Source organism: Lycium barbarum, chromosome 8 (genome assembly GCF_019175385.1).
Source record: "Lycium barbarum isolate Lr01 chromosome 8, ASM1917538v2, whole genome shotgun sequence".
Lineage (NCBI taxonomy): Eukaryota > Viridiplantae > Streptophyta > Magnoliopsida > Solanales > Solanaceae > Lycium > Lycium barbarum.
Window position 1 is genome coordinate 99,277,614 of NC_083344.1, and position 61,754 is coordinate 99,339,367.

Genomic DNA, 61,754 nt, shown 5'->3' on the forward strand with positions numbered 1-61,754 from the left:
GCTAGAATGCGCTGGTCCTTTTAGCATCTCAAAAACAGCGGATGGGAAGATACTACAATTGAAGGACAAACCTTCGGCATTTCCAAGTTGGGGACTTAGTGCTTCGGAAGATTACCCTGCATACTAAGAATCCCGATGATGGAAAGTTAGGACAAAACTGGGAAGGACCGTATAAGGTAACCGGAATAACGGGCAAAGAATCATATCAATTGGAAACCACAGACAGCCAGCAGCTGCACAACAACTGGAACGTAGCACACTTAAAGAAATACTATTGCTAAGGTACGATCCGTTAACCCTAGTGAATTTCAATAATTCTCACCTTTCTTCTTTGCAGGGTCAAACCAGAGCAAATTCGAAGGTCTTAGAATTAGGTCTGAAAACACATGTTGCACTCTTTTCCTTAGTTTGGTTTTATCCCGAAGTGAATTTTCTGGCAAGGTTTTTACGAGGCAACAAGTACAACATGTTACCTCAGTTTCGACGAACGAGGCTAAGTGCCAAGAACTCGAAAACCAGCTAAGCACTGGGGACTGGATATTCAACAACATCGTTTTCATGTAATGTTTCCCCCGTTCATGCTTTATGAACAAATACTAGGGGGCTATGATACCCTGGCCAGAAACAACAAGACCGAAGAAAAGCTCAAAGAAGCAAAATAAGAAACAAAGTGAACGTCGAAACAATTTTTGTTTTCTTTTGGATATAACCGAGCCTTCTGTATTAGGTTTCGATGTAAGGGCCAAACGATCAAATGAATCGTGCCCAAATAATATTGCTACAGCAAGAACAGAAAGGGTTGGATCTTAGTTTTTGAATGAAGCAAATATTTTCGAGAAATACATTTCAAAATATGCTCTTTTATGAATGATACCCTCGACTGGGGACTGTCGTCACAAAAATCGACGAAAGCACTAAGGTTATAATTAGCCGAAGCCCAAGCTAACAGTCCGTAGAGGGTTGAATAATTAAAGACCTCGACTTAAATGCCTAAAGTGATTCGACGACGTCCGAATTCACAAAGCATAAAATGGCTCACACAGGGAAGCCATCAATAAGTCTTCGGTCAAACAGGAACCGGATAAAGTAAAGCCCACAACTCCTAAGTTAAGATGGCTCGATTTTCTAAAAGAAAAACTGTTAAGGGATCAAGGTCGAACCTTAGCCATTTTTTACGAAGTGAACATCAATACGAAACAATACCATAAAGTATACCCGAATCAAAGATCGAAGGAAAATATTGGAAAAAGGAAATGCGAATTTTATATATAGCTTAATGGGCCAAAGCTTTACACTTGTGATTTTCATAAAGATCAAAAACAAAAACAAAAACAAAAAGAGGATGTTCCTACGGGCCCTATTTACTCCATCGAAGAAGAACCCGAGTCATCAGATCTGGACCCTTCAGGGTCTTTCTCGGAGCTATCCTCGAGTGCTTTCTTTGCCCTATCCTTGATCATCTTTGCGTCTAGTATACGAGTAGGAAGATCTTCGATACCCCGTTGAACCGCCTCAACTGTAACCCTTCGAGACTTCCACCTCTCTTGTTATTCTAAAAGGGTAGAATGAGCCTCGGTAGCCACAGTTTCTTTGTAGGCTTCCTTCAGGTCAACCTGAGCTTTCTTTAACTTCGCCTCTAATTTGGACCTCATATCAACCACAGTGACCCGAACCTCGTTGGAAGATGCCAGTTCGGCCTGAAGGGTATCAAATGCTCGGACGGTGGCCTCGAGCTCTTTTTTGAGTTCATCATTGATCCGGGCTCGAGACTCGGCCTTTTCTTCCTTAACCTTCAACTTGTCCTTTTTCGTGGCCCTCTCGGATTCAAGCTACCTGAATTTCTCCTCCGTTTTTGCAGTCCCGCCTTTAACTGAATCGAGCCCTTCCCTCAATTAGGTGATGGTAGCCTCAAACTAACCAAGTTTGGTGGCATATTCGGCATTCTCTCGGCTGAGCTATTTGTTGTCCCCTTCCAGGACTTGGAGCCAAAAAAATATCTACGAGTCTAGATCTCGAACCTAACTCAGTTGATCGGCTAGCAATTCTCATTGCCCGTGGAATAGGGAGGTGATCGAACCCCGAGGTTCTGCTGTTGCAAGAGGAGTGTTGGCGAACTTGTCATCAAGATTATCCTGTCCCGAAGACGGAGCAGGAGGAGAAGTTGGGGTTGTATCAGCCCTTGGTAGTATCTCGGCCGTAATAACTTATTCCGATCTTGGAGGCAGGTCGACAGTTGTAGTTGTTTTGGCCCTTGGAGTGACTCAGTCCTTGAAGTTGTGTCGACCCTTTTGGTCCTCTTTACCAAAGGCGCCACCTCGGGTGAAGTGTCACCTGTAATATCGATAAAATCAACGGATCTTAGTGGAACTGGGGATTAAAGGTATTCAGTTAACGGGGGAAAAGGGGCCTCAACTTCCCCACATGTGGCCGAGCCCGGCAAGTCCGCAGCAACATTTTCTTCTGGGACCTCCATTGGAATTGCCTCGGCCCTAGTGGCAGCAGTACCCGTGGTGATACTTGCAATCCAAATATCATCCTCGGGGTCGTCTCTCAGACCTCGAGCTCCGGATGAACCTACGACATCCTTTGAGCTTTTCTTTCTCTTCTGACCCCTAGCCTTAGTCTTTTTCCTTTTCTTTTCAGCCTCAGCAATGAGCCGTGCTGATGTTGACATATCAAAATCCGAACCCGATATGGAAGACTCGTCTACTGGTGCGGGCCGTGGGGTCGAAGAGCCTTTACCCAAACTTGGATATCTAAGGATTAAATCGGAGTAAGTTAGAACGAAAAAGAATGACAAGAATTAGGGGAAGAAGAGGATACAGTGGTTCTGTGCTACCCATCTGTCACAAGACAACTCTCCCCATGTCCGATCATCATGCGGGTGCTGACTGATGATTTTTTCAATCCACTTGGCGAATCCGGGAATTACCTCCGGAATCCATGCTTCAGTTGTAACAGTAGAAAAAGTTAGAAGAAAAGCTCGAAGGCATGTAAAGGAGATAAGCCCACAAAACTTACGTTTGTCATTCCACTTTTCTAAGAAAGGCATATATTCGGCCGATATAATATCCTCGGTCTTAACCCAGACAAAATGCTCGTACCAGCCCCAATCCCTGTTCTCGACGACGCAGGAAAGAATAGGGTATTTTTTTCGTTTGAGACTTTTATAACACCGCCTTGAAAGATCCTCGGGCAATATAGTCGGATCATATGGGACAAGGTAAAGTCGATTTGGGCATTATTAGCTAAAATATGGAGGCAGGCCACGATCCTTCAAATGTTCGGGCCTATCTGAGCAAGGCATACCTTGTATATCCGTCATATTTCAAGAATAACCGGATCTATTTTAGGGTTGAGCTTGAGGGTGAAAGGATATGTATAAACATATAAGAACCCCTCCTTGAAGTCGATGACTGACCCGTCGTCAATAGGAGCAAAAATGTCTATACGGGGGTTATCCCAGCCACATTCAGCCTGAACTCGGCCAAGGTGCTCCTCTTTGATCGAGGATGGGTAACGTCTCACGTCATAACCCTGGTCAGATGTCTTCACAGCCTTCTCAATGGCAAATTCGTGGTTAAAATTGTACTTTACGGGTATAATGTATTTGGTCGTTGTTTCGAAGGGAGTGGTTTATGTTTTGTCACCGGGACTAGCTACAGGCTCGGTAGTCGGAGAATAAACCGGAGGAACATTCTAAGAAGTAGAGTCGGTGTCCGTTGTCATTTCTTGAGTTTGGATGATGAATATATGAAAGTATGAAGATTTGGGATGAATGTATGAAAATCTAGGTTGAAGATATGAAGATTTGAAGGCTAAAAATATGTAGATATGAAGGTTTGGAGATGAACAAATGAAGTTAAGGGAGATTTAATAAGATTTTGCAAAAAATGGTGAAGGTTGTGGGACACCGGGGGAATTCTCCTAACAATTTTTCCAAGAAACGAAGGATGAAAGAAGGAAGTGAAAAGTGAAAGTAAAAAATAAAATAAATGATGATCACTATAACACCTTATATAGAGAAAGTTTTAATGCGGTTACTGAGGTCATCCAACCAAGAGGGAACATGTGTCCGAAGTCAGAAAGACGTGACATGAAGAGACGTGACCTTGAAGCGGTTACTGAAGCCGTCCAACTGGAAGCTGACACGTGCCCGAAGTCAGAGGGACGTGACATGAAAGGACATTTTGTTTGCCATCTGTTTTCAAAGTAAAAGCTTACTCGAGAAGTCATCGAGGCAGTTGTTCCACTTCCCGTCACTTCGGTAAAACTTCGATCCGGAAAGTGTGGGGACTATATGTATACGGTAAAAACCGATGCAACTTGTACCCGGTAAGAACCGGGGTAAAGTTTAAGCCCATTCAATATGAGATCGAGGGAAAGTAGAGTCATAACAATCGGTAAGAATGAAAACCAAGGAGTTGTGAGTACATTCAACTTTATGTTAAAATCGAAGGTATTTTGATATGGATGGATAACCCGACCCTGAAGAGGGAACGCTCAACATAGGTCCGGACAATCCGTTATGGAGCAACCACGCGTCATTTGATCGTTCCGCCATTTGCAATGACAACTGTACGAGTGTCAGACCGTACGGACGCAACCTTATCCATTTTAGGATTTTTCTAGAAAGACTTTTTATTACATTGTACTAAGGCCCATATATTGTTAGCTATAAATAGGGGTCAACTCTTTCTTTTTTTAGGTTAGCTTTTTCAGATTCTATACATTTTGTAATAAAAAAGGTGGCAGTGAAATCTCATCATGTATTTTGGCTTGGTGGAAGAAAGCAATTTCAAAACCGGACCAGTTCGCAGAGCTCATACACTTGACTTCCTAAGTTTCCTCTATTATTATTTATCAAATATACTACTATTTACTTGTAAGTATCTTATACTATAAATTAATCTAACCATATATCCTATTAACTACTTACAAATTTAATTGTTATCCACTTTTGGGGTAAACATAGTTAAAACCAAACCAAACCATTTATGATCGGATTTTTTTTTCCAATACCAAACCAGGTCAAACCAAACCATTAATCGAGTTTTTTTCTCGAGTTGATTCGGGTTATCGGTTTGATGCGATTTTTTGGTTTTCTTTGTACGGCCCTAGGCATAAGTTCAATTTGAAGGATGAAATTAAAGACCAGTCCATTTAAAGGGAAAAACGTGCAATTACTTCCATTCGGCCACTAGCATTTAAAAGACTTTTATTTATTTATAATTTTTTTTTTTTTTTTCTATTTTTCTTTTAAAGTGATCATTGAGGCTCATATATGTCTTATTTCAGGTATAACTTTTTTAAAATTATTATTTATTACGTGTCATATTCTTATTGGACGAAATTAAAAACCAACATATCTAGCTTTGTCATAAAACATATAAATTAGTTTATTTGTTCATAACAAATTATTTTATTTGTTCAACATAAAAATAATTTTATGAACATATGCTTTTGTCAGTTTTTAAAATCTTTTTTCTATTCTCACTCGCTTCTAACAAGGCGAGTACACTTTCTCTGCCATGTCACCTTTTAGCGGATATTTAATACACTATTGACAAGAATATGGGGTTAAAAATTACCCATAGAGTTACAATACTAAAGTGAGTTTTGTGGACAAGTTTTGGGGTATTTTATATAATTTTCCTTACTAGTCTCTACAAATGTGTGTTGCACATTATTCCCTGTCAATTTATCACACAAAAATGTTAGGTATTACTTGTAATTACATTATATTACAAAAATGTCATTAGACATTAATTTTAGTAGTGAGGTAAAGATGTTATTAGACAATTTAACATTCTCAATTTTATAATAACGCCAACTTTTCAAGTTTACAATATATAGTGAGAAATATTTAATCCTTACAAACTATTAAAATAGAAATAACACACATTCGATAACCTATCAAACCATCACACCTCTTACCGTTAGATGCATCTTCAACTATCCTAGTATAATTGAACCATTATGTTTTAGAAATGCATAATAGATAAATATATTTAGTGTACGTAGTTATGTAGCTCTTTTTCTACATAATAACTTGTGTACTCTAGGTAGATATTAAAAATAAAAATTTATTTTTTAGCATTGCACGAGAAAAAAGAACTAAGATATATAAATTATATGTCCTACGCACAGGAGAGTTTGAGTATCAATGGGATTGGAATTATTAAAATAAAATCTGGATATGAATAGGATTGGAATTATTAAAACAAAATCTGGATTTTTTACTGTTAATAAAATGAAGTGTCCAAGAATTTGATTATTAATAGGATTGAAATTACTATGTTACGATTTGTTTTTTAGATAAGAATACACCATTTATATTTTGATTTGGATTATACAACTAATGAAGTATTTTATATTTTTGTACAATGATATTACAGAAAAGAATTAGGATTAGATCTAGTTAAGGGTATATTAATTATTTTTTGGTCAATCAGCATTTATATTCATAAATTTAAAATAATATAAATATTATAACTATACATAAGAGGGAATGAGAGGTTTTTACGGTCCTCACAAGGCTACATTTGTCATTTATGAGAGTTCAAAATAGAAATTTCAATATTTCTATGCTCACACGTGGTTGCAACAATTACCTTTGCTTTACATATTCCCACTTTTTGCCCTCATTAATTTCTTGATACAACTCCCACATGGACCTTCCTAACTGGTGAGTTGTTTGACTTTTGTGATCTCTCGTTAAACTTTATTAGGTTACTTTTAATATTTATTCTTGTGTTCTTGTAAAATTTTAGAAACTTCTACAAAATTTTAGAAAAATTTTCTTTTCTAGTTAGACTTTTTATTAATTTATTTTTTCTCCTTGATCAAAAAATATTTGTTACGTTTCACTTTTCGAGTGTCAAATTACATAAACTTTAACAAGTATTTTAAGAATCCTTACATTATATTAATTGGAGAATTGCAATTTCTAATATTTTCTGTGTATTTTTTCAAAATTCAAAATTTTAATTTTAAAATATTGAATTGATTTAACCCAATTTAGCTTAATCAAATTGCCCTTATATTTTGTGATGGAGAGAATATATTATTCGTCTTTATACGTTCTCGTAAAATTTTTTGGAGCCAAATTTTCTTATACAACTGAAGCATTCATTAGGTATTAAAATATCTTTTATCCTTAAACTTCCAATATTTTGCTTCTTTTTAGTGAGCTCATATGTGCATTTAAATAATCTGTCCTAAAATTATTTTCAAAGATAGTTTTAAAAATCTTTTACTTTATTAACACATTTTAATTATTATTTACTAATTGTAGGATCACTAGATTAATTTGTAAATATTCTAAACTAAGGTTATAAATACTGTAGTATAGATTTAAAGTTATTGAAATATTTTTGTTGTATTAGTGATTCTAGAAGATGAATAGATGAGTTTTGTTAATACAAGTAAAATAAAATACATTACTAAAATCTTAAATGAGTTCAAAATAAGCGCAAAATAAGTTTAAAGTAGGGCGGAACTAGAGTGTCAATGATGGTTTCGATTGAATCCAGTAGTTTTGGTTCACAAAATTTATATTTGTCTATAGATTATTATTAATACCGAGTAACTTAAAAAATAAAATTCAGAACCCATAAACTTTAAATTGTGGCTCTGCATCTAAATTGAAGTAAATAATTTCATTAACAATTAACAATAAAAGTTAAGAAAAAATGACAAAACTTAAAATGTTCATGCAACTAGTTGATAGATATAGATAGATTTAGAGAGATTTAGTCCCTACTTATAATTTTTTCCTATTACTATTTGACATTGGATGAGCCTCCCTAGTTTTAACTTGTTCAAACATCCCCACTGACACCAATGTTGTTAGCTCCGCCTCGAATTAAATAATAAATCCACACTTGACTCTCATCTTTCTGCTTTTACTTAAATCTTAACGCTTAACACACATCCTCATTCTCACCCTCTAAATTCATCAAATACACACTCACTTTTCACAATACATCATTCATCAATGGCTTCTACTGCCTTGTCACAAACTCTATTCTCCACTCTCAATTCTCACAGAAAACAACCACTTGTTTCAACATCACATTCCTTGAAAACCCAATTCATGAAGAACAAGAATGAGTTCATCACCAGCTGTGTCTCTCCTGACAGTGATGCAGTTACCAAATCTGAAACTCCAATTGAATTGAGTATGCATTACCCTTATTCTTTCTTATCTCTTCGTATTTCTCTTTTTACTATCCACTTTAACTGCGGGGTTGGACTTGAGCACGTTTACGCAGGGTCTTGGGAAGGGCCGCACTGCTAGGAATGTGATGTAGGCAGTCTACCTGATGCAAGCATAGTGGCTGATTCCACGGCTCAAAACCGTGACTTATAGATCACATGGAGATAACTTTACCGTTGCTCCAAGACTCCCCTTTAAATTAGAACAGATTATCTCGTTTGAATTTGGTTTTTAGGGACCTTGTTGTGAAAGAATTGATTTTGTGCTTCCAAAACTTTTTTTGGTTTCAAGAAACAAATTAAACAAAACATGTTTGGACAAGAAAACAAAGAAAAACTGTTTTTGAGAACAAATCAGTTTGGTCTGATGTCAAAGTTTGCATCTTGGTTTATTTGTAGGATACCCAGCATTCCCTACTGTGATGGATATCAATCAGATTCGCGAGATTTTGCCTCATCGGTAAGAAGTTGCTCCCCGTTGTAAGTAATTATTTATTTGTTTCAATAATGTGAAGAGGCTGCTGAACTTGCATTGTTTGCAGTTTTCCGTTTCTACTAGTGGATAGAGTGATTGAGTACAATCCGGGAGTGTCAGCTGTGGCTATCAAGAATGTGACAATTAATGATAACTTCTTTCCTGGTCATTTCCCTGAGAGGCCTATCATGCCTGGTGTCCTCATGGTTGAGGTATATATCTCATTCACTTTTCATTGGTTGAAATTCTAACCGAGTCTCTTCGTAGAATGTGAATAGAGTAGAGATCCTTCCTTAAAATTATAGTGTTTCTTTATACTAATTTTTGTACCACTTATGATGTATTTTAGGTTAAATTTCAAGAGTGCATCTATACGGTCATGGTGTCATATATTAAAGTAATTGTATTTGCAAATATCTTTAATAGGAAACTTCAAGTAGTTCAAGATTCATCAAAAGCTAATATTTCTGTAACCAAGAGTTGTTGCCTCCTGTGTCTAGACATTGTGATTGTCAAGCGGTAATTATCATTGCAAAGAATAAATCTTATAATTGTCAGATTCATATGAGACATGATGTTGTAAAACAATTGCCAAGAGATGGAATAACTTCCATTGACTATGTGAAGCCAGAAGTAAATTTGGCCGATCCTATGACAGAGACTGTTGGAAGAAAATTAATTCTTCAAACCTCAAAAGAAATGGGGTTAAGGCTAACAAGATGTCAATAAGATGGTAACTCAACCTATATAATTGGAGATCTCATGAAGTAAGTTCATATGGTATTTTTTTTATAGCCATGGTGTTCGGGTGAGCTTGCATGTACCTCAACTAATTTCATGGGGTAAATGCTACCCTCCACCAGCACAGGTACCGGATAACTCTCTCCACCGAGGCTTAGATAGACGAGAAGAGGCTTAGATAGACGAGAAGAAATCATCTAGTATTTTGTCTCCGTCGGGAATTAAATCTGAGACCTCATGGTTGTCAACCCACTTCATCAACCACTAGGCCACTCCCTTGGATGCTCTTATGGTAATGACAAGTTGATATTGACACTGAAGCACGGATCTTTATTGAGAGGATGCGTTATAACTCGTAATGAATTCATATTTCTTAAGGATAGTGTATTGAAACCAGTATACACTTGATAAATTCACCTGTATGATAGTGGAATGGGGCTGCTCCTATAAACTTTGGTCAAGTCTTTCGAGCTCTCATGAATAAACAGGCACGCACTTGGCCTATCCGCACAAAACCGCTGTCGAACATCACAATTATGGGGGTCAAAATGTGATCGGTGAAATCTCTGACTTAAAATAAGATTTTTTTTGTTCATAGAAATATTATATTTCACCAGTAATTTTGAGAAATTTCTGACAAATTATATCCGTCTAAGTTTGGTTCATAGTTTAAAAGACACCAAACCTATTGCATTTGGACCATACAAATCCAACGCTTTTAACCTTTTATTCCTAAAATATCTTTTGAAATATGTGGGGATTGTTGACAATAATTCAAAAGCCAACAGACCAAGTGGCTTCAAGCATGGCAAGAGATAATTAAGTGGCATCTTGCATGAAATTTTTGGACAAGTGGCATGAATTAAAACCTACTCTACCCCTATAAATAACTCTCATCATTTGCAATCAAAGGTATGAACAGGCCTTCTGCCATCAATAAATTCTCTAGCTCAATTCTCTTCTAGTGCTCTTTTTCCTCTACAGATATTTAACTGCGTTCTCTTATTCTCTTTTTCTGACTAGCTGGTGTGTTATTTAGATTTTGTTGTTCCTGTTCCCTCTTTTTTTAAAGGAAAGCTTGTTTAATCCTGGAAGATTTTTCACACTGAAATAGTTTTAGAACAGTGCCTAGTTCGACTCAAGACAATTAGTGCATCTGCTCATAAATAATATTGTAGTAATAATTTATATTCTCATTGTTATTCCAACAGAGGAAAGATATAGAAAGAAGTTCAAAAAGATTGACAACTACACCAATTTAGCAATAGAGAAGATTGCCCAACAACACTTTTTGCATGATGGACACAATTTGTTTGGTGTGATCTATGTTGAATTGAATGGCACATTGACATAATAAGTGTAAGCATATACTGTTGTGTTGTTTGTGATTTGGGCATTTGAAACTCTTAGAACCATCTTTTGTAAGGAAACCAATTTCCTTATGGGTAAAAACAAATGATACACATCATGGTAACCTTCAGCACCAAATTCTCATGGACTCGATGTTGTCCCAGCATGGAAGAAAAAGTGAAAAGTGTAACAATGTGCATATTATTTTGGAAGTTTAAAAGTTACCAGTTTAAAAAAAAAAAAAAAACATTTTGGAAGCTGCAGCTGTTCATGATTTCTTCTGGTTGGCATGTAGTTTTCTATTGGTTCTTTATTGACATGTCTGTGTGCCTGTTTCTTTGGTGAGAGTAATTAGCGGTTGTGCAACACCAGATTCCTCCTTGACAAAAGATACTACAATATACTCCTGTTGGGAACCTTCCGTTCTAGATCTTCAAGGACCTAATGTAATCATATCAAAGAAAATGTGAGATTTTAGAATTTCAATATTTTCTTCCTCTGATCAAAATGCTTTCTATTCTCTAATGCAGCTGTCCAGTTTTTGTTGAAACTGGTAAATTTGTATTCATGAGCATGCCTAATGCTGGAGACCTCCAAAAAGTGTCTTAACAGAACAGAAAAGGAAAAGAAATACTTACAGATTTCTAAATAAATCTACAAATTGGTCTTCTAATCCTATTTCCTTACACCAAAAGTAGAAAGATTCAATACAATTCCATTTAACTTTGCGAATGGAACTTGATCTATCTTCAAAGCATCTCCCACTCCTTTCTTTCCATACAGTCCACCAGATGCAATGTGGTATCATCCTTCTGACTCTTGCTGCCTCCCTTCTCATCCAAACAGCTCGAAGATCTGCTGTATGTTCAGGCATGGTCCATTTTGTCTCTGTGAGGTTGAGGAATATTTCCCAAAGTTGTACTGTGAATTTGCAATGTAGGAATAAGTGGCTGTTGGTTTCATCTGTTTCTTTGCAAAGAAAACATCTGGAAACTATACTAGCACCCTTTCTCTTCAAAACTTCTTGTGTCAAACAGGCCCTCTTTGCCACCAGCCAACTGAAGCGTTTCATCTTGGTTGGAGCTGGTCATTTCCAGATATTTTTCCATAATTTTGGTTGCCCCCCATTCTGCACCCTACCCTCCTTCCTATATACCCTGTTAACAGTAAATTGTCCATCTCTGTTGTGTCTCCGCCTCAGAGTATCTGGATCAGTGCTGGTGCTATTGAAATCACCAATCCTATTCAGCAGGTTAGCTACCCTTTCCACCTCACAGTCATTCAAAAATCTTCTAAGGACAGTTCCAGCACTGTGCACTCTAAGCTTCATCAATAGTGGCCTCTGGATTGTTGCATAGATTAAACAAATCCGGAAATGCTTCCATCAGTGCATTTGTTCATTCCAAGCATCCTTCAATTTTTTTATTTTTTTGCCATCTCCTATATTCACCAGCAGATTCCCTTCTAACTTGGGCCAAAGAGCTCTAATAGTCTTCCAAACCCCAACACCATAAGTAACATTGCACAAATTAGTACACCAAGGATTGAGTTCACCAAACTTGCATTTAATTACCTCCTTCCACAGTGCTTGTTCCACACTATTGTACCTCCATAGCCATTTCATCAACTAGCTATTATTTTTTATTCTCAGATTTCTGATGCCCAACCCACCCATCTCTTTACCCTACTGTGCTGTCTTTCACGTAACCAAATTGTAACCTCTGGCTTCTCCACAACCACGCCACAGAAATTCCCTTCTAAGTCTATCCAATTTTTCCTGAACATGGGAAGGTAAAGGGAATAAGGACATTACATATGTAGGAAGAGAATCAAGGACAGAATCGATAAGTATAAGCCTTCCTCCCAGAGATAAATATTATGCCTTCACTTAGCTAACTTCTTTTCTGTTTTCTCCACTATACCCATCCCAAATTTCCCCAGCTTTGTGTTTGCTGCCTAAAGGCATGCCAAGATAAGTTGTAGCTTTCCAGTTTAGTATCAGCTTTGTGCAGCTGTCCACTTTATTTGCTTAATATTAAAAAAATAAGCTAGAGACAGTTTGGTGTTTGCGGCACCAATGCTCCCTTTCTTTTTTCAAAGCTTGGTGAATGGATTTTAAGGCACATACAGGTCAATCAAGGACTTCTCTGATAGTATTGTATAGGAAGCAGGGGGCCTTTGATGGCTTTGAGAATGCTAAATATACTCATATGTTAGCGATCACTGATCACCAGGTTTAGGCGCATCTTGTCTTACTCTGAGAACTCCACAACTTCTAACCATTTGAACCATCTCAACAATGCTTCCAGTCAATCACCCGCTGTATATGGTTATATTCTTTCAATGTCTTGTTTAAAAAGAGTCCTAAAAAGTAAAATCTGCTGAAGTGAAGAAGGATGATAATACTTCACGAGGAAAGGAAAATTTTAACGTTGTTTGTTGGTAGAATAATTTAAATGTGGAGAATATCCCACAGCATATGTTAAAGGCGATTCCCTATTTCCTTCCTTTAGTTTTTATAGTAGTTATTTAGATGGATAAGGTGCCCGAAAACTTTCTTTGGCTGCAAGATGTTGTTTTGTTATCAGATTCTGATGGGTATCCATTTCTGTCAATTTAGGCAATGGCACAAGTTGGCGGCATCGTTATGCTGCAACCTGAAGTGGGAGGTTCCCGGGAGAATTTCTTTTTCGCTGGAGTAGACAAAGTAAGGTTCAGGAAGCCAGTGGTGGCTGGAGATACTTTGGTAATGAGAATGACACTGATCAAGCTGCAAAAACGTTTCGGAATAGCGAAGATGGAAGGTAAGGCATATGTAGGAGAAGATGTGGTTTGTGAGGGTGAGTTCTTGATGGCTATGGGCAGTGGTTGATGCTCTTCTGCTTTACTAGTTTGAATTCTGGCACTTTGATTAGTTCTGCATCTGCTCCCTCCTCATTAATTGTTTGATCGAGCGAATCTAATTGAGGCTTTTGATGTATTTTCCTTTTAAATTAAACCATAAATTATATACATTCAGTATTGAGTGCCAGTTTTCTGTATCTGAGTGTAGAAAACACTAAGGAGGGCATCATTGGCCATACATTTTAATGTTATCATTCTTTATTCTACGGCCAAAAAGGCAGTGAGTCACAAGTTGTCAACAATCAGGCTGAATTCTATGGTTGTGACTTGTGAGAAATTCTACTCAGGTCAATTTTTAATTTGCAAATTATGCTAGTATTTCTTGCTACCGATAAACACAAAGTTATGCTATTTCATGCACAATGGAATCTTCAGATTTCTCTAAAGCGTCGATATGTGAAGCAGATATCCGAGTCCGGAGCCTAAAGGGTATAAAAATACACGGTATTTACCAAAAGGGGATGCCCAAAAATTTATATACCAAAAGGGGTATATCGTGGGCTGATCCACGATATACCCCAAAGTTTTTTTTGGCTGTCAGAGCCAATCAACGAAAAATTAAAAAAAAATAAAAATTGAACGTATAACGTGGACTGATCCACGTTATACAATATAGTATAACGTGGATCAGTCCACGTTTTACAAAATATATTTGTAAACGTGGTCTGATCCACGTTTTACCTCTAAAGTTTTTTTTTTTTTTTTTTTTTTTTTTTGCGCGAGCACTAAAAAAAAAAAAATTGGTAAACTTCTTCTTTTTTGTGCAACACTTAGTGTGTTTTTTCATACTTTGACCAATGATTAATCGTGTGTGAAGACTTCGAAACGTCAATATTTTGGACGAAGAAGAAGTATGATTCTTTTTCTCATTTTTGATTTCTTCCTTTCTCTCTTTTGTTGCCTTTTTAAAAAATGGAATGACCGATCATGAATTCTATGACGTTTTTAAGACCTCACTAATCAGCCAACCAAACTTTTCCATGAAGCGCCAGGGAACCATGCATTCCTCCCGGGCTGAGCTCTCGCGTGTCCAGGATCCGATCAATCATATAGAACCTGATATTTTTTTTCTGCGTACAATAATGTAGGCTCAATACATCAAGGATACGTAGACGTTCGGATCGTTATTTTAGGGGTTGAAAAGGTGCCCGAAGTAAGTTTTGTTTGAAAAAACTTAGTGTTTGACTGTAAGGTTATTTTAGTCAACTTTATATGTCGAGAAAATTAATCAGCTTTATTTTCAAAAATTGAAACCGCAGAAGTGAAATTGACATTCACAGATACATTACCCCGCGATTTTTACGTTGAAATCTATTGCGTATCATCATCTTATAAGTAAATAAAACTGAAAATTTCACGCCAATTTGGGGGAAAATCGAAATTGAATGGGATAAAAGGAGTTTTTTTAAAAATCGGCTCGGCTTGTCTGCGTAGATCTCGAAAAAATACGCAAGTTCAAAAAAAAAACCCGTAAAACGGACGTCCGAGCGCAAAGTTATGACCATCTAAAATTTGACCACTTTACAACTAGTTTTTCTCCCTATATCTTGTAGAATTATATTTATATTCAAAATAATATTTTGTCGTGATTAAAAAATAACACACTTAAATCAAAACCTTAAAAAACAAAACACTTAAACCTTAAACAAAACTTACTTCGGGTACCTTTTCAACCCTTAAAATGACTATCCGAACGTCTACGTATCCTTGATGTATTGAGCCTACATTATTGTACGCAGAAAAAATATCAAGTTCTATATAAAATATTGACGTTTCGGAGTCTTCACACACGACTAATCATTGGTCAAAGTATAAAAAAACACTAAGTTTTTTCAAACAAAACTTACTTCGGGCACCTTTTCAACCCCTAAAATGACGATCCGAACGTCTATGTATCCTTGATGTATTGAGCCTACATTATTGTACACAGAAAAAAATATCAAGTTCTATATAAAATATTGACGTTTCGGAGTCTTCACACACGATTAATCATTGGTCAAAGTATGAAAAAACACACTAAGTGTTGCACAAAAAAAAAAGTTTACCAATTTTTTTTTTTTAGTGCTCGCGCAAAAAAAAAAAAAAAAAAAAAAAAAAACTTTAGAGGTAAAACGTGGATCAGTCCACGTTATACGTTCAAAGTTTTTTTTTTTTTTTTAATTTTTCGTTGATTGGCTCTGACAGCCGAAAAAAAACTTTGGGGTATATCGTGGATCAGCCCACGATATACCCCTTTTGGTATATAAATTTTTGGGCATCCCCTTTTGGTAAATACCGTGTATTTTTATACCCTTTAGGCTCCGGACTCCAGATATCCAATGTTTGAAATTTGGAATTCATTGTTTTGACCTCTCACAAGTCACAACAGAAAATTTGAGCTACCATAACACATCTCAGAGTACTGTAATTGGATTTAGTAAGATTCAAGAAAAGACATAAATTTTCTCAGGTGTACTCATAGCATGAAGTATCAAATCCAAGCTTTTGATTTCTTCTTTCTACACTCAATGATCCTTTGAAGTAGAATACTTGGATAAGAAAAGAAAGTGGCCCACAAAGATTAATGGTAATTCTAATTAAATTTGTCTTCAATAATTTTAAGTATTTTTTCTGTATAATGTATCGAGTATACGTGCCCAAATAATTTGGCTTGAATGCGCGTGCCACATGGACAAACAAGGGGGAAATAGTTCAACATTAAACAAGAATAGTCGTGAATGGCCACCCGTAAGTCAAAGTGTGTAACTGAATTTTTCGAGCAACTTTATGGGACAATTTATGTATTATGCAACTTTATGGGACAATTTATGTATTTTTCCTTTAATATATACACCGGATATTGAACATGCTATTTGCGCGAAAGGTACCTAATATTTAAGACAAATTTTAACAGGTGTCATTTCTAGGGATGATGTTAAACTTTTGTCCATGTTTTTTTTTTTTTTTTTTTTTCAAGCAAAGATAGATATTAGTCATAACCTTTTTTTCCACCTCTTCTTGTTCTTCATCCATCTCTTCTCCTTCTTCTGCATATGTGCTGCAGTAATTTGAAGAAACGTTGCTTATTTGTGGTTGGTTTGGTTGAAGAAATTTGAAAAACACCATTGTAGGGTTTTCTTAGCTTTGTTGAAGAAGACAAAGTTGTCTATTGATTTTAGAACAATTGGGTTGCAAATGATCATTGAGATATGTTGGGATTGATATTAGAATATTATATATCAAATTTGGAGCAATTTGAACATTTGAAACAAAAACGTGTCGGTGAAATTTCTTAAAAACTTCTGGTGATCCTGTAGTACTTGTGAACGATTTATTTCAAAATTGCGACACAATTTGTACTAAAGCCGTGGTGTGGCTTTAGTACAAATTGTGTCGCAACTTTGAAATAAATCGTTCACAAGTACTACAGGATCACCAGAAGTTTTTAAGAAATTTCACCGACACGTTATTGCCTCAAAATTGTTCAAATTGCTCCAAATTTGATATACAACATTCTAATATGAATCCCAGCATATCTCAGTAGTGATCATTTTCAACCCAATTATTCTAAAATCAATAGACAACTTTGTCTTCTTCAACGAAGCTAAGAAAACCCTCAATGGTGTTTTTCATGTTTGTTTCAACCAAACCAACCACAAATAAGCAACGGCTCTTCAAATTACTGCAACACATATGAAGAAGAAGGAGAAGATGGAGGAAGAACAAGAAGAGGCGGAGAACAAGTTATGGCTGATATCTATCTCTGCTAAAAAATATAATAACATTGACAAAAGTTTAACACCATCCCTAGAAATGACACCTGCTGAAATTTGTCTTAAAAATCAAGCACCTTTGCGCAAATAGTATGATCACTATCCGGTGTATATATTAAAGGAAAAATACATAAATTGTCCCATAAATATACAACTCACACATGTAGTTTGCAGTTGATAGCCCATTGTATCATCGGTGTATAGATAATGTATCTGTTCTGTATACCTATATATATATATAAATTAATAAACTTTTATATATATAATGTATATGCTTTGTATAAACACATGAAACCAACTCAAATTACAGTGTATACAAAATATAACTACACACACATTAATATACTTTGTATAGACAATGTATATTTTCTATATAAACACATGAAGCCAACTCAAATTACAGTGTATACGTAATATATTTGTTCTGTATAGTTATATATAAATATTACATATACTACAGCGCCAAATATGAATCATCGGAATACGAAGATGAAATATGACAGTGAATGAACATGACACTGCAATATCCCTACACAAAGTTAATGAATTCATCACACGCTTAAACAAGCATCGTACGGGCAATCGTTGTTTTCTCCCCATAATGTGGCCGAGTGGGAAAATAGAGATAGATGGGTAATAAACTAATTCAAGTGATTATCACCAAGTAATTATCCCAAAAAAAATTCAAGTGATCTAATAGGGCTTTGTATTAAACTCATGGGATCGCTGTGGCTTGTGACAAGTCCATCCATTAAAAACTCCTAGTAATCCACCATGACAATTTGTACTAAACTCTTGGTGATAGCCATGAGTGGCATCCATCCGAACTTATGGCAATCCACTAGGATATTGCGGCCAAATTCTGAGCCTAGAGAGGTTAAAACTTAAATAATGGCATGAAAATATCTTATTTGTGAAAATCTCCTGATTTTTTACGGGCTAGCACACTTTAATGAGTTGCTTTACTCTGAAAGGAAGATGAACTTTGGTCCTCTGGGTGCTAAGTGCTCTCGTGATTCACGGGAAGGAAAAAGTATATTGCATGGTACGAGATGACAAAAAGAGAGCTTAATATTTGAAATAACAAAGCTATGAAGTTTAGTTTTCGTTAGGTTACATGAGAGAGGGTGATTTACAAGAATGGCTTTGGAGGTGGTGAAATTGAACTTTTGAACCCGTTTGCCCTAAAGGTAAAAGTTTAACTTTTGACCTAGTTCAAAACCATCCATTTTCAAGGTCATTGTGTATAATTTCATGCATGATAGATCATTGGAGCTCAACAACAAAACATATTGTGCATTTCTCAAGCTTTTAACACATATCACATACCTAATTCAACAGACCAAGGGTACAAGGTAAATTAGTCAAGCAGCACTCTTTCTAGAATATTGAATGTGAAAGAAGCACCACAAAAAGATACACGGAGTTAAAAGAAAGAAAGATAGTTATGTGACAAAAGGAAAAAAGAACCAAAAGAAAAAAAAGGCTTTACAATGCCTAACCAAAAGCAGATTTACAAATTTCCCTTCAAACATCATACAGACAGCTTGAACTTTTTCCAGTTAAACAATTGATACCAGCATTTTTCTCTTGTCTGCTTTTCACTCAAAACAAAAGACTGGTTAATGTAGTGTATTTTCTCAACATTCAAGGCTCCAATTTTGGAGCACATGTCATGACAGCATCTGCCACGGTTAGGAAAATCTTGTCTTCTCCAATCATGTCTGGAAAACCAGATGCATGAAGTTTGTCGAGCACCATTTGCCCCGGATTTGCCAGAACAAGCTGTAAACACATTAAAGTGTGAATATAAATACCTGTCTTTTATACAGAGAAAAGATTGGTACAAATATAAAATTGATATACTGCTTGCTTACTTCAACATTTCTTTTCTGGAGGGACTTGACCAAATCTTCTAAGGCATGAATTCCACTGGTATCTATATCAGTAACAGCTGCAAGAAAGCATGAAACAAGTTACTCTCAGCTACTCAATTGAAACCTCGAGGAAAAGGGAGTCGAAGAATTTAGTATTTGGAGAATTCCTTACGTGACATTTCAACTATTAAATACTGGATCTTCTGTTGATTAGTTTCTTTTATTTGTTCTTCTTCATCAGTTAGCCATCTTAGTATCCTGCAAAACATTGATTTTGATGCGAATCCAACTTTGGGTAACAAGCAAACAATATCGTTAAGCTAATGAGGTAATTAGTACCTGTCCCTCATGTAATTGGAGTTGGAAAAATAGATAGCAGAATCAACTCTCACAATAAGAATGCCAGGGACTTTTGTTGCTTCCGGATATTGTTGTATGTTTCTGTATACAGTAGTCCTCGGGACCTTGCCAAGAACAGCAATCCGAGGCCTTGTAACTTGGAGAAGGATTTTGGCAAATGATATAGCAACCTGATAAATCATAATATTGATGTTCAAAATTTGTTTTACTATGATGTAACCAATCCAAGAAACTAAGCTAAAGAAGAATTTTCTAGCTTGTTTACCGCGATCAAGAGGCCTATCTCAACAGAATCGAAAACCACCCCTAAGAAGGCTCCCATGCAAGCAACGAAATCAAACTTATCAATCTTATACAGAAGAGTCATTGCATCGACATCTATCAACCCGATAACGGCAGATATGATGATGGAAGCCAGTATAGCATTCGGTGTGTATTTGAACAATGGTGTAATCAGTTCTAGAGTTAGCAACACAACACAAGACATGACAATATTTGAGACTGCCGTTTGGCATCCAGCCATATAGTTGACTGCTGAACGAGAAAAGGATCCTGCAAACAGTTTCAAGTTCATTTGCAATCAATTTATTGAGAAAGTCAAATATTAATTATGGTAGGGCACAGAGGAATAAGTACAGACTTCTTGTGTTTTCACCTACCAGTAGCCACATAGCAGGATGTCATTGAGCCAACTATATTCATTGTTCCTAAAGCTACCATTTCTTTGTTCCCATCAATTTGGTAATCCTTCAATGCTGCAAATGTTCTTCCAATTGCTGCAGCCTCCTATAGTTCCAACAAGTTTGTAATATAAAAAGTAAGCTTTTCGTGAAAAGAATGCTTGTCCGAGAAATGAGTTTGGAAGCATAACTTACCGTTAGTGCTATCAAACCAGCAATTGCACCAATTCTGAATCCCTTGGCTAAATATTCACCACTGAAATAGATCTCCTTTACTGATGGGGGATTGATCCCTCGATCGATGTGTTTTACCTTGATGTTACAATAAGATCGAATTTAAGGCACATGAAGAGAAAAATCATATAAAGATAACATAAGAATTATGATAATATTTTATATCAAAAACTCACAATTTGGACACCATGTTTTTCAGCATGGAAGAGAAACACAAAGAGCGTTGAGAGGACAACAGAAATCAACGGAGCAATTGCAGGCACCCAAAAGTATTTCTTGTTCTTCTTTCCCTGTTGAACAATAAAAGGCAAAACAAAAGGAGAAATAATTGGCAATCAGATCAACCATGACGGTAATAGAAGTTGTACTTAAAGGGCAAGGAATATGTATTGATTCTTACAATGAACTTGGCAGCTAGAAGGAAAGCCAAGAAAGATACTCCTATCACAATAGTCTGCCAGTTCCACTGGTCCAAATTAAATAGCAGGATAGTCAGTTAGCCTATTGACAGTTGATGGGAAAAAGAAAAGGAGTAAATTGAGATTCTTGAATTTCTCTCACCCCATGATGTGCTGCAGCAAAAACTGATTTCATAACAGAAACAATGTCGGTTTCCTTTGTGAATTTCTTTATGCCAAGTAGACCCTTCAGTTGTTGAAGGCTGATAGTAATGGCTGCTCCAGCCATGAAGCCAACAATGGCAGCATGAGATAGAAAGTCAATCAAGAAACCCAGCCTACAGAGGAAAAAGAACAAAAAATCATTAAAAAAGATTATAGGAAAGAATTGAGATTAGCAACATGTATGTTAAAGCATGTAGCATACATTTAATACTATTCTATCCACTATATTTGTATGGTCATAGAAATGAATTGAGATTCCAAACATGCATGTTAAAGCATGTAGCTCTGGCCTATATATAATAGTACCATTTTGTATATCCATTTGTATGGAACATCTATTTGAGAAGTCAAACAATTTTCTCTTCAACTGTGAACTTTTAACAGCAATAACTGAGCTTCAATCTCTCAAGTAAGTTGGATGCGGCTACATGAATTCTTAATGTCCAGTCGTTCGATTTAAGCTCATATTAGTCCTCCAATATTATACTATAAAATAATGATTTTTCCTAGCATTTTCTAAATTATTTTAACTATAAACTTATGGTTTCTAGTACTATTCATGTAGCTTTACTTACTATGAAATTCTACTTGAACCAGAGTATAGATTCAAAGTCCAAATTTACACCAAAATTCAGAAGGTGGCACTCTAATCAGAGCCCCTTCAGTTTTTCTTTTGGATGAAAGTAGTAATTATTGCATGTTGAAGGAAGAGGAGATAACCTGAAAAATCCAAGAATGAACTGAGTAATGCCTGCAAAAAATGTAGCAGTGAAAGCAAGACGCTGATACTCCAGTTTTTGTTTAACAGGATCAACTTCTTGCTGAAGCATACTTCCAAGCAACAGAGACACCACAGCCACTGGCCCTATAGCAATATCTCTTGAACTTCCCATGAAGGCATAAACCAAAGGTGGCACAAAACTACTATCTGTAATAAAGAAAAAAGACAAGTCATTCTTTCTCTTCTAATAAAGAAGGGGAGAAGAGAAGGGTGAGGGATAAAGCAGTTAAAGGTGCCGCCTAGCGGTCAATGAAGTGAAAATTATATACCGATGCCGCATTTATCCTAGGGTTCAACTAAATACAATATTTTCAACATGACACATACTGACATACACATATATTTGAAAATCCAATGAAATTTTAAATAAATAATTTCAACCCATCATTTAATAAAATAATGAGTTCCGTGCTAAGAATCCTAAAGGGAACCCATGATCGGCTTCTGGTGAAAACCATGAGAGACTAGGGTCGGTTCAAAGCCAAAATTTTAGATGATTTCTTACAATCAGCCTAAGCGTTGGTGTAGAAAGTTACTTTGGAATAGTAGAAGTACGTGTGTGCAAACTAATCCAGACAAGACACCAGTATTATTTAAAAAAAATGAGAAGAAGATTGAGGTGGGGATGGGGAAAGAACGAACTTACATAGCCCATATTGAGGATCCAAATTTGCAAGTCTTGCATAACCAATATCCTGCAAGGCCCAGTTGATAAAACACTCGTTAACATCGGCCAAAAAAAAAAAAAAAAAAGGAAAAAAAGAAAAAATTGGAAAAAAAAAGAAAAAGAAAGAAGAAGCTCCAAAGACTAGCTAGTTAATTTCTTGTGGTATTGTTATTACCTGAGGGATACAAAGACTGGCTATAGTAAGGCCAGCAATAAGATCACCTTTAAACTTGGACAAATTATAAGACCTTCCCCAATCAAGAATTGGAAAAACAGCTTGAATCCCAAGTACCAATTTCTTTGTCTTAGATTGGTCCTTAAAATGTCGTAATGGATCATCATGAAAAAATGTTTCCTTCACAGTTTCCGTAATCTCCTTAAGTAAATTTGGTTTTGGCGGAACACCAACTTTGTGAACATATGGCAAGTTCTCTGAGTGCCTCCGTGAAGAAGCCACTCTTGATATGTCCGTATCCATTTCTTCAGGATTGTCAGTAACACGACGACTCATTATTCTTCCCTATTTACAGTATTAATCACCTTCAAATGTACAATATGAAGACGAAGATTACGATAACGTAAGTTTCCATACAAAAAAGGACAAAAATATTAAAAACAATAAATTTCCATATAAGAAAGGACAAGCAATTAAAAATAATATTAAATTTCCATACAAAAAAGGACTAGTAATTAAAAACAATCTATTACAGTATTTATTTTGGTTTGTTTTCATGGGCCATCACTATATATTTCTGTCACGTAATTAACGGGCGGATTTAGAATTTAAGACACTGTGTATTTGAGTTAAGAAAAAAAGTTCTAAAATACTCCCTCCATCTCAAAATACTCACCAGTGTTAAAAACCAAGATAAAATTGAGTAAGTTTTTCCTATTTTACCTTTTATATTAATTACAACGAGTTTAACCGGACCCAATATGTTTGACAGCATGGATAAATATGCAAAAATCAACTAAAATTTAAACAAAAAAGAGTAAGCTATGGACATCATTGCAAAAGTGCAATGGGTTCAGTGGTGAAAACATAAAGATTGAATCAATCAATTGGTTTAAATTCTTGATTAATTGGCTATGCCCCAAAACTCATAAGTTGGATCCCCCACTGCTTGCTAACAATGTAAAAAAGTTTTTTTAAAAATAGGCATTTGCATAGGAAGAAGAACAAGAAGGCCAAAGTGTACCTAGGAAAGAAAGATAATGGGGATGAGTTTAGGAGGAGAGATACTTAAGAAAAGGGAAAGGGAGAGTGTTACTTATATAGGTTTATTGAGTTTCCAAAAGTCAACTAGTTTATTGATTCCACAAGACCTTACCAAAAGGGACATAGTGAACTTAGATTGAATTTAATCCAAATACAGAGGTCCTAAAGAAGGGCTGGCCATAAGGTTTTAAGCATGTAAACAAATGCAATTTTGCATTTGTTTAATACACAATGATTAATGTGTGTGGATATCTAATTATATAAACTTGAGCTTGGGATCATTATGAGATATCAATGACATCCATAGGGTGTTGACTTAAATAATTCAGTAAATAATCAGTTGTATCTTCAGCTTCAATGGTATATAATAGTAGTATTTATTTAGTTTGATTTATTTTTTCTATTATGGGTTCAAAGTCTTCTCTGGCATATGAGAACATGGTTTATTTATTTTACAATGGATTGGATAAAGCTATGATAGCTATAGAACTTGTGTTTGCCACCACGAAGGCAGGATTTTCACTAAGGGGTTCAAAATATGAAAAAGTAAACACATGAAGAAGCTAAAAGATTTATTTGTAAACAAAAGAATCAGTTTTAGCACCTGAAAGTGCTTTTCAGTAGTTGACAGTTGACACTTATCAGCTATTTTTAACCAGCTAACCCAAACAAGTTCTTTGCCATAAATAAATATTTCTCCTGCGGGTAGGGGAAGGGTAGTCAAAGGGGGTTCAATGTCTACTATATATTCAAAAAATAATTTTAACCATGTATAAACAGCGTAATTTTTCGCTGATTGGCCCTTCCTCCCTCCGCCCTTGTTTGCCACGCCCTGTGCCATTGGAAGTGCTTCCAAATTATGAAATGCACCACCAGATGTGATTGAAGTTGCATCTTGATCGAGAACATGAGACATTCACAAAGATCGAAAATTTATAGGTATAGGTCAAATGAAAACTCTCTGCAATGTAGAGAGATAAAGCAACTATCCATCCAACAACCAATCAAATCCACTACATGATATGACAACACACATTGACATGGAAGATATGCAGAGATCAAACACATTGACTGAAGAGACTGATGCATTGGCATGAAGCAACACGACAAAATCATCTCAAACAAGTAACCAAGAACACAAGCGAACTACTACAGAGGACATAGTAAGTTTTCGTGATACTCTTACTTGAAATTCTAATATAGATTCCATGGATGTATACTGCCAAGTAGGGGTGGGCGTTCGGTTGTTCGGTTCAATATTTTCAAAGTTCGGTTCAGTATTTTGGTTTCGGTTTTTTTAAAGTGGAAACCGAACACTGCACCGAATTAGTTCGGTTCGGTACGGCGTTTTGAAGTTCGGTTCGGTTTGGTTTCGGTTTTCTAATTCGATTTTATGGCATTGGTTAAGCAATAGTCACCCGTTACCAAATGATTCATGATCAACATATCATAACACTATCAATGATTAGAAAACAAGCTTGAAAAAACAGTGGAAAATGGATGACACCAAATAAAAAGAAAAGGGAATCAAGAATGTCTTTAGTACCAGCACTAGCCAGTAGCAGCCAGCAGCTGCAGCAGCCAACAGCCAGCAACTACAGCAGCTGCTAGGAGTGGACTGGAGTAATCTGATGAGTGATGACTGATATAATGATATTGATATGTATTATATATTTATATAAAAAAATATTATATTAAATTTTTGGTTAAACCGAAAATTCGAAAATTCAAAACCGAACACCGAATTTGCTATTTAAAAATATCAGAACCGAACCGAAACACCGAAAACAGAACCGAACCGAATGGTTTTCGGTATTTATGCCCACCCCTACAAGTGCCAAGCCATTAAAAACTTATCCATTGAAGATGAACTAGAAAACCTACTAATCACCCCAACTTCATCCTCATTACTAAGGAAGACAAATCCAGACTCTATGAATGATGGAACACCACTATTACTATTAAACTCTTGGGGAAAAAAATGGGCTACAATGTCCTCAAAACAAAAATCCAACGTGTCTGGCCTATTTAGATCTAGGTAATGATTTCTACCTAATTAATTTACCATCTATTGAAGCTTTCACAAGAGCCTTAAACCATGGACCCTGGTTCATCGGCCAACAACTGCTATCCATCCAAGCATGGACACCCAAATTCAATCCTTACCAACACCAAACCAACTACACAACCATCTGGATTAGACTCCAAGAACTACCTATTGAGTACTATGACCGAGACATTCTTACCAAAATTGGGGGTACTATAGGATCAGTCCTCCGTATTGACAGCTGCACGACCCTAACTACCTGAGGACGATAATTTGTATTCTGGCCCCCCTAGACAAACCACTACCCAAAGATGTTTTAATTGGAACCCACTTACAACAAATACACTATGAAGAAACCAACGTAATATGCACTACTTGTGGTCATTTAGGCCATAATACCCAACATTGTTCTTTGCAAAAACCAAAGGAGAATGAACCCATCTTGGCAGCCACAACTAGCGGTGGGTGGCAGACAGTCAACTTCCCCAAAACACGAAGCCATAACCACCAATATCAAAGCCATGAAAACCACAGAAATGACAAACAAAATTGTTGTGTTAGCCAAAAAGAAAACGAAAATAAAAAGAAAAAGAAAAAGAAAATTCCATCGGAAAAACTAAAGAAATTGACACTAAAAAAAGGGAAAATGGAAAACATCAAACCCACAAGCCATTTGCCCCACCACAATCCTGAAGAGTCAACACCATGAACCCCACCCAACAACCCCTACCCCAAACTTAGGGGCCAAGATACAGCAAGTGGACAACAACTTGACAACATCCAACACTTTTAGCCTACTCAGTGACACAGACGTCATCCATCAACCTACCCTACCCAAATTAGAAAAACAAAATAGGGAAACCACTAATACACAAAAACCAAAAAAAAAAAAAAAACAAGACACACATGTACCCAAACACCATGCTTTTCCCACTACAGTACAACACTCAGTCACAACAAAACATAGTACCTCCTTTAAAATTCACAAACGTACTAAACCTGACACAAAAAAAGGAAAACCCTACATAACCAAAAAAAAGTTACTTCATTTCCATAACAGGAATTACAAAAGTACAGATATGACACATAAGACCCCTCCATTTAATAACACACATCAAATACACACACCTTTTCACCAAAAAGAATAGCTTGACCGGATTTTGAACCCATCCCAATCACCTGAACTACACAAACCCATAGACCTTACTAGGAATAATCATCACCCCGCATTTAATTAACGCAGTCTTTCCACTGACACATACTCTTCTCAAACCCCAGGGAACATACAGTGCAATTATGACACTCAAATCCCTTCACCACTGCTGCATCTTACCACCTCACCTCCTACGCCAAACACCATCCCCTCCACTACAAATGTACTACCTCTTCCCAATATAAACCTCACCTCCAACATACTATCTCTCACCAAAAAAGAACAAAATTTAGAAATTGCCTCGCCATTACTCGAACCATCACCAGTTCCACCGAAGAAACCGCCACCACCACAACCGCCACAATCACCATAACCACGACAACCACAACCACTACAACCACCACAATCACTACCACTAAGCGGAATTCCCAACCGACCACCTTCCAAGCACCACAGACATCCAAATACACTCACCCACGACAACTTACTATGTCCAAGCATCATTTCTTCCGGTGCAAGTGCTCATAACTCAACAAGAGGGGTATTACTCCCCCTACCAATTCCCTCAAACTTATGCAGACTATCAGACAGGGCATCCCTACTCACTGACAACACCGTCAACGAGCCGAGTCCCACTACCAGTCTGGAACTTGGAATTGTTGCAACAACATGCACTCCTGCTATTGGACAACACACACCTACTGACCATATGGTCAACCAAGGGATTTACTCCCACATGCAAACCCAAACGGCTCTTCAGATCCTACAGGTCCAAGATATTGGAGCTTTGGAGCTCATTCACCAATTGAGCGTGTTCAATAGACCCAACAACCAGGCACAACAACAGAACATGGGGGAAAATGCTCCGAACCCTCAAAGCTCAGACCAATATCTGAACTCGTCGCCCTCATCAACGGAGCAAATCCCACAGCTGCCAGAATCTCTGGATGGAGACGACCAGGTAGTACCAGAGCTGGCACCAGAACAACTACATCCACAGCCAGTGGAAGTGGAAAACCAAGAGATGGAGGATTAAGAGATTGAGGAGGAGGAGGGACAACAGATTCAAGCACAACTTTTGCCATCCAGCTTTATGAAGGAATTACAACAGACCTATCAGACAACTGGACAATGGCTGGGAGAAAACATCTTAGAACAGATAGTACAAAACATAACATTGGGGGAATCTTTATCTCTGACGCTCCATGAAAACGAGGAAAGACGCTTCCTCGTAATAGTGCCGAAAGAGGTACTGAGAGTGGCACTCAATATCAGGTTGTACCGCCAGACCTTGATACACAAATATGTTGTGCTAATATTACCTACACTGATGGAATCCGACATTCCAATGACAAAAAGGACATCACATCTATTGCTATCTCACCTAGCGATATCACTAGTCCCAGGAGGGAGTTCTACCATACACTATGAATCCCAAATGAAAGTCTTACTGTGGAACTGTCGCGGCTGTAATAGCCCGGATTTTCAAAGAAATTTTAGAGCTATTATTGGATGGAATAATCCCACTATAATATGTTTAACCGAGACAAAAATGACAAACCACTACCCACTCATCACGTAGTGAGTTTCCCTGACATGTTTGATATAGCTGCAGAGGGTTACTCCAGTGAGGTCGTGTTCATGTGGCAAAGTGATGAGCTGTGCATGAATCCAGTCGCAGTCACTGACTAAGAAATACATGTCAATGTGCAGGTTAGTGTAAATTCCTCCCCCTGGATGATATCATTAGTTGATGCTAGTACTAAATACACTAATTGGAAAATATTATGGAACAATCTCCAAACTGGTGGGGCCCACAATAAGATTCCTTGGCTGTTGTGTGATGATTTTAATGAAGTGTGCGCCGCCTCTGACAAATATGGGGGAAACCCTATTAATAATAAAAGAGCAGCCGCCTTTGTGCAGTGCCTAAATAATATTGATATGATTGACTTAGGGTTTACGAGTAGTAAATACACGTGGACTAATAAAAGAAAGAATAAGAATAACATAATATTGGAAAGACTAGACAGGTTTTTTGGCAACTCGGATTGGCTAAGAATTTTTAGAGATGCCACTGTTACCCACCTACCTCGTACCCACTCGGATCACTGCCCAGTCCTGCTAAATCTAACTAGACCTATGAGCAAACCCAAAACCACTTTCAGATTAGAAACCATGTGGCTTAATCACCCTGATTTTAAAAAACATTACTAAATCACACTGGACTAATAACAATCATTACTCTAGCGCTGTTGACTCTTTCATTAAACACATTGACTATTGAAACAAAAACACTTTCGGAAACATTTTCAAAAATAAAAAGATCCTCCTCTCTAGAATTGAAGGACTCCAAAAAATGAATGAGTCTCACAAACAAGTTTTTCACCGTGACCTAGAAGACCATCTCATAGCCGAATATAACACCATCCTTAAACATGAAGAGGAATTATGGAAACTAAAATTGAGAGTTCAATGGTTAAACGAAGGAGATGCTAATACTAAATTCTTCCACATCTCCGCAATCCAGAGGAGTAGGAAAACTAGAATCCTTGGACTAAATGACAGTGTAGGAAATTGTACTTATAATCTAACTGCTATAAAAAAATATCATCACCAACCACTTTATATCCATTTACACCACGGAACTCACAAGCTATCCCATATATACACCCCCTACCCCAGAAAATTAAATATCCTCACTGACACCGACCAGACACTCCTTACCAAGCCTCTGACCTCTTATGAAATCAAGAAAACAATAAATTCTTTCAAGCCCCTAAAAGTACCAAGCCCTGATGGCTTACACCTCATTTTCTTCCAAAAGTATTGGGAGGAACCAAAAGATGTTGTCACCACTAGGGCTGTTCACGGTTTTGGTTAAAACCAAAACCAAACCGAATAAAAAACCCGACATTTGGTTTGGTTTGGTTTGATTTGGTTTTAAATTTTAAAAACTGATAATATTTGGTTTGGTTATGGTTGTATTAAAAAATAACCGAACCAAACCAATAAATTATATACATAAATTTTATAATTATTTATATGTATAATATTAGTTTTTCATAAATAATTATAAATATTTTATACCTTTTAATCATTAATTTGATTTTTGGTCTACTTATTTCACATGATTGTTTAAGGAGAAAAGAACAACTCTGTAGTCGAGACCCTAGCCTTGGGGATAGGGTCTGAAGTTTGGGATCATTACACAAAGGTTTTTTTAAGAAAATGGGAGAATTGAGGGAAAAATGCAAGTACTGCCCCAAAGTTTAGGATCATTACACAAAGTTTTTTTTATTTCATATATTTGAATTTTAATTTTAGGTAGTCTTTATGTTTAATTTATAATATGTATGTTTGTAACAACAACTAAAAGCTCGTACGCTCTACTTTATTTCTAGGTATGTGTATTAAGATGACAAAAATGGTGCAGCCACTACTAAGTTAGTTTTTAGCTTTATATGTAATAGTTTAGCAACTTTGGATAACTTGAGTGCTACACTATCACTAATAATGAAAATGTTTCTATGATGTATGTTCCACCTTAAACTATAAATAAAGGTTATCGTTTGAACAAAAAAAAAGACATGTCTTTTTCAACTTTTTAATGTTTTACTGATAAGTCTCATGGCTGCTAGTCATAAACCGAAAAATTGAACCAAACCGATAATAACCAAACCAGTGGTTATTATTTTATTTGGTTTGGTTATGGTTTTAGACATTTAAAAACCGACTAAATTGGTTTGGTTATGGTTTTAATCAATAACCGACCCAAACCGAACCATGAACACCCCTAGTCACCACTACATGTATGAATGCTTTTTCCACCCTCAAAATACTGGAAGACATCAACCATCCACTGGTTACCCTAATACCAAAAATAAAAAATCCTTCCACTCTCCTTCACTATAGGCCCATTAGTCTATGCAACACCACTTACAAGACTATTACAAAGATTATTGTCAACCGTATCAGGCCTCACCTCCATCATATCATCAGCCCTAATTAGTGTAGTTTCATACCAGGAAGAAGAGCTGTAGATAATGCTATTATCGTCCAAGAGTCCGTCCACTCTTTTAACAAAACTACTGACTCAGGTGGAAAAATGATATTAAAAATTGACCTTGAAAAAGCTTTTGATAGGCTAGAATAGACTTTCATCAGACAATGCCTATGTGATCTTAACTTCCCAAACACATTAGTACCTTAATAATGAATTGTATCACCATTACTTCCACTTCTATCCTTGTCAATGGCTAGCTTACGGAGTCCTTCCAACCTACTCGAGGCATTAGGCAAGGCGACCCCCTATCCCCGTACCTTTTCATAATCTGCATGCAAGCTCTCACTAGATGCATTGACCACCAGGTTGATATCCTAAACTGGAACCCCATCAAAATAAGCCAACCAGGAACCCCAATCTCCCACTTACGCTTTGCGGATGACCTCCTCCTATTCGCAAAAGCTTATACCAAAAATGCGCACACCATTATCAACACCTTTAACCACATTACCGCCCATTCTGGCCAATGAATCAACTTCCACAAATCCAAAGTCCTTTATTCCAATAACATTAGCCAGAGGACTGCTAACAACCTAGCCGCAATTCTAAATATTAGGGCAACCAACAATATTGGAAAATTCCTTAGGTTTAAGATTACCACTAATTGCTCTAAAAAACTGATTACCAATACATCCTAGATAGAATGAACGCCCAGCTGAAAGGCTGGAAAGCTAAACAGTTAAGTTTAGTTGGCAGGGCCACCCTTGGGAAATCAATCCTCTCTACCATCCTCGTCCACTCTATGCAACTAAACATTCTCCCTGCTACCACTAGAAAAGCCATTGACAAAATTCAACGAAATTTCCTTTGGGGCTCCACCCTAGATAAAAAGAAAATGCACCTTATCAATTGGATACCATCACAACCCCCAAGGAGAATGGAGGACTGGGATTACATAAAGCTACCGAGAAAAATCACTCCCTTATTCTAGTTATGTTGTGGAGATTAAAGAAAAATCTCAGAACCCTTTGGGCAAAGACCTTCCTAAGTAAATATCATGACAACAGACACAACACCACCTACACTCATACTAACGCCGATTCCTACATCTGGAAAAACCTTACAAAAATGAATACGCTCTTTAATAAGGGTATCTCCTGGAATGTTGGTAATGGAACAAAAATCAGTGTTCGGAATGATAACTGGTTCTTGCCATCAACCAACCTTAGAAACCTAATCCAAGGACCACTTTAAAGAAAGGATGACTCTATTACACTCAATCTACTAATCCAAAATAATAATATTAACCTCGATACTCCTGGCTACGATTTACCCACCATCATTTCCAATACTATCAAGAATACTTACATCCCCTTCAATGGCACCCTCGACACCTTCTTCTGGAACCAAACTGGAAATGGTGTTTTCACGACTAAGAGTGCTTACACACTTAACCACCACCTAAAACAGCCACCTCCACCCGACCCACTCTATACTTGAATTTGGAAAATTAAATGCCAAAATGAAAATAAATATAGATATTTTCTCTGGTTGATAGCCCACCAACGCCAACCTACAACAGATCTTTTCCATAAAAGATCAATCTTACAAAACCCTACTTGTTTCTACTGCCACGGAGTGACCGAAACCATCCATCATATACTTTTCCAATGTCCAAAATCCAGACCCATTTGGGATTCCTTTGGCATTCAAACACCACCCGAGGACCACTATAAAAAATAGATTAGAGATTCCTGCTGCAGTGACGACACCATTATCGGTCCAAACAACCACCCAATACCCATAACATCCCTCATCCCCATCACCCTTTGGCAGCTTTGGATAAATAGGAACAACAATATATTCAACCACACATCTCTCAACATTCAACACCAATAAAAGGTTCAGCATGGCCCTAGAATACCACCACCTGGCTGAAAACCACAACAACAACACACCACAAAAAACTATTATAAATATCAAGTGGCACCCTCCTGAAACCAACCACTATAAACTTAACATAGATGGCTCTTACAAACAAAATAGCACCATGGGAGGTGCTGGAGGAGTCATACGCGACTCAAATGGACAATGGAAGGAGGGTTTCGCAAGTTGCCTTATTGCACACTCCCCTCTTCATGCAGAGATTATGTCCCTGTTCAAGAGACTTGAATTGACCTTCGCAAAAAATTTGTTTCCCCTGGCAGTAGAGACAGACTCTCAAGTATTGATACACTTATTAAATGAAACTGATAATCACACTTACTTTCATATTTTAAATGATTGCAGGTTCCTCCTAAAAGCGATGGGGCAGGCACAAGTCAGCCAGATATACCGTGAAGCAAACGCTGTTGCATATACCCTAGCTCTACATGGAAGAAAAATGTGCTCAAACATGATAGCTAGGGAAGAACATGCTTTTTGGAACTCTACTCCTCCTTTCATTTCTTTTACTTTATGCAAAGACATCTCTAGAGCATGTTCCCTACGAACTGTTCCATTATGTAATAACTCTTTAATTTCCAGTCCTTAAATTTTAATGCAAGCTACGTTTTTCCAGCAAAAAAAAAAAAAAAAAAAAAAAAAAAAAAAAAGAAGAAGAAGAAGCAATTTGTGCTGCAAAACGAGTACCTATTTTGACAAGAAAGAAATCGTTTTTTAGAGTGAATTCAGGCCGGTACATCATGATTAAAATGAGATGCTTCAATTGCTAGTTCATGAGTATATCATTAACGTTACTGGTCTTTCGAATAATGAACTACGTGAGATAAAGGAGCAGTGACTCTCATTAACCATTAACTTAAATCTATAATCTAAAAGAATAAGGGTATGAGACGAGACATTTTATGTGGAACTAGAACAGGGCGAGAGACGCAAGCCCCAAGACATGGACCGTAAGCTGGTGAATCTTTACAATTTGCTAATTTATATATTAACAAAAATAGGAGTATAAGAAAATGGAAAGAATTATGAAAAATATAATAAATAAAATTTAACAAATAAAGAAACTGTTGGAAAATTTGCGATAAACCCTAAAAGTTCTAATATAACTATAAATAATACAAAATTTTATTAAATACCATGATATAAGATTCAACAACAACGTGCTACCAACCGATACATTAAAAGAGAAAATATAGTTTGGAAAAATTCTCATTCAACCTCCTGAAAAGTAAATGAATAAAGATAATAATTTAAATTTTCTCTTGAAAGACTATTCTTTTCATTAGTATTAAGTTTTTTATTTGAGCGCAACCAAGTATCAAATAGATAAAGAAAATGAGATAAAATCTTATATGAATAATTTACATTTACATAATATAACTCCAATATTGTGTGCATCGAGACGAGGGGCTCATAAAAAATTCTAATGGAGACATGGGGCTCTTACGCACGTGTCTCGTACCATAATTTTTGTTCAATCGTACGTCTGTAATTAATTTATAGACCCTCAAATTTCCTTTACCTAAACATTAATTGACTCTTTCCTCTCCATTGATCACAAATTCGAAGTCGAGAACGTTCTGAAAGTAAGTTTTCATGGAACCTTTCACCTAAATAATCTTTCATGTTTTACTTTTGCTATGTCCTCATTATTCAATTTTCACTTTTGCTACGTCCTCATTATTCAGTTCTCCAAATTGTTCTCAACAAATTAAATCTTGTTGTTGACTCTTTTATTCCTTCAATTTTGACAACAACGACTATCTTTTACATGTTTATAGGATATTATGGAACTTAACTTTTATTTAATGCGTAGAGTTAACTAGTGTTAGCGGTAACTACATAAAAATTAACAAGATTTATCTAATAGTACACTTTTATTGATGAATGGCATGGTAACTTATTTGGTATTCTATCAACCTGTTGCAAATACACAATGTCTGAGTGATATAATATAAATGTAAATTATTCATATAAGATTAAACCCCGTTTTTTCTATTTATTTGAAACTTGTTGCCTGTCAAATAAAAAACTTAATAATAAAAAGAATATTCTTTCAAGATTTTTTTTTTTTTTAAAAAAAATTATTAGCATTAAAACATGTTTCTTTATTCGTTTACTTTTCAGGAGGTTGAAATGACACTTTTGTCCAAGATATATTTTCTCGTTTAATGTTTTTGTTGGTAGATTAATATAATTGGCTATGTACGTTGAATCATATTTGGTGGAAACTAAACTTCGTCGATTTAGGGAAGTGGTCTCCACTGAAACTACTGGCTCATCATTTTGTTGTTGTAGTGGTTAGGTGGTTTATCTGGAAAACGTTTCACTTTTTACGCCCATTAAAAAAATACAGATATGCTTTACTAGGTTATATATCCATATATAATGGAAGTAGATTGATTTCTTTTTCTTAAGTACTCTGCCACTAGTGGTATAGTAGGAATCAATTGTCAATTTTATTAGTTTTGTATTTCTAAATTGCCAATTAGCTAGTGAAGAACCCTCGGTAAATATGAAATTCTTGAAAGTGATAAAAATGAAAATGTAAACCGATTAGAGGAAATAAAACTGGATGAAACTACATCACTGTTCTCACTGAGGAAACAATGATTTGAAACATGCATATAGAGAAACTTGCATAAAAATTCCTAGTGAAGATAACTCTTTGTAAGCATGATATGAAATTGGAGAAACTGATGATGACAAGAGAAAACAAAAGAAGAAAAAAGAAAATGTCAAACTCCAGTTTTATTCTAAGTGATCCCAAAGCAATTAATTGAACGTGCAGATATAGTTGCATAAAAAATAAAAGAAAATATAGTGCGGTAACTGGCATTAATAGTGGAAAACCTTGATCAATTTGCCTTACGGCTTTAGGAGACACTTGGAAAGAGGAAAGAGAGAGAGACAAGATACCATCCATATTCAATGAATCCAAAGCTATTGCAGCTTTCTCCATCTGGAAAATACTGGGAGAGCCTCAGACTTACACCTGCACGTATTCTATTATAACTATACTTTATTTGTCTTATTATAATACTGAGTGGGTGGACTAGGGGTTTTGAACTCGAAAAATATGCACTCATATTCAGTGTTTAAACAAATCCAATAGATACATGGTAAGTGTCTTTTGCATACATGACTTTTATCATTTAATTAGCATGATTAATTTATAAATAATATTTAGCTCAATTATCACTTACAACAACAATAACAAAGTTAGGGTAATTCTACGAGTGGAGTCTGAGGAGCGAAGTGTGTACGCAGACCTTATCCCTACTTTATGAATGTATGAAAACTATTTCCGAAGACCTTCAGCTCAAGTAAAGGTGAAAATTAAAAATGAAGCAAAAACAATAGCAAGATAAAAAGATTATCGAAACGAAAGAAACAACAGGTAGTAATAAAAATTTGTGACTAAGAAAATACAAGAAAAATACTAATACTCCTAGTATAGAAAACAAAAACGCTCGACTACCTACTAATCTACCATTTTAATTCTCGACCTCCACACCCTCCTATCAAATCCGGTAAGCTGCAGCTGTGACATGTCCTGCCTAATCACCTGTCCCGATACTTCTTTGGTCTACCTCTATACCTCTCCTCAAGCACACCATGGTCAACCTCTCACACCTCCTCATAGGACTATCAGCAAATCTCCTTTTCATATGTCCGAACCATCTCAACCTCACTTTTCGTATCTTGTCCACCACAAAGCTAAGGCCACTCTCACTTTATACCGAATATCAATTAATCGTAATTAATTAATAGTATTACTATTTAATTTATTGTAAATGCCAGATTTAGGTAAGTTCTCTCGATTGGAGTCTTCTCATCAGCGAGCGTGTATCTAGCTAGTGACCAACAATTGTCTTTCCAGCTTTCTGCCATTGTCTACCCTTGTCACTGTGGTTCAAGAGAATGAACCTAGATTGCATTTAAGCCAAATACAAAGTGCCTACAATAGGCTGACTTGGATTTATTAAGCATGTAAACAAATGCATGTTTCTTTTGTTTAATACACCATGATTGTGGGAGTCGGATATTATTTGGGTGGAGTCGTCATGAAGCTAAGCCATAGCATTGACTTTCTCTCGAAAGATAGTTATTCATATTTGATGTTTACATCTATCAATTATAATATTCTAATTATAAAATTACCACAAATTAACGTGAAAATATGTGAAGTGATAAAAATTACTAGTAACATCATGTAACTAAGACACATGTTAATTATGGTAAGTGACAAAATTTTATGAGCTTAGCGTACATACATCATCGGTACAAGTAATTATTCACACTATCACGCAGCCAAATGATATTTACGGATAAGTCTTTTCTTAAAATGTGTGATTTGTGATATTAAAAATAAGATACGTAATCTGCTACAATAAACAAAAGTGACATGATAATGTAAATTTTTTTTATGGTGTGTATATAACTTAAACTATCAAATCTTGTAAAGAATATACATAAAATCACTCCTAAACTTGTCTAAAAAATTCATTTTAGCAATTAAACTTTACAGACAATTCTTTACCCTCCCAAACAACTTGTATGTGAATTATATTCAACCTTTTTGCCCAAACCAATTGAAAGCTGGGTGTTGTTTCACCACTCGCTTTGTGATTCGTCCACACCATCTAATGATTTTTTTAATTGTCATTCTATGATTGAAAATTGAATACCAAGTTGAGCCTTATTACAGATTTGGTTTAAGTTGTTGGAGTTTCCATTAAAAGTAGATGTTGAATCATACAGCTTGGTTATGACATTCTCGGCTGTTGGGACTTCGAAGTCGTATTTGATTCTGAATTTTTCAAAACCAAGTAGTTGCTTATTATTGAAAACTGATTAGGGACGTTGTGGAGGTGGGATTCGAATTTGTATGCTGATTTGAAACAAGTTCGGAAGTGAAAATCTCGGATTTCTATTGTTGGGTTCTTGAGATTTGAAAATTGTAGCAGAAAAAAAAAATTGAAGTTGCGATTAACTGTTGTTTAATCATCTAGGTATTGCTATTTGGAGCTTAAAAACACGAACAAAAATTGTTTGTTTATGCTAAAGTTGAATTACAATTGCGCTTTGCATTTTTTGATAGCCATGGAAGCAATGGAGATTGATCCTGAAACTAATTCTGCAGATAATTATTCTTTTAGCATATTCATTGTTTATTCCTTTTGTATATAAATCCTCTACATTTGTTCCGCTCGATTGAGTATTCATAAAGCGGAGCAGATATTAGAGAAGAGCTCTCTAGGTTATGCCAATGGAGGAGAAGGTACTAGCAGAGAAGACAACAAATAAAGAGAAAAAAAATTAAAAATTGAGACCCATAAATTTCATTTGTCTCAAAAGAAAATTGGTATGATTTAAAATAAAATAATATATATATATATATATATATATATATATATCAAGAAAAGCATATTATAAGTATCAAATGTATGTCAGCCAATTTAAAAATGACATGCGTATGATTTTGTAAGATTTAATTTTCTTTTTTTCTGCTCACTCGCTTCTAGGAAGGTGAGTGCCCTCTCTCTGCCATGTCACATCTTAGGGGATAATTAATGCACTATCGACAAGAATAGGGGATAAACAATTACTGGTAAAATTTAATTACTAAAATGAATTTTTGAGACAAGTTTAGGGGTTATTTTATGTATTTTTTCAAATATGTATCCTAGACATGCTAGTAGCGGACAGTTACTTAGAGTCCATTGATGGAAAAACTGAACTACATCATTTGAAATTATTGGGAAAACGATTTTTTTAGGCCTTGTGATATTGCATTATTCTTATTTTAGTCCCTATGATATTCAACTAAACACATTTGACCTTCAATTAAGTAATTTATGTGCTTTTAGTCCTTTTGCTAATGGAACCCAAACAAAATAACGAATTGTCTACTCTACAAAGGGTAATTCGATATTTTCAATGTGACTTTCAACCACAAAATTAAGATTGAAAAGAAAAGAAAACTCTATCTCCTCTGATTAGATTATCCACCTTTACAAATAAATTATTGCTCTCCCTTTGTTGCAGAATTCTCCAATTAAAAATCAAGAATTCTTCTGACATTCACTAGCAACTCATCCTTGTATGTCTTCCATGTACTTCGCAATTATATTGCATACACCTTCTTTCTCGTTCAAGGCCTCCTTAACCAACCATTTGTAGTATTTCCATTCCAATCTTGAGTACACTGAAACTGTAAGTTGCAACATCTACATTCACTAAATATTGCTAAATGAAAACGATGATTAGAGAAAAATTAAGAGAGGAACAATTATTGATTGAATGAAGGAAGCAGTATCTAAAGAGAAATGCAAGAAAAATATAATTGGAGCTCGGATCAAAGGCTAACAAGATAAAAAAGGGATAGAAATATTAAAACAGAGAAACCCCTAAATTAACATTGGAAGAAAGTGAGAATAAACTTAACAATTATAAGAAATCATACCAAAATACACCCAATCATGAAATATGCCATCAATCTTTGTTCTGAAACTATGTGGGATCGATCAAATATAAGGTCAGATGAGCTCTAGATGCTTCGATTTCATGCAAAATGGAGTCTTCAGTGCTTTGTGTTGCTTTTCGGTTTATTTACACGTGTAATTACTAACCCATTTTGTATAATACAATACAAAAAAGAACTTACAGAGTATTGATTTAAACACCTGAATTGCCCTTCTTAATATATAACCGTCCGTTGTTTTGTTTGGGTTCCATTAGCAAAAGGACTAAAAACACACAAATTGCTTAATTAAAGGTTAAATCTGCTTAGTTGAATATCACAGGGACTAAAATAGGAGTAATGCAATAACACAGGGACTAAAAAAAGCTATTTTCCCGAAATTATTTTATCCTGTTGGGTACAATGGCGGAGCCAGGATTTATGCCAAGGGGGTTCAAAAATATAAAGAAGCCATAAATGAAGAAGTTAAGGGGGTTCAAAGTCTACTATATATACATAAAAAATAATTTTCACCTTGTATATACAGTGCAATTTTTCGGCGAATGAACCCCCTTCTATAAGGCTAGGTCCGCCGCTGGTTGGGTAGCTGTTTTACACGGCATCTAGCTATTGCCATTCTAATTGTTGTGTTGTCGTTGAGTCATCAAAGAAAACGTCTGACTCCATTATTGTTGATCTCACTGCTGAGAGAAACAATGCAAGTAAATTAAACGTGTAGTATAAAGCTATGTAAATATATATCACGTGATTGAAGAAAAAGAAGTGTTTACCCCGAATTTGGATAATCAATTGAATTTTTGAGTGAGGTATAGGATATGTGATTGTGCCTTGGTCTATTTGATAGAGGAAGAAATATATGAATATGCTATGAGGAAGCAACTAATAATCAGTGATTTATTATAGATTTTGTATCTAGTAATACATGAAGATTGTTTAGTTGAACAGGTTTGAGTAGTGAGCGCAATAATCCGGACCAAAATCTGGTATGGAGATAGAGAGAATTTGTATATATTTTTCTATTACAAGTGTTATGAAGTTCAAGAAGCTAACCCCTTAAAAGTAGGGCAATGACCCCTATTTATAGTATTGCCCCATGGGCTTCATACAACAAGTGTTTCTAAAAAATAAAAAAAACTCTGAAGTGGAGTAGGTTGGATTAGGTTGATCGTACGGTCTGACACTCATACGATTGGCAGTTGAACATGGCAGCACGTTACCGACGTGTGGCGATCGTATAACAGATCATTCGGACCACCGTCCACGATCAAAACGGACCAACGGCCACGATGGAACGGACCAACAACCACGACGGAATCGGCCCTGGGAAAATCGGACTAAACGATGTTCCTCCCTTTCCTCGGTTCAGGCACTCCTCCGATCCATAAAGAAAGTCTTCATGCATGTGCTCGTTTCTTTCTTCCCTCGGTGACAGGTCTCACCGGCTCAGCAGATACCCGATTTTTACCGTATACAGATAGTCCCCACACTTTCTGGACCGAAGTTTTATCGGAGTAACGGGAAGTGGATGAATCAAGAAACCGGTGGCTAAATTCGTCCGTTATTATCTTTTCATTTTGGCGGGAACAGTTGCGTCACGTCCCTCTGCCTTCGGCCATGTGTCATATCCCGGATGGTCCGCTCTGACAACCGCCGTAACGCACGTCGTTTCAAGTCGATTCTCATTAATTATGGGACACGTGGCCTTCCCCGGTTGGCTGGGTTCTTGTAACCGCCCGATCCCATGCCTATAAAACGCCCCTTACCTCTTCACTTCAACATTTTTACATCTTCACCTCTTCACTTCTCTGTTTCAAGTTTCTCGCCTCTTACCCATTTCATTTCTTTACTCATAATCATCTGAAAACTCACATTTCTCGTTGATTTGTTGCTTGTAGTACGTGAAAAGGGACGATTCCGCCAACTTCTCCATTTTAACCATTTTTGTTGAGTAGGCTGTTGCTTCTTCCTCTCGTTTTCTGCCATTTTTGGATTCTCTGTCTGTTCCCTTACTCCACCTTTTAATTTTCCTTTCGAATTTTGCCAAGTCTTTCTTCGTAATCTCCAAATGTCTGAAACCACTTCCCATGATATTCCCTCGGTTTCATCTCAAGGAACCGAGCCTGCTTCTCCACCTAAGGCAAAGAGCACCTTTGAGCCCACCGCCTCGGACATAATACCGGCCAAACCCAATTTCAACAAAGATTTTGAGGTCGAAAAACCTTCTCCGGTATCCGATAGAGGGTTTGATGTGAGACGATATCCCTCATCCATTACCGAGGAAAAACTCGACTTAGTCCGGGCTGATTGTGGGTGGGACACTCGTTCAGTTCAAGTTTTTTCCCCTGGGCCAAGCGAATCGGTCACTGACCATCGGGAAGGTTTCTTATATGTTTATACTTACCCTTTCACCCTCAAGCTCGATCCCTCGGTTGATCCGGTAATCTTGGACATGTGCCGGACCTATAATGTAACCTTGGCACAGATTGGCCCGATTGTTTGGAGGGTCGTGGCCTGCCTCCGGCTATTGGCCAATATGCCGGGAAGGAGCTCACGCTGGCCCACTTGATACGTTTGTATTCCCCAAGGTTGTTCCGGGGTGGCGTAATAAAACTTGCAAAATGTAGCTGGAATCCATTCTTCTCGAAAATGGACGAAGATAGAGACGGGCTGGTTGGAGCGATATGTTCGGGTGCGGACCTCGGACATCATTCCGGACAATTACATGCCTTTTCCGGAAAGGTGGAACAATAAGGGGTAAGTCTGAACTCTTTTAATAATTGCTTTCGTATGTTTTGTCAAGTTTCAGTCCCATTTTCTCACTACTTGCCTTTTTATTTATATTAGCCCTGGGTTGGATTCCTCCGGTCGTCCGGAATCTCAACGAATGGGTTACTGCTCTCCTTAGCCAACATGCCCACGATGACCGAACGTGGGGTCACCTGTCACGTGGCCGTTGGGTCGCCCAGAACCACGGTAACACTTCGCTTCCATCCATATTCATTGCACCTTCTACCCTTCTGTAACTTCTTTGATTTTCAGGTTTACCTAAGGGCTCGGTGGATCCAAGGCCGGAGTCAGCAGCTGAATCAGCAGTCGGTACCCGAGTTCGATTCAGCGGGTGTATCTCGCATCCTTGCTGCCGCTGCTAAGAGAAAAAGGCCCTCGGACAAAGGGCAGAAACCGAAGAAAAGGGCGAGGAGCGTCGTTAGGACTTTAAGGGACGAAGCAGAGCCCGAGCTCCTCGTTCGGAGGATACCCCCGTATCACCTCTCCCTTTGGCCGGGGAAGGACCTTCGTCTCTGGCATTACGCACAGGTGGGGAAGTAATTCATTACCCGGCTCCTTTAAGGTCGATTGAGTTCGTTGATATTTCAGGTGATGCTTCTTCCGAAGAAACCCCTCTGCAAAGGACGAGAAGATCCGAGGAGGCACCTGCTGCCGGAGCCGGTCAAAGGACTGAGCCAGTCCCCGAGACCGAAGCCCCCACTGATGTTGATCTGCTGCCCTACTACGAGACTGTCGCAACCTCGGAGATCCCTGCCTCTGCCGGAGCTGCTGAGATCCCTCCGGGTTCTCCAACTCCGGGCTCACGACTGCATGAGTTTGATGACATGTTCTCTGACACTCCTCCCGCTACCGGCGAAGCTGCTGGATTCGGACATCTCCCGATCCCTCGAGCCAGGAGGGCGGCTAATCGGACCACCGAGTCTGGTGCCAGGGACAGCTTGGTGCGCACCTTTCCGGCCCTAAGTGTGGAACCGAGAAGGACAAGATCGGCTACGATCACCGTTCCTGAGGATTGCAGCTTTCTTTCTCGCCCGGTGGGTGTGGCAAGCTATCTGAGGCCCCTCGTTTCGGACTCGGACAAGCGAAAGATGAACGGGGTCCCTTGGCAGTGCCTCATTAACGAGGGTATGCATGCGGGTAACCGGGTAGGTTTATCAACCATCTTAGCATAATTCCACTGAGAATTTTAGCCTCGTTTGTTCAAGTTTTTAACTTGCTTCATTTGCAGAGTGTGGTGCTTGTCAACAAGGCTTTTGTCCGTGCTCAGCAAGACGTGGACGATCTTAGGGGCCAACTTGATGCCCAAAGTCGAGAGACGGAGAAATTTCAGCACCTTCTGCGAGTGAAGGAGGATGAGTTGAGCCGAGCAGTTGCTCTTTCCAACCTCCAACCCGAGCTGGATGCAACAAAGGCTGAAAACCGTTGATTGAAGGGTGAGCTGGCCGAGATGGTTGAATACAGCCGGAGTCTCGAAGCGGAAAAGATCGGCCTTAGCCGAGACAACACGCATCTATCCTCAAAGCTCGGTGAGCTTAGAACCACCGTCACTCAACTCCGGGAGGAGCTAGACTCTGTCAAGGCCGATGCTACAAGCATGGCCGAGAGGCACCGGCTGCTCGAACCTGAGAGTGCCCGGTACCAAGAGCATATGAGGGTGTTCGAGGAAAAGGCGGAAAAGAGGGCCCAGATGTGTGCTGATCTAAAAATCGAGCTCGAAGAGACGATTGGCGCTAATGACACTCTTAAGGCCGAGCTCGAGTCGGCCATCCAAATGCAAAATGTCCTTGGAGAGGCTCGGGATGTTCTGGCGGCAAAGTTAGCCCAGGCCAAGGCCGATTTGGAAGAAACTCTGAAGAGCGTGGAGGCCGCCGAGGCTCATGCTACTATTGCTGCTGAGTACGAAAAATGGAAGTCCCGGAGAATCACCCTTGAGCAAGCCGAGCATGGATTTACGGATCTTCCGGCCCTTATTCTCGAGGCTAAAAGAATCGAGGAAGAGGCTAAAGGTGCCCTCGGGGCTGACTCCGACGACTCTGAGCGGACAGTGTCCGAACACTCCGGCTCCAGCCATTCCGGATAGATTAGGGCCTGTACTTAGCCTTTTCATTTTTTCGCTTTTGTAAGGGTCCCCGATGTAAAAATCCTTTGTATAAATAGAACATGTATTTTCCTTGATTATTTTCTTCGAATGAATGTTTGTTATGACTTCCGCCCGAATTGTCGGTTCATTTTAAAGAGTCATTATTTCTGACTGTGCCTACATATCGGCTTTTCTCCTCATCCGGTACATGTCGTCCAGGAATTTTATGGAGTTTTTGCCCATGGGACTTATCTTTCGCTTTGTGAATTTGGACGTCTCCGAATCACGACGAGCGTTTTTAGGGCCGGTATTTTTCGGCTATTTTTTAGGCCCGGTATATTTCGGACACCTGAGTCTCAGCCTTAGCTAAATTTTGATGTAAAAGTCCCCGTTTGTGGGGTTAACGGTTTTGGCTCAGTTCGCTATGACCTTGTTGCCTTTGTTGAATTTCGACCGTAGTGCTCCTCGGTACAGGGTGTATGAATGAAGTAGTGCCGAAATACGACGGTTATCATCAGGGTAAAGTGTTTTAACAGGAAGACATCCGAGATATCGTTATCCAAACTTTCGATAATTTTTGCATTGCAAGTATTTGTATACATGAGAACAAATTTTTTCCTTTTTCCTTTGCCGTAGCAAATACTAAATGGACACGATTCATTCTGATCGTTTGGTCCTTACATCGGAACCTAATGCAGGAGGTTTGGTTCTTGGTTTTGCCGTAGCAAATATTGTGTGGACACGATTCATTCTGATCGTTTGGTCCTTACATCGGAACCTAGTATTAAAGGTCTGGTTTTGTTTTGTTGAGGGCGGCCTCCGGTTTCAGCTAACCGGGGTAAACATCGAAGTAGGTATGATAGTCCCCTAGCTCTTATCCAAGCTGCAAGATCGGGTGAGTGCTATTAAGTCCCCACTCGTAGGTGTGACCCCGAGTTTCCGGGCGTTTGTCTTCGTCTTTGTTGAGTAACACGTTGCACTTGTTGCCTTATTAAAAACCTTGTCGGAAAATCCATTTTGGGACAAAACCGTACTAAGGAAAATAGTGCAACGCGTGTTTTCAGGCCTAAACTCTAACTTTATCGGGCTCTCGATTTCCTGCAAAAGAGAAAGGTTAAATAGAAAAACACGGGGAGTCCATACCTCAGCAGTAGTATCTTTTCAGATGAGCCACATTCTAGTTATTGCGCAACCGTTGCCCGTCCATGGACTCCAACTGGTACGATCCTTTGCCCGTTATCCCGATTATCTTATACGGACCTTTCTAGTTCGGACCCATTTTTCCTTCGTTGGGATTCTTGGTGTTCAAGGTAAATTTTCGAAGCACCAAGTCCCCAACTTGGAAATGCCGAAAATTGGCTCTTCGATTGTAGTACCCTTCCATTCTCTGTTTCTGGGCTACAATACGGACTAACGCGTTTTCGCGAAGCTCATCCGTGAGGTCGAGTTTTACGGCCATGGCCTCCTCGTTTGACTCCTAGGTGGTATAGCTGAACCGGAGAGTGGGTTCTCCAACTTCTACGGGAATAAGGGCTTCAGCCCCGTAGACCAACGAGAAAGGAGTTTCTGCCGTACTTGATTTTGATGTGGTTCTGTAAGCCCACAGCACCTCCGGTAATATTTCCCTCCAGTGATGCTTTGACGCTTCAAGTCTTTTTCTCAGATTTTGGATTATTGTCTTGTTCGTGGATTCCGCCTGTCCGTTTGCACACGGATGATATGGAGTTGATACAATTTTCTTGATCTTCAACCCTTCGAGGAAATCGTTGACTTTTCCACCCACGAACTGGGGTCCGTTATCACAAGTTATTTCAGCAGGGATGCCGAAGCGACAGATGATGTGGTTCCATATGAAGTCAATGACTTCCTTCTCTCTGATTTTTCGAAGGCCTGCGCTTCAACCCACTTAGAGAAATAATCAGTCATAAACAGAATAAAACGGGCTTTACCTAGTGCCTGTGGTAATGGACCGACAATGTCCATTCCCCACTTCATGAAAGGCCAAGGTGAAACCACCGAATGCAGCAACTCCCCGGGCTGGTGAATCATCGGAGCATGTCTCTGACACCCGTTACATTTTCGGATAAAAATTTTCGAATCTTCGTCCATCCGGTTCCAGTAATAACCGGCCCTGATGATCTTTCGGACCAGAGCTTCAGCACCGGAATGGTTGCCACAGGTTCCTTCGTGCACCCCTCTCATCACATACTCCGTCTTTCCGGGACCCAAACACTTAGCCAGGGGTCCGAAGAAAGATCGTCGATACAATTGGCCGTCTACCAAGCAGAAACGCGCAGCTTTGGTCCTTAATGACCGTGATTCTTTTGGGTCATTCAGTAGTTTTCCATCACGCAAGTAGTCGATGTACTTGTTGCACCAATCCCAAGTTAAACCCATTGTGTTTATTTCGGCATGTCCGTTTTCTATCGCCGTGTTCAATAAGTGCACCGTAATCCCGGGGTTGATTTCCTCCCCTTCGACCGAAGATCCCAAATTCGCCAATGCATCGACTTCGCTGTTCTGCTCCCTCGGTATGTGTTGTATGGTCCACTCTCTAAACCGGTGTAGTATCACTTGAATTTTTTCCAGATACCTCTGCATCCTTTCGTCCTTGACCTCGAAGACGCCGTTCACCTGGTTTACGATCAAGAGCGAATCGCACTTTGCCTCGATTATTTCAGCCCCCATACTCCTGGGCAATTCCAAACCTGTAATCATAGCCTCATACTCGGCTTCATTGTTAGTCAATTTAACAGTTCTAATAGACTGTCGAACGGCATCCCCGGTCGGGGTTCTAAGGATGATTCCTAGCCCGGAACCTTTGAGGTTCGAGGCTTCGTCCGTATGTAGCGACCAAATACCCGAGGCTTTCTCCGAGGTTAGTAGGAGTTCTTTCTCAACCTCGGGGACCATAGCCAGGGTATAATCCGCCACAAAATCGGCCAAGATCTGGGACTTGATGGTCGTTCGACGCTTGTATTCGATATCGTATCCGCTAATTTCTACGGCCCATTTGGTTAGTCTACCCGATAATTCTGGTTTATGCATGATGCTTTTTAGGGGATAAGTAGTCATTACACATATCGGATGGCATTGAAAATAAGGTTTGAGTTTTCTAGAAGTACTAACCAATGCCAGTGCCAATTTTTCCAAGAGGGGATAACGGGTCTCCGAATCCCCCAAAGTTCTACTTACATAATAAATAGGGAATTGTGTACCTGATTCTTCTCGGACCAAAATGCCACTTACCGCTACGTCGGAGACGGCAAGGTAGAGAAAGAGTTGCTCGTCGGCTTTCGGTGTGTGCAGCAGCGGTGGGCTGGACAAGTATCTTTTTAATTCTTGTAAAGCTCTTTGACACTCCGGTGTCCAAACGAAGTCGTTCTTCTTCCTCAATAAGGAAAAGAAGCGGTGGCTCTTGTCCGAGGACCTCGATATGAAACGACTTAGCGCCGCTATCCTTCCGGTGAGCCTCTGCACTCCTTTTACGTTATTCACGACCTCGATATCCTCGATAGCCTTGATTTTGTCCGGGTTGATTTCAATACCCCGGTTTGACACCATAAAACCCAAAAATTTACCGGACCGGACGCCGAAGGCGCATTTTTCCGGGTTGAGCTTCATGTTGTACTTGCGGAGTACATCGAAAGTTTCTTGCAAATGCTTTAAATGGTCCTCTATTTCCAGGGACTTAATAACCATGTCATCAATATAAACTTCTATTGTTTTCCCTATTTGTTCTTCGAACATCCCATTAACTAGGCGTTGGTAAGTTGCACCCGCATTTTTTAGTCCAAAAGGTATGACATTATAACAGTAAGTCCCATATCGGGTAATAAAGAATATTTTCTCCTGATCCTCCGGGTGCATCCGAATTTGGTTATACCCGGAGTAGGCATCGAGAAAACTTAACATCTCATGCCCAGCCGTCGAATCTATCATTCTATCGATGTGAGGCAACGAAAATGAATCCTTCGGGTACGCTTTGTTTAGATCCTTGTAATCAACACACATTCAAAATTTATTACCTTTCTTCGACACCACTACTACGTTAGCTAACCAGTCCGGGTACTTTACCTCCCAGATAGAGCCTATGTTCAAAAGCTTTGTTACCTCGTCTTTTACGAAGGCGTGTTTTCCTTTTGCCATGGGCCTCCTCTTCTGCTTTATTGGGGGAAACCTCCCGTCCAAGATGAGCTTGTGAGTTGTCACTTCCGGTAGTATACCTGTCATATCTATGTGCGACCATGCGAAGCAATCGGCATTAGCTCGAAGAAATTCAATTAACTTGTTCCTGAGCTCCGAGGTTAACCCCGTGCCCAGGTATACCTTTCTGTCTAGTAGATATTCGAACAGATGATCTGCTCCAGCTCCTTTATTGTTGACTTGGTTGCATCCGAGTCATCCGGCATGACGAATGATCTGGGTACACCGAAATCATCCTCTTCGTACCCCGGGTCCAACCCTGTGTGCTGTGATTGCTATTTGGTGTCCGTTCCCCCGGTTGAGTCTTTTTCCTTTTGATCCGATTTTTCGGGCTGAGATGTCGCTTCCTCGACCGTGAACATCTCCCTTGCAGGGGGTTGTTCACCTCGGATGGTTTTTATCCCCTCCGGTGTCGGGAATTTCAGCAACTGATGCAATGTCGACGGCACGGCCCTCATGCTATGTATCCAGGGTCTACCCAGTAATGCGTTATACTTCATGTCCCCTTCGATTACATAGAACACCGTTTGCTGGATAGTGCCATCAATGTTCACCGACAATGATATCTCCCCCTTTGTGGTTTCGCTCGCCATGTTGAACCCGCTGAGGACCCAGGCTACCGGTACGATCTGATCGAGTAGCCTTAACTGGTCGACCACTCTCCACCGGATGATGTTGGCTGAGCTACCTGAGTCAATCAAAATACGTTTAATTTGAGTTTTAAAGATAATAATAGAGATTACCAATGCATCATTGTGCGGTTGAATGATGCCTTCTGCGTCCTCGTTGCTAAAAGAGATGGAACCCTCGGATATGTAATCCCGGCCGTGCTTTTCACCCACAACAGAGACCTTGGTTCGTTTCATCACCGGCCCTCGTGGGGTATCGGTCCCCCCAATTATCATGTTGATTATATGTTGGGGCTCTACTGGCTCGACCCTTTTATGGGTCTCCCTATCTTAGTAGTGACTTTTGACTCGTTCACTCAGCAATTCTCGGAGATGGCCATTCTTCAGTAACCGCGCTACCTCCTCTCTTTGTTGGTGGCAATCCTCGGTTCTGTGTCCATGGGTTCCATGATATTCACACATCATACTCGGGTCCCGCTGGCCCGGATCCGACCTCAAAGGCCTCGGCCATGTTACATCCGGGATACGACCAATAGCCGAGACGAGATCCGAGGTGTTGACGTTGAAGTTGTACTCCGATATCTTCGACGAGGCTTTGCTGCCGGCGGAGCTTCTGGCATCCCTCCTGAATGAGAGACCTCGACTGTTCGATGGGCGCTCGGCCCGTTTGTCACCCCGACCGGAGAAATGGCTCGGGCCAACCCTGGACTTCTCCGACCTGAAGCTTGGTTTTTCCGAATTAGAATATGGCCGATACCTTTCCCTCGATGACCTGGCCTCCGGTTCGTAATTTTTCCTTGGTCTCTCAAAAATTTTGCTCATATTTATTGGCCCCGGGGGAAGCTCGAGTTGGTCATCCTCCACCCGAATCTTCGACTTGTACCGGTTATGGACATCCGCCCATGTCACAGCCTCGTATTCTAGCAAGTTTTCCTTTAATTTGAACGAAGCCGTCGAGCTCCGAGGGTTGAGCCAGTCGTGAAAGCTTGTGCGGCCCATTCCTCGGGAACCGGAGGGAGCTCCATTCGGTCCCTTTGGAATCGGTTGACAAATTCACGTAGCAACTCATCGTCTCTTTGGGCTATACGAAAAATATTTGCCTTACGGGCCTGCACCTTTTTGGCACCGGCGTGAGCTTTTATGAAGGTGTCGGCGAGCATTTCGAAAGAAATGATCGAATGCTCGGGCAGATGGTCGTACCACGTCAATGCTCCTTTCGACAGGGTTTCCGCGAACTTTTTCAACAACACCGATTCAATTTCATCTTCCTCCATATCATTGCCTTTTATAGCGCAGGTGTATGAGGTCACATATTCGTGTGGGTCCGTTGTGCCATCATATTTCTGGATATCCGGCATTTTGAACCTCTTCGGGATTAATTTCGGAGCTGCACTCGGGGGAAAAGGCCTTTGGATATACCTCTTCGAATCCGGTCCTTTCAGTAAAGGCGGAGCCCCCGGGATTTGATCCACCCGAGAGTTGTATGTTTCCACTCTCTTTTCGGTTGAATCTACCCGCTTTGCCAAAGTTTTGAGCATTTTCAGAACCTCGGTGGAGGAACCAGCTCCGGACCCATTGCTCTCAACCATCCGTGCTTTATCCCTTCTGGTTTCAGCAACACCCTTCGTCTTCTCCAGGGTCGTTTTATCTTTTCCACTTTGCAACTGGGCAATTGTGATTCCTTGTTCGGCAATCGCTGCCCTCTGTTCCTGCAACATTTCAAAAATCAAACGTAAGCCAATATTATCATTTGGGGTATCCGGTTCTTTCCGGCCCTGTGTCCGGGACAAAGTAACTGAAACGTGGGTATTTAAAGGGTCAGTGGCTGGCTGGGCGGCATTCTCCTGATCCACGGTGTTTTGATGGTTGAGGCCCTCCTTCGAATTAACGGGGTTAGAGTCAGCGGGGTTTGGTAATCCTCGTGGACCGCTGCCTTCATTTTCGGCCACGATCTCGTTGTTGTTGACGTGACCAGATTGCCCACTGTTAGCCATTTAGTCCGTTTTGTCAGAGACGAACAGAAGATGTTTTTGATTTTGATGAGTAAGGTAGAGATCAAGATCAAAGACCACTATTATCCTAGCCCCACGGTGGGCGCCAAATTGTTTACCCCGAATTTGGATAATCAATTGAATTTTTGAGTGAGGTATAGGATATGTGGTTGTGTCTTGGTCTATTTGATAGAGGAAAGAAATATATGAATATGCTATGAGGAAGCAAGTAATAATCAGTGATTTATTATAGATTTTGTATCTAGTAATACATAAAGATTGTTTGGTTGAACAGATTTGAGTAGTGAGCGCAATAATCCGGACCAAAATCTGGTATGGAGATAGAGAGAATTTGTATATATTTTGCTATTACAAGTGTTATGAAGTTCAAGAAGCCAACCCTTTAAAAGTAGGGCAATAGCCCCTATTTATAGTATTGCCCCATGGGCTTCATACAACAAGTGTTTCTAAAAAATAAAGAAAAACTCTGAAGTGGAGTAGGTTGGATTAGGTTGATCGTACGGTCTGACACCCGTACGATTGGCAGTTGAACATGGCAGCACGTTACCGACGCGTGGCGATCGTATAACGGATCATTCGGACCACCAGCCACGATCAAAACGGACCAACGGCCACGATGGAACGGACCAACAGCCACGACGGAATCGGCCCTGGGAAAACCGGACTAAACGATGTTCCTCCCTTTCCTCGGTTCAGGCACTCCTCCGATCCAGAAAGAAAGTCTTCATGCATGTGCTCGTTTCTTTATTCCCTCGGTGACAGGTCTCACCGACTCAGCAGATACCCGATTTTTACCGTATACAAGAAGAAGAAGTAAGTTGATAATTAACAAAAAGCAAAGGAAAAAACAAATTGATACTGATCTGGAGTGTGGAGACCTGATCAGTCCATATACGAATTTGGTATATAAAATTTAAAAAAAATGTGTGATTTTATTATATGTAAATATTTAAATAATGGCTTAATACATTGATCACCCTTCAAACTTGCCTGGAAATTTCATTTAGAGAATTAATTTTGAGATTTACTCATTATCATATTCGATGTGCAGATTTAACGTGTACATACGATACAAGCCAACTAGTTTTGGTTTTAATTAGTACTATTTTTTTTTTTAATTTCTTATTCTTATCTTTCATCAAAGGTTGAGACAGTAACAACTTGATTTTTTAAGTATTGAAAGATAATAAATGGTAAATATAATGTATATTTTGTTTTCACCAGTACAATTGAAAGATATGCGTGCTCAGTCATGTCTTGACGCATGAGTAAGATGTAGACAGGTCTTTCTTTTCGTTTCTAAATACTGTTTGAGGTGAGGTGAAATTTGGAATCGGCATGTGGACCAGTTAAGTGATAACATGTGGTGATAAGGATAGGTTAGACATGAGTCAGCAGAGAGAGCGTCCCGCCTAGTTCTTGTGCCCGGACAGAGCACCTCAGATCATCCGGACGTGAAATCATGGCTCCGGAGGAAGGTTCAACTAGGTAGGATAAAGTAGAGGTTTCAACTATTACAGAAGATCCCAAGATCTTCTCCAGACATACTCGGCCATTATGATGGGCAATAAATATATATTATGAGGGCGTGGTTCGTGGATCGTGCTCCCAGAAACATAGCTATAAATCTGGCTTTACATTTTTGTTAAGGCATTTAAATTCTGTTTGTCAAACAGTGCATTACACGAGTTCTTGTTCATTTTTGATCAGTTTTTTTAGTTCAGAAGCCTTTTTCAGTGACTTTGTCATATCGCAATACTAATTCAGGCGACTCTTGTCTATTTCCCTTAGTTGATTCATTACAATTGTTCTACTTTTCAGATCATATTGCTATAATTTATTTCTTGTTCTTTCTACTTGGTCAATTGAATCCGCCTGTCCAAAAATCACGTGTATAAATTCATTTCAACCATTTTACAGGTAAACATATACATCTCTTGTGGAATGTTTTCTTACAAGGACAAAATTAAAAGTGAAAGAAAAAGATTTAACCAAGTTCTTCATTGAGGTAATTATGTTATAATGAATTATATCAATGTCAAAGTAATATACAATCTACAGCCTATTCTATTTTAAAATGTCAAGTTGCCCCCATCTATCCCTTCCCTTCATGCAAGAGACAACTTCCAGTTGCAATATTATTATTTTTTTCGCGAACTTCTCCATCAATTTCTTAGAATGTACATTAATTCAACCCAAACTTCTTTTTTGGCTTTTCTTTCTTTCCAATTATTGTTTGTATAATTATTCTTTTACATCAATGGTGTACAATGGCGGATCCAAATCCAATATTTCAGCAGTGGTGAGATCACATCCACTGCCTTAAATTCAGACCATGTGTAAATATTAAGCAGAATTTACAAAAACGTACTGTCCTATATTAATGAAACCCGTACTTATGTAAACTCACAAATTATAAGTTAGTTTGTTGTACTGCAGTGGTGAGATCACATCAACGTACTATGCCTTAATTTTTTTGTTTGTTTGTTTGTTTCCCACCTGGTGTTTGGTATCCGCATTAGATAGCTTAAGTTATACTCCCCCGGTCTCAATAAATATGGCACCGTTTGACAATGCACAAAATTTAAGAAAAAAATACTTTTGAAATTTATAGTTTAAAACAAACTTTGTACATTTATGTGGCCATAAATCATTTGAGTTGTTGGGCTCCAGTTCTTTCAGACTTCATAGATGGTCAGTGCCATCAATTTATATTGGTGCCCAAGGTACAAACTCCCTCCTCTATTAAGGAATTCAGACCAATATCATGTTGTACCATGCTTTACCAGTTGATTTCCCAAGTGCTGACTAAGAGACTGCAAGTTGTGATAGACAGTCTGGTCGACTATGGCCAGGCTGCTTTTGTGTCTGGAAGAGTGATAACTGATAACATCTTGTTAAGCCATGAACTGTTAAAGGACTATATTCGGAAAGGCATATCACTATTAAAAAAACATTATTTTCCCACTGAATGTCCCACTGAAAAATGTTCAGTGGCTATTTCCTCACTAAATATCAGTAAGAAAAACTTAAATAGTAGCGTTTTCACACGAAAAAATTGAACTTTTGCCCACATTAGCAACCAAACATGAAGCCTTGGAGAATACCTGAAAGTAGTCAAAGAGTTTTAAGGACAGATTTGATATTACCCTCCAAAACATTAAGAAGTCATCAACAAAGCCCAATTGTATCAAGTTTAGCTTGGCACAATGTGGATGGAATTCGAATGCAGGATCTTTGTCTAGCTTCTTAAGCATCCTGCTAAAATATTCCCTAGCCAGAATGAAGAGATAGGGGGATAATGGATCCCCTTGTCTCAACCCTTTTTTTGGCTGGAAAAACTTTCTTCAATTCACCATGTACAGCAGCAATAGAATAGGATACAATTGTTAAACATTTCATAATCCAAGCTATGACATGTCAGGGAAGTTAAGTTCTTGTAAAACCAGACTTATGAATTCCCACTCTACAGAATCATACGGTTTTTTGCATGTCCACCTTGATCATGCATCTTAGGGACAAGTTTTTCCTTCCATAACCTTTGATCAATTCATGACTGGGTATAATATTGTCTTGAATTAATCTACCTGGAACAGAAGCGGCTTGGCTGCTTTCTACTTGTTGGGACATGATATCATGGAATCTGGCTGTAATTACCCTGGAAATGATCTTGTAAATTAAAGTGCACCAGGAGATAGGCCAATATTCTCTCACACTAGTTGCAAGATCATATTGGTTACAGGGCAAAATAGAAAACATCTTCAAGTATTCTGATTTTTTTTTTATGCGCATAGAGGTTGGATTACGCAATTCATGATCTTCTTGATGTTGAACTGAACAAATAACAAAAGATATGGACCTCGAGTCTAATTCAACCTCCGAAATTATCTCCAAAAATGAGGCTTGTCCAATTTAACACTCCGTAAATCCGGATTAGGTGTGAATGTGTTAAATGATTTTTAACGTGACATTTTAGCCATATGAAGTTCCATCGGGATGATTTTTGGTGGAAATAGTTGTTTTGGAATCAAGACGGATAGTGAGATGCATAAGATTTGATAGAATCGACTAGGTTTTCGATAAGTCTGTCTTAATACGTAGAGAACATGAAAAACTTCCTTCATGAAAGTTGTAGCCCTTTGAAATACCTTTCCATCCATATAAGGTGGAGCTAAAACAGAGCTATTTTCTAAAAGTTATGCCCATTTTATTGAATGTTGTCGACAAAATTAAAAAACGTGAAATTTTGACTAAGTGTGAAATGGACCTAGGAGCTCGCTGAGCTAAGATCAAAGCAAAATAGGGTCATGCTATAGCCCTCGCTCAGTGAGGGGTAGGGTCCCAAAATGAAAATTTCAAAAAAATTGGCTAAGTATAAAATGGACGGGTGAGCTCGCTGAGCGAAGCTCAAAGCGAGGTATGACCTCACTGAGCGAGGCCCATAGCAAGGTCACCCCTCACTTTGGAGCTCGCACAACGAGCCAGGGGTCCAAAATGCCATCTTATAAATTCAACACTTAGCTCGAAATTTCATTTATCATACATTCCAACTTCGTAGAAAACCATTGAAGAACGATTTTTCTCTCATCTCAAACCCCCACACCAAGGTAAGAATACATCTTCGATTCTTAATCAATCCTAGAACTAAGTACATGACTCTTAACATGATTCTTAAAAAAAACATCAGATTTCCAAGGTAATCCTTCTCAAGTGATTCAAGCAAGGGTTTGGATGTTCTTCGTCAGAAAAATAAACTAGTTCGTTAGACTTGGAGCATTCACAGGTATATAAGGCTAACTCTTTACTTGTGGGAATATTAATGATTCTCCCCACGCCACGTTCTTTTACGATTATTACAAATTGCTTCAGAAATAGAGTTAAGCTCTAGTTTCATGAAAAGCTTCAGAACTACTATTCTCTAAACGATATAGTTTCATAATTCGTTCATGATTTCCATTCCGAATAACTCAGTATAGACTCGTGCTTGATATCCCATGAGTCTCAGTCATGAAAACTCAATATGCTTATGAACAGTTAATGTTTTAAACTTCATAATCAGTTCATGAATACATGTCTTAGCATACTAATGTTCAGTATTCCAGTGATATGCATTTCAGTATGATTCTCAGTTCCTTAATATAAATTGTTGAATATTGAACATATGTATCTTTGCCCGAGGGCACAGTCTTATGTATACGTATACTTGGCCGAGATCATAGACTGACGCACTTACTTGGTTGAGGCCACAAATTTATGCACTTATATTGGGCTGAGGCCACATGTTGTTAAATCAGTTAAAACAGATGATTTCATATTCAACATTGGGAGTACCTATTAGTATACTTCTCTTGTTCAGTTCAGCTATCAGTATCCTTTCAGTTTCAGTTTCAGTATGTGCATGTTTATTGTTTCGGGATGCCCTTTCTCGAGTACCCCACAACTACTTATTCTTTTAGTTGGTTTTACACACCAGTACAATTCAAATGTACTGACGTCCCTTTTGCCCGGGGCCTACATTTCACGATGCAGGTACTGATTTACAGGACGACAGATCTGCTCACTAGGATTCTCGCATCAGCTGCTTGGTGAGCCCAGTTTCTTTCGGGGCGTTATCTTATTTATGGTCTTTCATTATTTAGATAGTCAGGTATGCCGGGGGCCTTGCCCCGGTAAACAATCAGTACTTCATTATTCTTTAGAGGCTTCATGGACTAGAACAGGAGTCAGTCAGTGTTTAGCAGACTTTGTGTTAGCCATGTTGGCTACGTTCTTATACTTCAGACTTATCTTAGTATTCCGCATTTATGATTATTTCAGATAGACCTTTTAGTAGATCAGCATGTGTTAAGTTATATTTCCGCATTCAATATATATTGAGCTCATGTTGATTCAGCCAACTAGTTGGTTCGCTCGATCACATGTAGTCAGGTACCGAGTGCCGTGTTACGCCCAGGTCATGGTTCGAAGCGTAACATCTAAACAATATTAAAGTGATCATTCATCTCTTGAATCACCGATGTGAAACCAGTGACGGGACATGTGACGAGCACGACAAGTGGTGGCACGTGTCCCGCCACAGTGACCCTAAAGGATGTCAATGACTGTCACCCCTCAGCTAATTGAAAAAGTCAAAAGTCATCTCATTCGTTTTCAGCAGATATAAGCAGCCTACATAATGGAAGATAAGATCTGTGAGGCCAAAAGTATATAAAACGATCAAATAACCTAATACGTTGACCAACTACAAAAACAAATACATACTCCTAGTAAATAATAGGAAAAAGAAATCTGAATTAGGGAATGCACGATTCAATGATCTGCTTATACAACTGCCCAATTATATATTTATTTATAACAACATATTCATGGAGATCATCTTACCTAGGTTACATCACTCATAGTATTCATGTCCGAGTTAACTAAATATTGTGAGCAATCAAACAATCAATTCTACATCAAAAATAATGAAATTTATAATTTTACACTCAATGCTCACCTCTTAGTATTTCTTTTTGCTACGTTGCGGGATTGAAAAACGGCCAGCGTAGGTTTTCTTTTCACAAGTTGAAGCAATCTAAATTTTCTTTAGGGATAGTAATACTTTTGTCCCTTAATTATTGGTAGATTTTAATTTTGGTCCTTGTGATATATGACTAAGTACATTTAATTTTCAATTTATTAGAATGTGCTTTCTTGGTCCTTTTTATATAGAAGTATGTTACGTTTGAGCTATTTAATTTGTGGAACTTTATTATCCTGAAGTATGGAATTATTGAAGGAATACAAAAGTGGTTTAATTGTAGAAGTGGTCCATACTCACTATTAAGCCAACCAAGACATAAACATGGACCAGTTCGGTAAGGAACAAAAGCTCTTTATTTTTGTCATATTCATTTTAGTTTTTGTGAGAATCCTTTATTTTTGTCATATTCTAAGGAGGAAGATACATTTTAGAACAACTTATTGAAGCAAAATAAAGGAATGGAAGATGACCAGTTGAGATCAAATCCAATGACTACGTCTCTATGTCGAAGACACAGATCTCGGAGTTTTTCTCCATACATAGGTGCATCTATTTGCTTGCTTTGAGATTTTCTTGGATATATTTTATGTATTTTAAGTATTACGTGGACTAGGGGAACGTTCTGTTTGCGTTAGTTCATTGGTCCACGTAAGAAGAAACTGACACCTGTCAGCTGCCTGGCATGTGGAACAGTTGAAGCACGTGTCCCCCCCCCCCCTTTTTTTTTAAATAAAATTATTTGTAACCGTATCAATGATACTTACTCCGGATAAAAAAGAGTGTACATTTAGCCTTTATTTTTTGATTAAAAAAAAGTATCCACTTACCAAATAAAAAAAGAATTAACCTTATTTTTTCAGATTTACCCTTATTAAGTGTTAAGTGACCAAGTCCCAATACCTATTTAATTAGAGGCATTTTAGTCAAATTACCTATTTTTGTCTAGGAGTTAGTATTTTCTTAAGGGGTGTGCAAATGGCTAAGTGGACACTCTTTTTTATCCGGAGGGAGTAATGTATAATACTCTCACCGCCTCAATTTATGTGATACTATTCTCTTTTCGAGAGTCAATTTGATAAAATTTTGAAACTAAGTTGTATTAGATTAACTCGGTATTTTAAGATTAAAATTTATATATTTGAAAACTATATGAAAAGTGCTATTATAATGATACAACATTTCTCATATCAATTTTGTGAAAAAATACATCTTAAAATGTTGATCAAAGTTCATACAATTTGAATCTCGGAATGCGAAAAGTATCACATAAATTGGGATAAAGGGAGTATAGTTTAACAATGATAATGATATATTTACGGAAAAGACTCAAATATGCCATCGAACTATTGGAAATGACTCATTTTTGCTACTCTTATGCCATCGCGATTACCAAAATGACTGATGTATGCCTTTTTTAATTAATACGTGACCTCCAACTAGATGTTTGTGGGTGGGTCGGGTGTATGGGTCGGATTTTTTTTAATTAATTTGGGAGTTAAAATTGAGCTTATTTAATTAAACCATGTGTCATATCTGGTATTATAAAACCGGCGTTAATGAAAATAGCATGAATGAGTCATTTTGGTAACAACGATGACATAAATGAGCCAAACTATTGATGAGTGACATAAATCAGCTATTTCCGATAGTTCGGTGGCATAAATGAGCTAAACTATGATGAGTGACATATAAATAAGCCATTTTCGATAGTTCGATGGCATATTTCAGCTTTTTCCGATATATTTATGTAGTCTCTAAAAATATAAGTTATATTTGAAAGTTAAATGGTAAAAGTAGGAATTTTACTTTAAAATTTGTTGTGTTGCGAACGTTGGAAAGGCAAAAACTCGACTACAACGAAATGCCTTTGAAATCCTTTTGACAAAAATACTTGCAACGTTGCAAGTCTAATAACTTTTGAACTGGTATAAATATAGGAGATTTTCAGAAAGGGAAAAGGACACTGTGTGTTCACTCAGCCAAATTAATCCCACATTTAACCACTGTTTGAGCTTAATTTCACTAGGTGTCTGGTCGGCCCAAATTAATGCTAAAAAATGGCAGGTCGGCCCAAAATAATGCCAAGGCTGGCCGGCCCCAACAACGTAGGCGCTTAAAAAAAAGACTTTTTGTGGCTACTAAGTCACCACTAAAGGGCTGCTACAGCATATATACATATGTTGGAATTATATATACACTTTATATAGAAGAATTATACAGTTTATATAAATATGCTGAAATTAATCATACATTTATTATACATTAATTATACGTTAATTATACATTTATTATACACATATTATACAATAATGATATGATATTTATTTTTAACATATACAATAGCGATACATATTCTATACCACAATGATACAGTTTCTATAATACTTTTTTTATACGTATAGTACACTTTCTATACAAGACTGATACAGTTTATATACACATGCTGGAATTATATATACACTTTCTATACAAAAATGATAAATATTATATACAAAAATGATACAATTTTCTATTCTATACAAGGCAGTTGCACTGTGCTGATACACATTATATACACAAATGATACATACTATATACAAAAAGGATACTTACCTTAGTGATTCATAGTTTATACAGTTTCTATACATTACAGATAGGTACCGATACATATTTTATACACAAATGACACATATTATATATAAAAATCGCTTCAAACATTTTTGTGTTTGAGTTTTTATTTGAAAATTGTCTTATTTAAATTTTGGCTAGTGGATGGGATTTGTTTAATTGCTACATTTTGGATTTGGGAAAAATTGAGCTAGAGGATGAGATTAGTTTTGGCCGAGCGGCCATATATGTCCTTTTTCCTTTGAGAAACTCGATTCAAATATGTGCTGGGCTCGAACTCATCCTTTACCAGAACTGTTTATTTGTAACCGGGCTAGAAGCCCACAACTGATTTTTCAGACATTGTGTTGAATGATTGAGGGTTCAAGGTATATTTACTTGCCATAGCTATCTCTAAGAAGTATTTATTAATAATAACTACTATTTAATTTATTTATATTTCATAGCTATAATGATTTTTTTAATTTCATAAACTAGTTATACCAAATACATAGAATTATTCTATTGTACTCTCCCTCACCTCTATCTCTCCTCCATCGCTCCCTCACTTTCTCACCTCTCTCTCTTCGTTCCCTCAACTCTCTCTCGCCTCCACCGCCGTTCTCTCACCTCTGTCTCTCCGTTGCACCGTCGTCTCCCACCCCTCTCGCTCCCTCTCTCTCCGTTGCACCGCCCAGATTTGAGTGTACCGTTGCCGCCACCGTTCAGATCAGAGACTATTATTCAATTTCTAAATTTTCAGTCATGTTGACTTTCCATTGCCTTAGATATTGATATTTACAGTTACCTTTTCTCCTGTTTAACTTCTGAATCTGATTTAGTTTTGGGTTTGGTGGTCTGGCTTTCGTAAGTTGTTAGATTGCTCGAATGCTTACTATTAAACGGGAGCGTGAGATGGAAGAAGGGATCAACAAAAGGATATCTATGAAGCTTGATCGAAAATGGAAGAAAAGCATTGTTCCTAGACCACTTCCTTCAAAGTGTATTTTTTTGTATTTGGCCCTACCTATATAGGAAAAGATGTTTCTCACAAAGATGGATTGGAAGACCCATAGCTTGAGAATTCCCCAGTCGTTGTTTGAGCTTTTGCAACTAGCTATGCGCTAAATAAGCCCTCGCTAAACTATAGCAAAAGTAGTGCTACTAAGCGAAGGCGAAGGAGGAAGTTTAGATTGGAACTTTCTCTTGCCTTGTTCTTATGCCTATTGGTGAATCAGATGTTCTCCCCCCCCCCCCCCCCCCCCCCCTTTCATATCTTTCGAGATCCACCCTACAATATGGGGTAAAAAAGCCAAAATAAATGATTTTAACCCTTATAAAAAGAAAACTGATTCTTGAACCCCTTTCACGCTCATGTCACGTCGAGGTACTGCAGAAAAAAAACCCAGCA

At 38.1% G+C, this 61,754-nt stretch overlaps 2 protein-coding genes and 1 long non-coding RNA gene across 3 annotated transcripts; 1 reads left to right on the forward strand and 2 right to left on the reverse strand.

The window, feature by feature from the left end:
* The first annotated feature begins 7,820 nt into the window (after window positions 1-7,820).
* LOC132606412 (uncharacterized) lies at window positions 7,821-13,906 on the forward strand. The gene is made up of 4 exons (XM_060319902.1): window positions 7,821-8,183; window positions 8,620-8,680; window positions 8,763-8,907; window positions 13,407-13,906. The coding sequence occupies exons 1-4, from the start codon at window positions 8,000-8,002 to the stop codon at window positions 13,656-13,658; spliced, it is 642 nt and encodes a 213-aa protein (XP_060175885.1). The 5' UTR covers window positions 7,821-7,999; the 3' UTR covers window positions 13,659-13,906.
* Window positions 13,907-18,711: 4,805 nt separating this feature from the next.
* Window positions 18,712-23,944, reverse strand: LOC132606413 (sulfate transporter 1.3-like). The gene is made up of 14 exons (XM_060319903.1): window positions 23,864-23,944; window positions 22,840-23,204; window positions 22,644-22,692; window positions 21,937-22,144; window positions 21,155-21,329; window positions 20,994-21,059; window positions 20,770-20,883; window positions 20,555-20,671; window positions 20,339-20,465; window positions 19,945-20,231; window positions 19,659-19,849; window positions 19,492-19,577; window positions 19,320-19,396; window positions 18,712-19,227 (listed from the first exon to the last, which is right to left on the reverse strand). The coding sequence occupies exons 2-14, from the start codon at window positions 23,173-23,175 to the stop codon at window positions 19,090-19,092; spliced, it is 1,971 nt and encodes a 656-aa protein (XP_060175886.1). The 5' UTR covers window positions 23,176-23,204; window positions 23,864-23,944; the 3' UTR covers window positions 18,712-19,089.
* A 15,066-nt stretch (window positions 23,945-39,010) lies between these two features.
* Window positions 39,011-39,890, reverse strand: LOC132605170 (uncharacterized). Its single transcript, XR_009569074.1, has 2 exons — window positions 39,503-39,890; window positions 39,011-39,250 (listed from the first exon to the last, which is right to left on the reverse strand). It is a non-coding gene; the product is annotated as an uncharacterized LOC132605170 (long non-coding RNA).
* Window positions 39,891-61,754: the final 21,864 nt, after the last annotated feature.

Bases quoted from the DNA above. Each gene is read 5' to 3' on its own strand.
- LOC132606412 (XM_060319902.1), top strand. From the start codon at position 8,000: ATGGCTTCTACTGCCTTGTCACAAACTCTATTCTCCACTCTCAATTCT. The intron at 8,184-8,619 runs GTATGCATTACC...GTTTATTTGTAG, and splicing joins TGAAACTCCAATTGAATTGA to GATACCCAGCATTCCCTACT. The intron at 8,908-13,406 runs GTATATATCTCA...CTGTCAATTTAG, and splicing joins CTGGTGTCCTCATGGTTGAG to GCAATGGCACAAGTTGGCGG.
- LOC132606413 (XM_060319903.1), bottom strand. From the start codon at position 23,175: ATGAGTCGTCGTGTTACTGACAATCCTGAAGAAATGGATACGGACATA. The intron at 21,060-21,154 runs GTGAGAGAAATT...AATTTGGACCAG, and splicing joins TTGCTGCAGCACATCATGGG to TGGAACTGGCAGACTATTGT. The intron at 19,397-19,491 runs GTAAGGAATTCT...GCTTTCTTGCAG, and splicing joins TTTAATAGTTGAAATGTCAC to CTGTTACTGATATAGATACC.